General features: G+C 38.4%; 5 protein-coding genes and 1 long non-coding RNA gene across 11 annotated transcripts in view; 5 read left to right on the top strand and 1 right to left on the bottom strand.

Moving 5' to 3' along the window:
• Positions 1 to 2,364: 2,364 nt before the first annotated feature.
• On the top strand, positions 2,365 to 8,367 carry LOC106961297 (troponin I, fast skeletal muscle-like). 2 transcript variants are annotated; one of them, XM_015054922.1, is made up of 7 exons: positions 2,365 to 2,441; positions 3,597 to 3,629; positions 3,840 to 3,876; positions 7,076 to 7,204; positions 7,459 to 7,548; positions 7,703 to 7,876; positions 7,984 to 8,367. In XM_015054922.1, the coding sequence occupies exons 2-7, from the start codon at positions 3,622 to 3,624 to the stop codon at positions 8,059 to 8,061; spliced, it is 516 nt and encodes a 171-aa protein (XP_014910408.1). In that variant the 5' UTR covers positions 2,365 to 2,441; positions 3,597 to 3,621; the 3' UTR covers positions 8,062 to 8,367. The 2 variants fall into 2 exon arrangements, with proteins under 2 accessions (XP_014910408.1, XP_014910409.1); XM_015054923.1 differs by having other exon boundaries at positions 2,397 to 2,437.
• A 4,462-nt stretch (positions 8,368 to 12,829) lies between these two features.
• On the top strand, positions 12,830 to 19,193 carry LOC106961298 (troponin I, fast skeletal muscle-like). The gene is made up of 6 exons (XM_015054924.1): positions 12,830 to 12,852; positions 14,562 to 14,601; positions 14,682 to 14,801; positions 15,691 to 15,780; positions 18,347 to 18,520; positions 18,890 to 19,193. Exons 1-6 carry the CDS (start codon positions 12,845 to 12,847, stop codon positions 18,965 to 18,967), a joined length of 510 nt encoding a protein of 169 aa, XP_014910410.1. The 5' UTR covers positions 12,830 to 12,844; the 3' UTR covers positions 18,968 to 19,193.
• Positions 19,194 to 20,054: 861 nt separating this feature from the next.
• Positions 20,055 to 23,371, top strand: LOC106961296 (troponin I, fast skeletal muscle-like). The gene is made up of 7 exons (XM_015054921.1): positions 20,055 to 20,136; positions 21,213 to 21,245; positions 21,428 to 21,464; positions 21,741 to 21,869; positions 22,785 to 22,874; positions 22,950 to 23,123; positions 23,256 to 23,371. Exons 2-7 carry the CDS (start codon positions 21,238 to 21,240, stop codon positions 23,331 to 23,333), a joined length of 516 nt encoding a protein of 171 aa, XP_014910407.1. The 5' UTR covers positions 20,055 to 20,136; positions 21,213 to 21,237; the 3' UTR covers positions 23,334 to 23,371.
• Positions 23,372 to 30,818: 7,447 nt separating this feature from the next.
• On the top strand, positions 30,819 to 64,737 carry lsp1a (lymphocyte specific protein 1 a). Of its 2 annotated transcripts, none has more exons than XM_015054913.1 (13): positions 30,819 to 31,150; positions 41,045 to 41,191; positions 44,588 to 44,960; positions 45,845 to 45,984; positions 46,347 to 46,587; positions 47,159 to 47,287; positions 48,645 to 48,688; positions 50,522 to 50,603; positions 50,960 to 51,094; positions 52,232 to 52,330; positions 53,891 to 53,977; positions 55,267 to 55,366; positions 64,334 to 64,737. In XM_015054913.1, the coding sequence occupies exons 1-13, from the start codon at positions 31,092 to 31,094 to the stop codon at positions 64,342 to 64,344; spliced, it is 1,647 nt and encodes a 548-aa protein (XP_014910399.1). In that variant the 5' UTR covers positions 30,819 to 31,091; the 3' UTR covers positions 64,345 to 64,737. The 2 variants fall into 2 exon arrangements, with proteins under 2 accessions (XP_014910399.1, XP_014910398.1); XM_015054912.1 differs by lacking the exon at positions 64,334 to 64,737 and adding an exon at positions 60,191 to 62,100.
• LOC106961294 (uncharacterized) lies at positions 63,689 to 65,975 on the bottom strand. The gene is made up of 3 exons (XR_001427741.1): positions 65,779 to 65,975; positions 65,405 to 65,454; positions 63,689 to 63,999 (listed from the first exon to the last, which is right to left on the bottom strand). It is a non-coding gene; the product is annotated as an uncharacterized LOC106961294 (long non-coding RNA).
• A 4,663-nt stretch (positions 65,976 to 70,638) lies between these two features.
• Positions 70,639 to 70,698, top strand: part of LOC106961293 (troponin T, fast skeletal muscle isoforms-like) — a 14,181-nt gene continuing 14,121 nt past the window's right edge. For all 4 annotated transcript variants that reach the window (XM_015054917.1, XM_015054915.1, XM_015054916.1 and 1 more), the window contains exon 1: positions 70,639 to 70,698. This exon is cut by the window's right edge and continues 2 nt beyond it. The gene's annotated coding sequence lies outside the window, so the exon portion shown is untranslated.

The raw sequence follows: 70,698 nt of genomic DNA, 5'->3' as shown, positions 1-70,698 counted from the left end.
GAAGGAGGAGATTTGTGCAGTGGTGTTCTGAAACAGCATAATAGAGCTGGTGTCTCCAACTCCAGCTTTTAGCCACATTCCCGCTCCAACACAGCTGAGCCGATCAATTCACAGCAACTCCAGGTTTGGCAAAGGCCTGGTAACAAACCATTCTTCTGATTGATTCAGCTGTTGGAGCACCTAATGTTTGGTTGACTCACCAAAATTATGTCTGTTGATTTTCAAAGCCTGAGAAACCCTATACATGATGACAAAAAAAATGAAGGATATAACAGGTTTGGTCCTACAGTGTGAGTGTACAGCCACACAAGAGAATCCACCACACAGATGTCAAAATCTTGCAAAACCTCTCAATCGGAAGGAACCTAGTTTGACATTTTAACCAGACTTAAAAGTAGCTGTTGAGGTCTGATATTAGAAGCTCCTGACATAGAGCATAGGGGGTGTCTGTGTCTGCTAGCAAGGAAGATGACAGACAAAGCAAGAGGAGAATACACAAGATGGCAGGTGGCACTTTGTGGTGATGTCACACTCGAAACAGCTAGCAAGTGCACGAAGCGCTTGTGATCAATACTTGTACAGATGTGTGATTGCGCTGCAATGGTGGCTTGATCAGTGAACTGCATCACAAAAAGAATGCTGTTTCCAAGGTGACAGGGCAAAGGAGTCAGAATCTATCAAGACTCTGAAGCTCACAGAAACATATCGAAGATCCGAGTGAAGATGGGAGTTTAATGACTGATGCTGAATTGTAGCTATGGCAATGCAGAAGCCATGGCTACAGTCTGACTGCATGTACAGCCACTGCACCCTCTGACCACTACCAGCAGGGAAGAAGGGTGAAGTGTCTTGCCCAGTGAGACGAATGGAACAAGGATTGAATTGGCAACCCATTGATTATGGGACAGACTCCTATCACCATCACCATCGTCATGGTGCAGATGTCACCACCTGAATTCTCCACCAGGAATTGGAGCTTAACTTGGAGAAGCTGGCAAACCTTTCTAATAAGTTAAACCTTCTAAATCTGCTCCAGGCCTCCAGGGTCTGCCAGTTTTATTTATGTCTCTGCTCCACCACCACTGTTTCAAATGTCCCAACTACCTCCTCCACATGTCCACGTTCTGCAGAGGCCTCCTGATGCATCAGTTGGTCAAGATGTGTTAAACCAGGGAAAGAGCCAAAACATGCTGGCCTCTTAAAAAGTGACTTTGTTCTAAAGAAGCAAAAACGGAAAATGGAGAAAGATCACATTTTGCAGACAGCCTGCAGTTTAATGTAAATTGCAATCGCACCCAGGCAGGGGTCAGAGCGAATGACTCTGGAAAACCTGCCCACCTGAAATCACCCCCCCTTATTTTTATAACTTGTGTTAATATGAGAGGTCTCCTGGCAGCCAGAGAAAAATCTGGAAGCCTTTCTGTGGACAGATTCGCATCTCCAACCATTAAGCCAAAGTGAAATGCTTACCAGGCAGTAAATGAGTTGGTGATATTTATAGAGTGAAGTGTAGGGGTGCATAAGGCTTTATTTGGAGTAATAGTGTTATTGGTTTTTTGCACCTCTGTCCCCTGTTCCTCTTTCTGAGCTCACAGGTGACTGGAAATGCGGCGTAATCGTGTTTGTGTTAAGAAAGGTAAAACAATTTGATTCAAACTGCTTTCTTTTTTTTATTTACAGCTTAGAGACAGGTGTACATCACACAACGGGTCAAGCACAAAGTGTGATAGCAGATGTTAGATCGTTATTTGGATCAGCTGAGAGTAAAACTGCATCTCACTGAGACCGGCTGCCTTTAACTCTTTGTTTCCTCCCAAAGCTTGAATGTGAAGTGCGACAGACTGTTTCCAAAGCACGTCTCCAGCAGAAACATGGGGTGACTGGTTCTCAGGAATAATGTACTTCAGCTGGATACATGACACACTAACGCTAACAGAGCTGGCTGTGGGATGCAACACATTCCTTCTGCAACAGGGGAAATCTTCTTCATGATGGTAAGAACTAAAGATATTTATTTAGTGATGAAGCAACTTTTCTTTCCCAGTCTGGTGATGGATATGTTAATGCTGCAGTGAAGATCTTTGTTCTTTTGTGATTTCAGTTTTTGATAACTTTAGCTAACCATCCTGGGAAATTTTTACCATCAGATCCTGAAACTTGAATATATTTCTGACTTTTTCAGCCCATTTACTCCCCTGTAGAGGATTCCAGCAGCTCTTAGCAGGACCCTAAATGAATAGATGCTCCTCCTTGATGAGATGAAGTTGGGGGGGATGGTGATATTTCAGGCGCTTGATGGCTGATTGGACTGAGGATCTTGTATTTCCATAAAAAGCCACTCCACATCCAACAACTGAAGCCTCATATATAAAAACACCCTGATGGTGATTTGTTCTCACTGCCTCTACTGTCCTCCTTCTTGGCTTTCTGTTTCATTGTAGGTGAGACCTGGCTGCTTTTCTATCTCTTTTTTTATTCATGGTGTCTCTGTACAGCTGGTACATGCATATGAACTTTAGTATTAACATGTTAAAGTGCTACGGTTGCTACGGTGATGAAATCCTGCAATGCAGAAGGCAAAGATTCAACAAGGAGGCAAAGAAATTTCAACTAAGGAGTTATTTGCTTTTTTCTCTTTTTTCTGACATGACTTTTTAGGATTTGTGGCAGGTATTTGGTTTGCAAGCTTATTGTATATTTTATAAAGTAAAGTGTTAGTGTTATGTTTAGAACAATTTGAAGGGTGATTTACAGAAAACTTTTTAAAAATATATATTTGAAATTTCAAAATATTGCTTGACTAACTTATTCTTCTGTTCTCATGTTTATGACATGAAGTTTATTTTTTCTTCACAAATGTGCATAACTATGAGTCAGCTGTTAAGGTTCCTGGAGATGCATGTGGTTCACAAAGAACAGAGGCTCCCTGAACACAACAAAGATTTCTCACCACAAACAGAACTGTTTAATCTGGAGGATGAAAAAAGAAAAGATTTACAACAATGTTTAATGTGTTAAAAATGAATATCTGCTTTTAGTTAACTGAAACACATTTTGGTGTGATGTTATGTATTAAATGTTTAACGGAGTTGAAACATGTCTTAGAAAAAAAATCATGCTTTTACAAAATAAAGGTCACATTTCTGTTTTCCTATAAAGTTTAATAGTAAACCTATTTCTCTGTTTGTTGACATTGTGACAAAAGCAGCTAAGCTTGAAATATAATATACTATACTATATCACTCTGAGTCTACTGGACTTACAGTCCACAGACTTAAGTCCAGTGTGTGTGTGTGTGTGTGTGTGTGTGTGTAGATAGGTGTGCTTGTGTTTAGTGGCTGCTATTAAAGATGCTGTTGCAGCACATTCACATGCAAAGTTATTTTCTGCAATAAGAATTAAGTGTTAATTCCCACAGGATGTTTGGCTTATCCCACTCTCTGCGCCAGCTGTGACATCTGACCCTAACCCTAAACTTAGCTCTATCACCCCTCAGCTGCTCATTAAAAGTTTTAATAGGCAACATTGGGACACTGCGGGGCCTCTTGTGTCATAAGGTTCTTATTTTTCTTCTGCTGTTTCTTTTTTCCAAACAGGCTGTGAAAGAAAGAAACTGCCAACATGTCTGAGTAAGTTCTCCTTTTGCTTTCCGCTGAAGAGACAGTGTTTTCAGACCTTTGGTTTAACTTGACTGAGAACATATTCATAATGTGCAAACGTTAGCTCAAAAGCATCAACTATTATAAATACTGACCCATAAAAGAGGAAGCAAATGTATGAAATGGATTAGAATCCATTTTAATATTCAGTATGTTTAATTTTGTTTGTGTTTCTCACAGAAAGAAGATGACTTCCAGCCGCAGGCACCACCTGAAGGTAAAGCAGTCTGCTGACTGGGCAGGGCATTCATCATGTGTTATGCTCATTCAGAACTCACTTTATTAAGCAAAAGCTTCATAGCAGTCATTAAATGACAACACCGTTGTTGATGGTCTGGTAGAACAGTCTGGAGGAAAGTATCTTAGAATGTTATTAAAATACTTTTGTTTCTTAAAAAATATTTATTTTAAAATTTTAATGGACCCGTTTTTGTTACTGACAATCAATTTAATGATTGAGTTCATGGTGTTTGACTCTTAACTAGTTTAGTTTGATTTAATTAATTACTGCCTCTCATTTCTCTGTTCACCACACATTCCTTTACACTTTCTCTCATGTCACCTGTTGGCAAAATTCACTTGCATCCAATCACAGAGCAATGTACTAAACAATGTACTAAACAACCAGCCCAAGTACAAAAGTGTATTTGGGCTGCAGTTCATGTTATGGACTTATTTATATTAATCTCACTTATTTCTTTTGGTTTAGTGATGACAACTTACTTTTTTTGTGTTGAATTAACTTAAAAGTTGCACATTTTTAACTTAAAGGAACTTTTACTTTGACTTTACTTGAAGTTGCATTTGTATCCTGCATCTGGCATCATGACACAAGCTTCACCAGGGACAGATCCTGTGCCAACCAGGGAGCTGCGATGATACAGGATTGCAGCACCTGATCATGTATCACATAAGGAGCCTTAGTCCAGTCACAGGTTCAATTCCTGGCCTGGTGACCTTTGCCGCATGTCATCTCCCTCTTTTATTACCCACTTTCCTGTCTAACTACTCTCAAATAAAAGCTGCCTGAGCCAAAACACATTTTAAAAAATATCCTTTATTAGTTTTCTTCTTTATTTAAGAAAGCTAAATGATTAACTGTACTTTGTTCAGGTGTAAAAGCCCATCTGAACGCTGGTGCTGCAAGCAAACCAGCTCTGTTCTGAATGAAAACATGGAGCTTTACTTTCAAGAGAACCTTGTTGTGATCCGGTTACAGTTGGAATGGAACTGGACCATCAATAGAATAAGTGATGATGTGTCCTATATGTAGGAATTTACAGATAAATAAGTGATCTGAAAATGTTTAAGTTCTCTTTCTACATTTGTCTCATGACCACTGAGAGACGAGACAGCCACATGCTGGCAGTCAATCGCCTCATGAATGGCTCTTAGCTGTGTGACATCGGTGTAGCACAACCAGCTCATCATGTTGTCCTGGCAATTTTTGTGAAAGTAAACCAAACCAAATGAAATTGTGAATCTTTCTTTATTGACCACCCAATCAAAATATGTCATCCAGACTATTCTAGAGTGGAAATCTCTTTGACTGCCTGTTCATTTATGCTCTTTGTTAAGAATTGTTGAGCTTTATCCCACCAGAAGGTCTTATTTTATTTCTAAGGGAACATTTCATAATTTGATGCTGTCATTGACGTTCTTAAAACAGAACATATTGCTGGATGTTTGATGAAGTTCAAGGTTTTCTTCTGGCTGCCACTGAATGCTGCAGGGTGTACAGTTTTCTCTTAAAGATGTTTTCTTGGAAGCCAGGTGTGTTGTGGAACACCTTTTCTCTTATTTTGTGAAAGCAGAGCATGATGTTGTGACTACTAGCCTGACTGGCTCCCTGTGCAATTCCACTATTATTAATCAAATTAAGTGTAGTCAAGGTCTGACAGTTCTCTGTCAATAACAAACTATTTCCAATGTTAGGCTGCACTCAGCCAACACACTGCTAATTTAAAGAGCCCCAAGTACAAATCAACTCCAAATTAGAAGATTTTTTGCAAAATTAAAACAAAAAACATTTCTTAATTTATGTTACAGTGTATATATGTTATTAGCTTTTTTCAGCATTACTTTGACTGTAGGTTTTACCTGCCTTTATAGCAAGATGTCGATATGAAAAAAGAATGTTTACCATGATATTTATCTTAGTGTTTTCATTATGTTTCTTATTGCACAATATAATTTTACTAACTTACACAATGTTTATCCCAAGTACATATTTAAATATAATAAGTTTCCTCCCCTAAATGTCAAGTGGGAATGTTGCAATGGGAATCCTTTTTGTTCTCCAACCATGCTTGATACTTTTTCTCCTACCTTTTCTAAATTACTTTAAATTTTAAATATTTTGTGCCTAATCTGAGATTTTTTTAATACAACATTAACATATGAGAACAGTGTTTTCTGACTTGTGTTTAACGACAGAGACACGTTGTGATAACGCATCACTTTAATAATTTTAGAACATGATGTATGGTTATTTACACTTAGAAACTAGAATGTAATCATAAATATGAATATGGTTAGACTATAGGTTCCCATCTGATGTCAGTCAGTGTTTTCCACTTTCAGCAAACCTGATTTAAAGTTTGTGTCCTGCATGTTTTAGATGTTCCCCTGCTGACCCGACCAATAGGACTGAGTACTTAGTAAGCAATTGTAGCAAATGATGATGTGGTAAGGAGATCATGCAGACACATCTAAAACATCAGGGGCTTGTGGGTCTTGAGGGCGACTTAAGTCAGGTGTGTTGGACCAGGGACACATCTAAACGTTACAGGACACCGGAGCTTAGGGAGTAGAGATGAAGAGCCTCGCTGTAGGATGTTGTTTAATCTGCTAAGGCTCTTGGTAGTTTCTTTTCGTCACTATTTGTCAGTTTCCACTGGCTGGATTTTACTCAGAACAATGTCAAAGGAAATAATGTAAATAGAAAAATGGAGGCGAGAAAAGTTAGACAATTTAAGAAAGATTTTAGTACTCCATTTGTAAACTCTAATCTCACCAAACAACTGAGCATTCTTTAGATGTCTCATGAATAGAAACAGAAACAGTTTTGCCGTGATAAATTTACTATCTAAGAAAATAATACCCTTAACTAGGTGAAAAATGCACTCTATCAATCTATCTATCTATCTATCTATCTATCTATCTATCTATCTATCTATCTATCTATCTATCTATCTATCTATCTATCTATCTATCTATCTATCTGTCTGTCTGTCTGTCTGTCTGTCTGTCTGTCTGTCTGTCTGTCTGTCTTTCTAAAAAAAACCTCAATAAATAATAAATCTGACACATTTTGTTCTCATAAAAAGCAGCATTTGCATCAACAAAGCCTAAAAGTCTATTGAATAATAAAAACGATTCTTTCATGAAGGCTGACTTTCTGTCCTTCCTCTCAGAGTTTGGTTCTGTCGGTGGCTGCAACCTGGCTTGAGAAGGAGAAGAAGGAGCTGGTTGTAGCCAAGGAGGCCTACATGGCTGAGCACTGTCCGGCACCAAACCTCAGTGGAGACCAGGCCACCCTCATGGTGAGAGACCCTCAGCTTCACAACACGACACTCTGACAGAGACCCTCTACCAGGATCTCTGTGTTTCATCAGTCAATTAATGAGACTAGCAGACTGGTGTCCATTAGTCTTTGCCAAGAAAGGTTTCATTTAGTTTGGCTCCATTACTTATTTACATTTCATTTGATCATCTTTTAAAACTTAACTTAAAACCAATCATTATCTACTTTCTAATATCAATAAGTAACTGGCTGTTTCTTCTCAATTAAAACAAGGACACCTGCAAAAAGATACATGCTCTCATCGACAAAGTGGATGAAGAGAGATACGACTTGGAGGCCAAAGTTGGCAAAGCTGATAAAGAGGTAGATCTTCTGAAGATTTTATCGTTCACCTTTATTGATCTCATCATGATGTTGGAATGAAAACCATCAAGCACCTCTGTCTGGAAGCATGCTGTGAGAAGAAAAAAGGAAGCTGGTCCTTAGTTTCAGTTTGATACCGCTCCGTTGTTCCCAGATTGAGGAACTGAAGATCAAAGTGGTGGATCTGGCTGGAGTGAAGAAGCCCGCCCTGAAGAAGGTGCGCATGTCTGCTGACGCCATGCTGAAGGCTCTGCTGGGCTCCAAACACACGGTCAACCTGGACCTCAGGGCCAACCTGAAGCAGGTCAAGAAGGAGGTCAAAGAGGAGGTGAGGGTTTTGTCAAAGGAAGCTTGGACCAGCTGTTGTGTTTTGATAACAGTTGACCGTGTGTGTGTGTGTGTGTGTGTGTGTGTGTGTGTGTGTGTGTGCTTCAGCCCACAGAGGCAGTGGGTGACTGGCGTAAGAACATTGAGGACAAAGCTGACAGGAAGAAGATGTTTGAAAGCGCTTAAAGAACTGAACTCTACACCTCCAGTTGCTCTGGGCTGTTTACACGCTTCTGAAATGTCTTACTTTCTCCATCAAATCATCTTTTGTTTCATAAATGAGTGTGTTTCAGCCTGCTTTTGTTATTGTACATTTGTATAGTGCATTAGCTAGAATGGTTGACCGTCCACTGGATGGTGTGTTATTCAAGCCACAACGTTTTTAGGCAACAAGCATCCTCATCTAAGACACCAAACCCAATACTGTCCCTCATTTGTTCCTTACTTATCAATGTGAGATTTAAAAAAAAATAAATTGGATTCAATAGTTTAGATGGGTAAAGATGCATTTATTTTGCAATTTTAACAAGCTTTTTTTTATGTAAACATGTTCTGTTTCATACATAGTAACTTTTCTTTGAACTCAGTGAGGCACAACACTGTAAAACAGATGCATTAAACTCCATTAGGACCCGTGACAAAGTTTGCCAAACTTATCTCATTTTTCTTTAACATCAGTCTAATGCATTAAATGTGTGCCTGTAAAGCAGGGGTCCCCAAACTTTTTCCTGCGAGGGCCACATAGCTGTTCCTTTCTGTGGTCTTAGTTTTTGCAGTAAAAAAAAACAAAGAAATTCTTGTCGACGGGGGGGGGGGGGGAGACGACGACACTTTTGGGTAAATTTTTACCCAGAATGCAAATGGAAAAAACCGTGAGTGAAACGGTGACTGACGAGTATATATTCCATTGAGGGAAAGTAAGTTTCACATTTGCTCAAAAGCCCCCTGGTGGTTGAAGAAAAATCCACATATAAACCGGAAAATACAATATATGAAAAAAAACACTGAATGCTCTCTGGTATGAGCAGGCGGGCCGGATCCGGCATTGTTCAGGGGGCCGGACCAAATGACGTGGCGGGCCGGATCCGGCCCGCGGGCCGGAGTTTGGGGGCCCCCGCTGTAAAGGGTCTTTGCATTGACAGTTCCGTGAAAACCAACATTTTATTGTTGCAGAGTGTTAGGCATGTTTATTTGGTAGAATACTCAATCATCAGTTTCCTTCAACATTCAACAAAAATCCAGCACTTTCTGTTTGTTCATAGCTAACCACAAAAAACGAGACCCTAACCCTCAACAATGTGTAGCAGCTACAGCTTTATTAGTCTAGTTCACTGTATTGTTTAGATACCAGAATCAAAGTGCAGATGTGGGTCGTAATTACCTTTTATCCTTAGTATTATACCATGATATAGAATATAGAAAGGAATGACAAGAGAATGTCTACAACAGTACAAGATTCCATGTCCTCTATCATTATTTCTCTCTTATTGTTCCAACATTGAAAAGTAATCATTTAACTGTGAAAGAAATTTAAACTAACTCCAGTCATGCTACAAATCTTTTATTGATTTGGTGTTTATTAGAAGATAAAAGTTGCTTCTTGACTTTCTGTCACAGCTTAAAATGTTTCTCAGTGTATAGTTACCTCAGCAATCCTGTCAGCCACACAGGGTCAGCAGAGGGCCACCCAATGGTCCTGAACCGCAGGACGCTGTCCAGTTCTGTCAGAACTCTGCTAATCAATGAAACTGTGGAAAATGATCAAGGTCATCATGTCATCATTCTTTAAGTAAAATGCACTAACACTACATCATGTCATCTCTAGCCATGTAATGAAAAAGTCAATTCTTTCCAGTCATACACACATTTCAGCTGATCCTGATCAACAAAAGGTAAAAAAGTGTCGACTGTTTTTGTTCATCCTTTTTCTTACTTGACACTTCTTTCCTTATTTAGAGTTTTTCTGTTTGTTTTCAGGTGCAGTGAAGCCAACATGAAAGCAGCCTCAAGACATCAAGTAAGCATTTTTTTTAATATTAAGTTCATTTGCATAAACCTAACAACCCTGTTTGTATAATCTTTGTGGAAATTCCAAACTTGCAATTCTCACTGGCCTCTCTGTCTTGGGGGAAGGTGACTCTTCTGGTTCCAGAATAAAACTTTCAATTGGACATAATATGTTTATAAATCAGTAATATATTAGACACTATGAGCCAGGCAAGTCCAAATCACCAAGTAAAATGTGAGAAATCACATTTAAGGCTAATTATTGAAGACCAGTGAAACTGGAAACATTTTCTCAGGTATTGTATCAAAGACTAATTTGGGAATGCAATAGCTAAAACAAATGTGGTGGGGGCACGAGTAAAGCCTGGTGACCTGCTAGGCTTATAGAATACAAAGGAAAACCCTGGGTGATGGACAGTGACAGTTCCAGTCTCTGTTTCTGCTGCCTCCACACCCACTACTATCTCCTCCCTTTTTGTTTGCCTGATATGAAGACTGGATTGATCCCAGTTTGTGGAGATGTCATTTCTTCAAAGTTACTTCAGTGTTGCTAAAAGTAGCCAATCCTGGACAGAGGGTTTGGGACTCTCCAATGACCCTTGTGGCTCCCCGTAGTAGCCTCTGCAGGGGGCCCCTTGTTCTTCTTATCGGAGCTGTGGAGCCATGCTGAGAAGCAGTACATTAACACACTCTCCACCACCACTCTGTCGTGCAGGAACATAACAATGTTTTTGTTTAGTTTCCTCAGAAGGTCTGGTGTCCACTGGACTCTGTTTCACTGTTTTATTACGGCCAGATCATCACAGATCTGCTCCGTCTTCTCAAAACCCCAGTCTGTCGTGGCAGACGGCCACTTGTACTGAGCCAGGTTCTGCTTCTGCTAGAACCTGGCTCAAGGGAGTTTTTTTCTCTCCACTGTCACTACATGCATGCTCTGTATGAGGGATTGCCATAGAGTCAATGACAATATGTGTGTTTAACAAGCCATTTAAAACTAATTATTATCAAACTGGTTTGTCAGCCAGGCAGAGTGGTTGGTGGACGGTGGCTTTACTGAGAGAAATGAACTCTTTAAGCTGACAGAAACAGTTATCACATGCAGGATGTTATCAGGACCTGCTACGGTCTGTGGGTTTTGTACTGTCCAGAAAAAAAATAAATACATTTTTGCTTTACTTCTGGTATATCCTAATCAGGACAATATTAAAGATTTTAAGATATATTTGCATATGCTGCAAGGAAAACCATGTTTGTGATTTCAACTCATTGACCTACTGTCAAAAAAGTTTGCAATTTCTAAAAAGAATGCGTTTTATTTTCTTGGAACCAAAATGTTGTTTACCACAGCTGCAGGTAACATCTCAAGGTTTCTTACATTTTCATCGTTGGAGAGGCAATCATTTGTTCCATGTATGATGCAAGACAAACAGGCATTTATTAAGATTAACTGAATTAACCAGAACTTAAAAAGTTCCTAACTTATAGACAGCTAAAATATGTCACATTTTCAGTTGATTAGCAAAATGTGTATTTTTTTTAAATAATATATTGATTCTTATGTTGATTTTATAATTTGCATTTGTCCTCCTGAACATGCCTCAAACAGTAATATTCAACATGATGACTGAGTAATCAAGTTATTGGTATCTGGTCAGAATAAAACGTAAATCAAATTGTGTGAAAATATCAATTTTCCACAAGATAACGTTATTTTCTGAGATGCTTACAGTTGTTTAATATTTCACGTTCATCGGATCATCCTGATCTCACTCCAATTACTGGAAGAAGATCTCAGATCAGTATTTCCCTTGGTTTGTAATCATTTCCTCTTGCTATTGAACTAAAAGCTTCTCTAACCTCCTAATGTCATTTCCATAACTGTCTACTGCAGCTTCATTAGTAGAACCTTTGCCTCAGAGGCTGCTGGATGTTGAGTCTCGTTCTCCTGGTATGGATTAGCCCAGCTAGCCTGGCTGACTGTTGGTGTAACAATTACTTCTGTCCTGCTTGTCTTTGACGGAGGCAATCTGGTAGTGAAGTGATTTCCTGCAGCCAAAATTTATGAGGTTCAGCAGCAAGTTGCAGTGGTATTTCTGGATGCTGTCGGCCCATTGGTCTGAAGTGGCTCTGCTACCATAAAGAGGTCTGGCTTTCCAGCTGAGGTGGCACTTAACACCATATATACGTTTATTCTTTACTGTTTGGGACTTGGCAGTATCTCCCTCTTCTTCTGCTGCAGCTCCTTGTCCTCATCACTCCTGCAGCTTGCTCCGTTCACTCAGCCAGAAAGCAGCACTGACAGTCACCTTTAGATTTGCTTTACAGGTAGGAGAACAGAGGATCCTGAAAATGAATTTGACTGAATATTTTTAAATTGTTGACCAATGCATGACACTTTGATACATGGTGAAAAGTGCCAGATACTGAGAAAACATTCAGCTTCCATTCACATACAGACCAGGATGAGCTAATTTAAAGTTTATTGCTTTATATCAGATAAAATTATTGCATTTAGTTTTCATTGCAATAAGTTTTATTCTTGATTGAATTATTCCTTTTGATTCCTGCTTGGCGTTATGTTTAGTAAGCCTGCTTCTGGACCCGGTTGGTGTCAGTAACTGTATTGACCTTAAGACGTTTGAAGCATTTGAACTACTGCGACTCGCTGCTGTGAGCCACATTTTTGTCCAGTGCTGGTGTCTATTTGTGCTCAGACCTTCGGCTCACTGTTACCAGTTCAGTCTCAGGCGATACGTCTTCCATAGGCCCAGCTGTTTAGCACAGTGACTGAGGCCCCACTCAGCTAAAACTGGCTGCTTTGAGAGCTTGATTATATTTATTCTAAAACATGTTCTCTTCCCTGCAGACCTGTAATGATTACCTAATCAATAACAAGCAGAATTTGTGTCCGTAAAACTGTTTTCTCTGTCTGAACAGGGTGTGAAGATCAAGCACAGCCAAGATGTCTGAGTAAGTATTAAACTCCAGATGCTTCTGTTGATATTTTATGTTCTTATCCCAGGATCATTCAGATTTGAATTCTCTAAATAAATCCAATGCATCAAAATCTGATTTTTTCTTTATCAAAACTAAAGAACAGGTTTCATAAAGGTTCTTTGACAGCTTTGACTTCTGTCTATATCTTCCCCAGCCTTCCTTAAAACGTGTCATTTGTTATCTTAAGATGGCAACTGATTAATTGATATATATATATATATATATATATATATATATATATATATATATATATATATGATTGATTAATTGGTATACAAGATATACCAATCTATATGGTGCAAATTGTTGGGATTCCATTTCAGCCTTAGCTGTGTGGCAGGCTGTCTTAACATAAAATAGTTTTTTTTTTTTTTGTTTTTTTTTTTCCTGACTATCTGTGAACATTTTCTAGATATGTAAAAATTCTTCAGTTACATTTTAACCTAAATGATCATTTGAGACATCTGCATTCACATTCTAACTAAAAATCTGACTTGAATTACAAATTATTCAGAACATCTTCAGTTAGTTGAAGATTTCTCTAATGATGTCACCGGGTCACACATCACTATGATTCAAGATTTCTCAAATGCAATTAAGATTTGTCAAAATGAGAATTTTAGATATCTGAATTAAGAACTGCATGACCCCTTATGCTGCCACTGAGCTACAAAAACAGTTGCCTGCAGAATTTTGTGTGTCCAGCAAAAAATTGAAAGAAAATGCAACAATTTAGAAAGAGTTCAGCACTGCAGGATATGAGGAGAACTCAAACTGTGTAAATGTAAAAAAAAGAAGAAAAAAAATATACACACACTGCACTTAAAAATTTACTTTGTGATTAATTATAATTTAAGTGTTGATATCTGAAATATATGTTTCAGTAATTCATTACAGATATTTTGAATTGAAACTTCCATACAACTTATAGGAAAATCTGATATTTATATAGTCAGAATGAGAGTAAAGATATCTCAGAGAGGTATTTTGTCTCATTAAAATATAATTAGAAACATCTTTAGTAACTAATATGTCAAGTTGTAAACTAATATGAGATATCTATAATGTAAGTAGGGTGAAGCCGTTTTTATTTAAAACCAGTTGCCAGTTGCTCCTGCTGTTAGAAACTTTGGATTCCTTTTCTTGCTGATTCATTTCTCTTTACACGCCTGTAAATGTCTTATTCTTAGTTTTTAAAATATACAAACTCTGTTTAAACATTCTGATGAGTGATTTTGTCATCATAGGTAAAATTCAACTGCTAAATGAAACTCAAATGAATGTGTTATAGATTACAGTATTATTAGACATAAAAAACAATGCATTTAGCTGCAAATTTAACTTTTGTTTTGCCAAGTACCTTTTTTTTCCCCAACTTGTTTTTTTTTTTTTTCCCCAACACAGTTTTGTCTGTGTGTCGGTTTTCTGCTGTTAGGACTTTCAAGAGCAGGTAGCTTAGCATTAAGTGTGTAAGCGAGAATAACCAACCAGCTTAGTTGAAACCCGTTCTGTACATTTCTGTTAACCACGCTGTAAAAGACCAAAGACCCACCTGTCTCCTGTCACTGTGTCGCTGTAGTGACTGGCATATCGTTTAGTATGTAACATCAACTGACAATATTTTCAAAAAAGAAATAATAATAGCAATTGATACCTAATTAGTTGTTTGTCCTCAACTTCAGGGGAAAGAAAATGACATCGAGCCGCAGGCATCAACTGAAGGTCTGAATTTAACTTTTTTGTATTGGGAGAAAAAAAGTGTTAGGACAGTTCCTTTGACTGATTCAGGTCTGTTTCTACAGAGCCTGATGCTGCAGATTGCTACCAAATGGCTCGAGGAGGAGAAGAAGTCAATTGCAGCTGCTAAAGAAGCCTACCTTGCTGAGAACTGCCCACCGCCTGACCTCAGTGGAGACCTCACGGTGAGAGCGAAACACACTGAATCCAGAGAGGTTTCTTCTGACACTTAGTCTAACTCAGAGACTGCATCTTTAAAAAGGGATTTATCCCAGGTAACAGACAACTGGTCCACTAATGACAACATTTTTGACTCTGTTTGGAAAAGGAAACCTATAAGGTATTTTATATTTTTTTCCAAATTAAATGTGTTTTCCAATGTTATGTTTTTAAAGCTTAAACAATGAACTTTCCTGTGTCCCTAAATGGGAAAAATATGTTTCAGAACATTTTAGTCTGGAATGTCACTTGAAGCAAAGGGCAGATCTTTGAACAAGAGGTCAAAGATCACCCTTAAACATTTATGGAAATAACCAAAGGAGCTTGAATCATATAGCAAGAGAGTGAGTGGAGAGCAGAAAACTGAGCAAGGCAGCGCTTATATTTAGGACAATAGATGCTGATCTGATTTAGAGACCTTAAGAGTCTGGAATCATGTTAGGAGTCTGGAATCATGTTAGGAATCAAACTCCCAAACTCCCTTGCCATTCTCTTGTCTCCAAAAATGTAAGAATTTTGAGCAGATAACATTTTTTTAAAGTCTCCATGTACATGAAGACAGATATGGTGGGTGAATATCTGTAAATGTAATGACCTTCAGGCTCGAGGCCTTCTTACATTATATCTTTATGGTGTTTTTATTAGTTCCTTTATCCATAAAACAGTACAAAGAGTTTCACAAAGAATTCTAAAAAGCTGGACTCAAGGACAGCACAGAGGCCCTCATCCTGGCCGCCCAGGAACAGGCCCTAACCACCTCAATAGTTTTGTCATAGATAACTGTCATAACAGATTAAATCTAGTTATGGCATTTATAAGTTGCTGAAAATATGCATTGTTTCTGTGAATCCACAGGAAATCTGCAAGCAACTCCATGCTGCCATTGACAAGATTGATGAGGCGAGATATGATGCAGAAGCCAAAGTTCAGAAGGCTGACAAAGAGGTGAGAGACAATCAAGAGCAAAACTCTGGAAACCTTAAAGATGCAGATATATTAAAAACATTTCAAAGCCAATATTCAAAAACCATTAATTTGATTTCCAGTTCATGTTTTCAATACAAATTTCACACATTGTACATAGATTCATAGAGTGCTCATGTGTATTAATTTCTATCTGTTCTGTGCAGGGAGAGAAAAAAAAAACAGTGGACAGACACTCCACAACTCACCAATGAGAATGCACTGACACCTGAGATTTCAGTTAAGAAAATACAACTGCAATTAAAGAAAAAAAATGCAACAATGTAGATGTACAATCAGTTCTAACTAGGTTTAGGGAGATTTGACTAAAAACCTCACAGAACTGTCATTTCTCTTTGTCCTTGTCATTCTTAACTCCAGTAGAGGTTGCTGTAAGGTTTGTCAAATTGTCAATGAAAAAATGTGCTTATTATTTTCTTTTCATGGGTTTGCATATTACTGAGTTATTAAAAGACTCCAAACACACTCTAACAAGCACAAATCCCTTCCTTTTAGCACATTTAATAATTTTCATTCAGTAACTATTCAGAAGCTCTTCAACTGATATGTTTTAACTTGTTTTGGGTGTACAGACCCATTCAAAAGATTAGAATACTGACAAGTCCATTTATTTCAGAAACTTTATCACTTATAGGTGGATGTATGAAAGCCTTTATTTTTCTGAATTATGATGATTTTTCATTTGCAAGTCATAAAAACACAACATTCAAAATCAGAATATTACATTATAACAATAAAAAATATTTTCAAAAACATAAATATGGGTTTAATGAAAAGTATGTTTAATAACTGCTTAAAGTTTATTATTTTCAAAAGGTACTGCTAATTTGACAAACAGATTACCAGGACAAATATTCTGATTTATTGAATTTGTTCAAGGGTTGGGTGTGAAACAAATGCAACATGCTGCATATAATACTCTGAGTCTATACTATAAGACTGGATCATTAGTTTCATACATAGAACAATGAGTCTGCTGAAAAGTTGGATATTTTAATCTCTTTTGGAGAATGGTTCTGCTTTGTGGGAAAGACAATGTTAATATGTGCAAAGTTAAACAAATTAAGGTTATTTGGTGTGACTGTCAAAAGCACAACTTCTTCCATTGAATAAAATGGTAAAGAGATGTGACCAACATGAACTGAAATCAACACGTTAACTTGAGCTTTAGGTCTTTGTGTAATGCTCAGCTGTGTGATTTGTGCTAATGCTATTCAGTGTCTTATTTTCACAATCTTTTGAATTTATTTCTAGTCGTTCTAATTTGTTTTGCTAACGACAGGAAGCATGGTGGTCACAGTCTGTGTGTCAGTCGGTCGTCTTTGTGAAGAAGGAATCTGGTCACTTCCTGCTGTTGAAGGGTTAACCTCTGTGCTAGCTCAGCAGGCCAGTTCTGTCCCTCAAAGGCCTTCATAGCCTTCAAAGGCCTTCATAGCTGGAGCTGTGTTAGAACAAGGGGACATCTCTAGGCTTGTGCTGGTTGTGAAAGTGAAAGAGAGACGGGAGGATGAGCATTTGCACACAGACCTTTGTCAATGAGCATTTTTTGGGAGCTGAAGACTTGCAGTGGCTTGGAAGGCAGAATATGCCATAGATTGTAGGAAGTGCTAGAGACACTGTATTTTTATTGCCTCATGTGCTTTTCATGTTTTGCTACAAGTCGTCTTATCAGGGGAAACTGCTTGTTTCCACTGATAAAAGTTCCTCTTTTATTGCTCTTTTATGTTTACATCTGTGTAGAGAGAGATAAACTCAAGTCAGAAATATGAGTTACCCCAAAGAGAAAGTCTCCTGTTGGGAAAAAAAAACACCCTAAGACTGTAACACCATAATACTGTAAGAAACTAATAGTTTGATACCCTAATATTGTAGTCAGCTGTTCACCATATACTTTGAGCACTAAAGAAACTATAACCTGCTCTAAGGAACTGGCGCTTATCTCTGGCAGAAATTGGGTAAGAGGAGACGTAAATCACAGACTGGTATTTAGTTCATCACAGGGCAACATAGAGACACGCAGAAAAAAACAACCTGCACACACACACACCCACACACACACACACAGTGAAACTTACCCCCAAATCAACTTTTTTTTTTTGTTTTTTTGTTGTTGTTTTTTTGCTGATAAACTGCCTACTCATGTTATTTAAGGTTTTGTCTTTATGTTCCTATGCGAATTTTGGCATTTTTTTTGCCTAAAACTGTCTCAGAAAGACCTTAGTACTTAGGCAGTTGAATTTTTCTATTGACTGCAGCGGTACGACTTGGTACAACTTCGTCACAGCAGTTCAGGTACAGAAGCTCCTACAACAACAAAAACATTAGGCAGATGTACAGAGCATCACGCTACAGGTTGATGTAAACACAAACCTCTGTCAGGAAGTGACAACGGTTTCTAACAATGTGTAACCTTAGGCAGCATGTATTACCTCTACATTTTAAGTGTTGAACATGGCATTCTTTGGTAAAGATGTTACTAACATGTAGTCTTAGTTTATTATATGAATAATTGTTTCTCTGGCCCCAGATTGAAGATCTGAAACTGAAGGTGGTGGATCTGGCTGGAGTGAAGAAGCCCGCCCTGAAGAAGGTGCGCATGTCTGCTGACGCCATGCTGAAGGCTCTGCTGGGCTCCAAACACACGGTCAACATGGACCTGAGGGCCAACCTGAAGCAGGTCAAGAAGGAGACCAAAGAGGAGGTGAGGCTCAAAGCTCTAACAAAGACATCTGGCATCAGGTTTTCACTGTTTTGCATCTTCAGCTTTTACCAAACAGCTGTGACTACTAATAGACTTTGCTTTAACGCCTTAGCTTCGTGTTGCACTTTATGTACAAACCTCCTTTTTTCAACTAATAACAAATCAAGAGTAATAATCATACTGTTTTTTTAAAGTAGTACATGACATATTTTACAGTAAACAACACAAGACTTTTCCAGCCAAGAAACTGTACAGAATTCAATGGAGATTTTTTTCATTTCACAGAAATCTGTTAAGTTCTTACTTGTTTCAAGCACTAGACGTGTTTTGTCAGTTTTGTGTATTAACAATTCTTGTTGTTTGATCCAGCCAACAGAGGCGATCGGCGACTGGCGTAAGAACATTGAGGACAAGGCCGACAGGAAGAAGATGTTTGAGTCTTCCTAAAACTCTTCAGGACTGTGGCGGATGATAGCAGGGAGACAGGTCTGACTGACTGAGTGCACCTCTGTGTCCCCTGGAGGCGTTCAGGGCCCAAGGCGGGGCACTCTGTCTTGCTTTTCTAATTGTCAATGAGCACACACTGTGAGAGTATAACTGTTTGCTGAGAAACATCACATCAGAATGTACCAGTTTTCATGAAAGCAGTAGAAATAAATGTTTTGAAATATGAGTTATTTTGTTTGTTGCTGCTTTTATTTACTTGATAGATCACATCATTCAAACTGATACAGTGATGATTATTGAAGAATAACAGAATGTAGGATTTACTCTGATCATTTCCAGTAAAAGGTAAATTACATGAACTGTAACCATATTACCAATCCTAACAAGCCTCTTTTGGAACCCCTAACCATTGAACATGGGGATTCTCTCACTGTGTCAGTACAACATGCCTTTGTCTCTGTGGATTGAAGGGATCTTTGTGGTTTGGGAAGATGCTTTTGTTCAGACTGGGCAGCACTGAGGAAACACCACAGATACTTTAAGTGTTATGGAACGTGAGGGGCACATGGCGATGTTTAGTTAGGAACACGAGACCTGAAGGCTCCCAAAGGCCAAGTTTCAGGTTTCTACATCACAATATTGGGTTGCAAAAAGGGGATTATACAGCTTAGGGAAATCTAATTTGACAGATTAGCATTGGGACCTGAATGTGGTGGAGGTACAAGCACTGGGAGACAGCATGGACTGATACTCACTAACACTGATGTTGGCTTGTCTTCAACAGCCACCAGACAAACGAGTAATTAGCCAGTTAGCTAGTTTACTCTGCTCACTTACATAGAAGCAACAATTCACTCTTCTTATATCTGAAGGTTTCTTTGTGAGTAATGTCTAATTATCCATTGACAGTAAACTTGGTGGAAGGAGCCGTGAGCTCAGTAGGAAGACGGGGGCATCTTGCAGTGGGGCTGGGCAGGGTGTATTTCAGGAGCTCGCAGGGCCATTGGTCTGACTTTGAAATTCATTTCCATAAAGAGGTTCTCAGCATTCTGCTGAGGCATCTCAGGCCACCATATATACGTATTTCATTTTTCTCTGTCCGTGGCTTTGGCAGTGTCCGCTTTTCTTCCAACAAGTGTGTCTTGTCCTCCTTCCCTCTCTCTCAATAGGTGAGAACTCTTCCATTTTTTTTTACTTTCTCCAGCCTTTTTGAGAGCAGCATCCTTTACTTTAATCGGGAAGCCAGAAAATGTGAAGCAGAGCCGTGTCTTTAGGTGACATCATTTCAGGCTGCTTTACCTTTGACCAATTCTGACTCCCTAAACTCTCGCTCGCTGTGCTTGTAGGACACATGCAGCTTTCTTCAGACTTCATCTTTTACCTTCATGTGTTTCAAAATCAGTTTGCAGCTCAGCAGGATTAAGTGTGTGCCTGAAACTTTTTATACCTGTTCTGCTTGTATTTCTTTTAAATGATGTTTGTCTATCAGGACAGTTTTATTATTATTATTGTTTTCAAAAGATAATGTTTTGATTATATAAGCCCTTCATTAAAACAAGGCTGTGGTTTTTGGGGTTGATGTCAAAGTTCATCAACATGTATGTTTTTCTCACTGACATTTTTCTTCAACCCTGTTAGTTGACATTGAGGAAATTCTGATTAATTTAGCAGATTGATTTTTGTCTTTCTTGCTTTTAGACTCAAATGTAAAAATTCAGATTCTGTTTACTTAATGTTCCTAAAAATAATGCATTTCGTGTTCGATACTTCAGCTAAATTTTAAATAAAATGCACTTGTACCCATTTAAAAAAATAACAAGAATAATAGTAATAAACATTTGGATAGTTCTTTTCACTTAAAACATTTTTCCCAACATGCTGATAGAAAAATGTACTGCAACCTCATTGGATCAGTAAAACGTCTCCTTTTCATCGTCATGGATATTCCATTAATTGGACATAAAAGCGACACATTGGACCCTCGCCGACTGGCATTGCTGTACAGAATGATTTCACATGATCGGATGGTGTCTGAAAAAGAAGTGACACCCTAGCTGGACCTTCCCAGTTTAGTTCCGTCTATGTTGCTGTTTCTCAGCTGCGGCCTCAGATCTCGTTACGTTACAAATTCTGCAGTGCATCAGTGTCCGTCATGCTGATCTCAGACAGCTGATGTGCTTGGCTCCAACAGCATAGATCAAACACACTCATACATTTCCTGTAATTCATGTGTGTTTTGATGCAGATTGTGAACTACAAACGCCATCAAGATGTCTGAGTAAGTCAAAAAGTCTTCTCTGATGACTGTTTTCAGTTTGCAGTCCCTACCCAAAAAGTTAAACTGATCATATATTTCACAGTTTTTGTGGGTTTTTTTTTTTTTTTAAGAAAATGCATTTTGGAAAGTTTCAGTTTTTCCTCAACAGTGACATTGTAACTATGAGAAATCTGTCCAAACAGGAAAAAGATGACATCCAGCCGTCGGCACCATCTAAAGGTATCAAACATACATACACAGACACAGACACAGACACACACACACACACACACACACACACACACACACACACACACGTGTGCGTACACGCAGTCTCACAAGTCTGCTGCCTCAGTAGTTAGGAAATCTACAACTTGTATACAGTTAATTAATAAAAGCAAAATAATTATAACACTGGTCTACTGTATCCCATATTTCAATTTACAGCTCTAGATAAATTAGGATGGCAGAAGAAATAAAACTAAATTGTGTGCTTGGTGTTGTTTCCTTCTGCAGAGCCTGGTTCTGCAGGTTGCTCAGACTTGGCTGGAGAAGGAAAGGAAGGAGAGAGAAGAGGCCAAAGAGGCCTACATGGCTGAGAACTGTCCTCCTCCAGACACGAGTGGAGATCAGGCTACGCTCATGGTGAGACACCAGTCACAAACATAAACTAATTTGAATGAAGATATTTCCAGACCTAAGATTCCCATAGGTCTGAAATATGGGTAGGAAGTAAGTCCAGCCATTGAAGAATAAAAAAGGGCAACATTTGCTGAAGGTAAAGAACTGAGAGAAGAACAAAGGTAGAAGATGTACCTTTGTGGTAAATCTCAGAGTCTTTCTGGACTCTTAGATGTGCCACAAAGGTACATCTAAGAGTACCTTTGTGGACTCTGGACTCTTAGATATGGTACATCTAAGAGTCCAGAAAGACTCTTAGATGTACCACAAAGGTTTCTTGATTGTTCGTGTTTAAGGAAGTTCAGATTCCGACCTCTGAACAACAAAAGCCCAGAGGTAATGGACTTAGAGTTTCCATAAGTAGATGTAACTATGAATCATGGCAACATGTTGGTGGAATGAAAGAACACAGATATCCAGTTTTTACAACAAAATCTTTGCCAGCCCATTTCTTTTTAGTTTTTCTGTTTTTCCATCTATATTCACTAACAAATCAGAATTTGACAGATGAAGACAATCAAATATCCTGGTTACATGTTGTACAAGCATGCTGAATTTATAACATGACTCCATTTTAAGACACAGAACCACATAAAATATGGCACTTATTGAAAGTATTACAGTGCTTATGAAAGTTGTAGGATTAGTTAGAACGTCTTAACACAAACACAAGCTAAAGAGGTGGTTGTAATGTAGAAATCAATACAAGTAAGCAGGTCCACACTCTAACATGAGCTCAGCAGCGGAACTTCCTTCATTACAGGAGATTTTATTTTTCTTTAGATTTGACATAAAACAGGCCAGGTACTTAACACCTCTCAGGTTTAAGTGAACGTCACTGTTATTATATTATATGTTATTCTGATTTTGTATCAACAGGAGCTCTGCAAGAAGATCCATGCTGCCATAGATAAGATAGATGAGGAAAGGTACGACATTGAGGCCAAAGTCCAAAAGGCAGACAAAGAGGTGGGTCACATGAGACCACAAATACACAACAAAAGTCTAAAGAAAAGAAAAATCAAGTGTCATTTTTACTCGTAGATTGAAGACCTAAAAATCAAAGTGGTGGACCTGGTTGGAGTGAAGAAGCCCGCCCTGAAGAAGGTGCGTATGTCCGCCGACGCCATGCTGAAGGCTCTGCTGGGCTCCAAACACACGGTCAACATGGACCTGAGGGCCAACCTGAAGCAGGTCAAGAAGGAGGTCAAAGAGGAGGTGAGACACAAGTTTTTATCAAAATTTCACTCTTCGTAAAACACAAAAAACTATTATCCCTGTTCTTATGTCTGTAATGTTTTTGTAGACATGTATATTGCAATTAGAAAAAGATGTTTCTGTGCTTCACAGCCAGCAGAAGCAGTGGGTGACTGGCGTAAGAACATCGAGGACAAGGCCGATAGGAAGAAGATGTTCGAGTCCTCCTAATTGTTCGTTGCTGCTCGTCTTTCTGTTTACATGTACTCCACGTGTCTTATGTGCCAGTCGAAGCCGGCGATTAATGTTCATCTCACAGCTAAGAGTTAGTGTGACTCGGGGGGAGTCTTTCTGCAAGACATGTAATGTGTCAGAGACTGAGAGGGAGATTTTGCACTGTTGTTGTAGTCTGGAGGGAGGGAGGGGAGAAGAGTGGAGGTTCAGGTTCACCACAGAAACGTCATGTCTTTGGTTCCGTACACACAGGAAAACACACAAAATCAAACACTTCATATAATAAAATCAAATGTGGAAGAAAACACCTGGTATGTTTGGTCTTTTTTTAAATGTCACAATTATTTTATTTTTACTTTGAAATAACATGAAGGGGGGCAGTCCTGAATGTTTCTGCATGGAGCTGCATGTTCTTCCAAAGCATGCCTTGGTTTACTGCAGTCACTCTGGCTTCATCCCACAGTCTAAAAAGATGCAGCTTGCCCTGGTTGTCTTCGTGTTGTCCTTTGTTGTTCTGGTGACCTGTCCAGAGTGGACCAGGCCTCTCGTCCAATCACCCCTGGAGAAAGGCTCCACCCTCCCTGATGCAGCAGGTACAGACCAAAGGAGGATGGATGGAGAAGTGAAGTAGCAATGACTAAAAACAGACCTACTACAGGACTGATCTGCTCTGCTGGAAATTAAATAAATACCTCAACTAGTTACCCACATAAATTCAGTCAAGTTAAGGTTAATCTAAGCCCATGAAGTTTACATCTGTGATATGTTTTGATGTAAAATAAGAGAAACTGTTTAAACTGTCCAGTAAGTGTCAGTTTAAAAATGGACGACCTTCTTCAGCTGAATATAAAGGAGGTACGATATGTATTAAATAATTCAACAGCCAAAGCTTTATTATGAAATCAAACTATTAAAGCTTATTTGGGTTAGAAATCCAGTTCCAGTCTGCCTTTCCAGTAATGCTCCACGTCACCTGTGTCCAGATTTACACAATGCCCTGCAGCTCTTTTGTATAAATATGAAAGTCTCAAAAGTGCGTTTAGAGCAGCCAACCTTCTCTCAATGTAGTTATATAATCCTATTTTAATGTCACTGAAAAAGACTTTATGTGTAAAAACATTAGGAAATGATCATCATTTCCATTATACAATAACCTCTTTTAACACCTTAATTCAGTCAGTCATGGCAGGTTCGGATGGATTCATAATATAAATATTTTCATATGTAACTGCAGGTATTGTTACATTAAAATATAGTACTGTCTGCTATATTATTATTATTATTATTATTATTATTATTATTATTATTATTATTATTATTAATGTTTGTTTTATATTTTAAACACTTTGTGACATAACTCGATGCTCCTGTCTGGAACAATAAAGGATATTTCTATTGTAAACCATTTCAGGAGTGCAGAAATAAGTTTTCAATAGGTTTTCTGTGTTTATGGGCAAAGTTGTAGTTTGTTATAAGTTTTTTGTTGTTGCTTGTTTTTGGTGTAACCTTAAACTGAGATAAAACAGTATGTGTAATGTATTATCCTGAATACTGGAACCAATTGTATGGTTCCAGTATACAGGAGGATACAGCTTCAGGATACTGAAACCAGTATGCAAACCAATGCAAAAAAAGAAAAGAAAACAAACTTCCACCCCCCCTAAAAATTATATTTATAAGGAGATGAAAATTATTTTTCCTTTTGTCTTTACCTAATCACCTCACCTGATGTTCTTTAAAGTTTTACATTTTCTCAGTTTGATTTGTTTTAATTCCCTCGTATTTCCGTACATGCTCCCACTCCTTGTTTAGTGCTCTGGGCTCGGCCTCCAACTTGCTAGAGGCCTCAGAGCCTCCAGGGCTCTAATGTTTCCTCAGAAGCTAACTTTATCCTTGTAGCCTTTGGAGGAATGTCACAGAGATGCCTCTGAGTTATATTTGGAAAGTGTCATTTCGCAGAGACTCGTTTAAGAAAATAATAAAAGTAGGGTTCTGTTTTCCATTCTGGCAACTGTTTTTAAAATTAGCGAACTTTAGGGTTTTGAAAAGAAAATTTAAGTCTGTGCTGTTTAGACAATGTTATGGAACTGGAAAAAAAAAAAAAAACAGTTGAACACAACGCGATCCTGAACGTTGTATCTTGTACGCCTCGAGCCCATACGCAGCAGCAGCGGCAGAGCGGCGCAGCAGCGGCAGCAGCGGCAGCAGCGGCAGCAGCGGCAGAAGCGGCAGAAGCGGCAGCAGCGGCTCAGTCTGTGGGAGCGAGAAGAGCAGAGCCACTTTACAATCCTTCAGTTTCTAATCTGAGAACTATGATGTTCAGCAGAATCTGATGCTTACATCACAGTGAGGAGGATGACCGCAAACTGTGCTTATATAAAAAGCATTAAATGCATTCAAAATTCCCAGCATGAGGACGGCAGCACAAAGCTTAGCAAGATATTGCTGAGTACAGGAGAAATGCCCCACACATTCGGCATACTGCTCAGGTATGACACACATCAAACATTTAGTTAAAGAGTTCCAGCTGAACACACAACCCAATGATCAAGCTGGATTAATTAAAGACCCTGACAAAAGCCTAACTGACAAAAGCCTGACTGTCTGTCCCCCATCCTGTCGTCCTCCATGTCAGAATACCTCACACTGCCTGAGAGCTGCAAATCACACACATCAAAGCAAAGTTTATCTACAGATGAGCGGACATTTAAATGTTAGGGACTTCTCCTGGATGTGATTATTATTGACTCCATTTTCACACAACAGCAATATACATTTTAGTTATGTCGTAATTTAAAAAACAAAAATAGCATACTCACTTTTTTTTTTTTTTTTTTTTTAGAAATAATGACAAATGTTTCAGACCACTTTAATAACTTGAGCTAGATAAAATATGTTGTACTTGATTCTGTGAAAAAAGCAAGTTTGCTGTTGCTAAAGCAACAGATAAAAGCCAATTTTTCCAAGGCACCATTAGCATACTTCACTGATTGATGAAAGAACCTTAGGATAACTAGATGACAAAAGAGCTTCTCACAGAGTCGTATTTGTGTAGATCTTAGCTATTTTTTTAATGAATTCATAGTCAGATCATTAAAAAAGACACATGAAACACACATGCCATTTCCTTTGAATAAATGTAATGGAAGCTGAATGTTTTTCAGCAGCCATATGGAATTCTAATAATATTTTGGTGACATGATGCAGGTTTTCAGTGCATCTTAAATTTTGTTAATGAGATCTGGTGCTTCCTTAAAATACAGCCTCACTTGGCCAGCAACACCACTGGCTTCCCCCTCTTCATCCTCAAAGTTTTCTGAATTTTATCCTCACTAATCTTTTCCACTTCCTGTCCACAGTTTCTACAACCTGTGCTCTTCCATTCTCTTCATTCATTAGCTCCTCAGAGCATTCTTTTCATCTTCCTACTGTAGTCCCCTCACTAGTTAGATTGCTGTTACTGTTTCTATATTTAACAAACATAACCAGCTGCACAGATTGATTCCTTTGTCTTGCTAATAGATATAAGTTATTCTCTCCTTTTTTAAGGAGAGAAGGACTTAATGAAGGAGTATGCTGCAGAATGCATCATGGTGTTCTGTCATGTGTGGTTTGCAAAACTGCAGTAAACACAGTAATCATGGCAGAGAGGATCGACTATTATGAGTTCAGAAGTTCGGGAGAGGAGGAAAAAATGACCTATGACCTGGAAAATCTTGCTTTATTTTCCATGGTGTCAGAAAATCAGAATGGAAGAGGTCGGTGAGACATTCACCTGCTGCATCGGACCAGAACCAAGCAGGCAGTGTTTATTGTTTCAGTGCATACATCTTCACGGCCTCAGCTCCTCAAAACTAGCTATCCTGCTTTTGAATCAAAGACCAGCTTCTGGAAGCTGTTTTCCACATAATTAAACACACCCACAAAATTCACAAAATCACACAATAGTTTTGCGTGAATAGTTTGCTATGGGGATTGTGACCAGAAGGGGAGGACAACATGAGGCTGAGAACAAAATGATGAGATTTTCGTCATTCAGCTGGGCCAATGAGAAGTGATGTTAGCAGTTCGGTTCGATCATGCCGAGCCCTGCCCAGCCTCTTCGCTCTATGTTGCCTATATTGTTGTGTACTCCTGGGGCAATATAGGAGTATGTTAGAAGTTTGGTTTGAATCCCCACTCTGCTCTTCCTTGCCCTCGGCCTGGCCTGCTGTTGGTTGTCTGATGGCCTGGCAGCCCTGGTGCATGGCAGCTTTGCTTCTGTCAGTCTACCTCAGTACAGCTATGGTTAAAATCCAGTTTCTTGCCACATCAAAGGGTGAATTTGTGAATGAATGATTTAATGTAATGTGAAGCATTTTGGGGTCCACTGGACCTGATAAAACACTACACAAGTACATGTTATTTGCCATTTACTCTCTTCAGTGCTCTCACTAAATTCTTCCTATGGTTAACTTCTTTCAATTTATCATTCCACCACCAGATTTCCTCATTATTTGTTCCCTATCCAAATGACACACCAAGTCCCTTCCTACATGTCTTTCTAATCCGTGCTCCCCAATCACCTGAAAGCTCTGTCATACCACCCAGAGATCTTATCGTCCCATTTCTGAACTCCTTTCAACATCCATTCTTCCACCATTTAGTTGTCTTCTCTGCCTTTATTTTTTTAATCTTCTCCATCCTAAAGTCACCCAACACACCACTATGAACTCGTTCTTTAACAGGTTTGATGAGTAGCCTCTAATAGTTTGCCTCATACTCATAGTACAGAGTCAGAACTTTATGGACTGATGCCAGTGGAACCACACTCTGGTCAGTGTGGCTAAAAACAAGGAGTTAGTGGTGAACCGACCCACCTCACTGCAGTGAACATGCAGGGAGTGGACACTGAGACAGTGGCCTCTTATGAGTACTTGGTTGTTCACCTGACCTGACCAAACTTGACCAGACTCACAATATTGATGCTCTTTAAAGGAAAGGTCAGAGCAGACTCTGCCTGCTGAGGAGGCTGAGGTCTTTGGAGGTACAGACGGCATTCATGAAGACCTTCTTTGACTCTGTTGAAGCATCATGGTGTTATTTGTTGCTGCAGCAGCTTGCAATTTAGAAGAAGCATTTAGATCAGGTCATAAAGATGGCCAGCTCTGATAGGCTGGTGAGAGTCCAAAGGACTCTAGCTAAAATAACATCAGTCTATGCATGATGCTGTTGCGGAACTGGAGACTTCTTTAAGTGACAGTCTGTTGCAACCTAAATGCACAAAAAAGCATTATAGGAGATCCTTCCTCCAAGCAAGCTGTCATACTTTATAATCATTACTCCTCCTAACAAAATCAACAAGTCCTTGCAGTTCTGGCATTCACAAAATCATCTACTTTGTTCTTGCTAATTTTTAAATAACATTATTATTGGACATCTGTTTTTCTGCACTGATATGTTGTATACCCTGGGCATTGCCTTCCTGCGCTATTCCACTTAGTTCAAATCTCGTTTACAGCAGAGACTGGGATTTCTCCCGTTGACATGGATTCCCTCCAGTAGAATTTCTACAGGCCAATCAGCCAACAGAAGCATAAGTTGTGAACGATAATATTGTTTTCCTGCACTGTTTTGGAATTGTAGTCTGTCTACTTTTAGCAGTAGCAGCAGAGGAAGTGAACAAAGCTGTTCAGTCTGTGTTGGCCACCCTTCCAAATATTGAGTTTGCATTAACTGGTTCAGTTCGGCACTTCTCTCTTTGCAGTGTTGGATGGTTGTTTACAGTGTAGGTAATTCCTCGTAAGCTTCAATAGTGTTGAATTGACGCATTTCATCTGTCATGACCAAATGGTTGAGACTGGGTAAAATTTAAAACCTCAACACAGTTCACGCCTCCAGGACTGTGAAACAATCATTTCTCAATAGACCCTCTGGACGAAGCAAAGTGTAGAACAACGGGCTGGTTTTTAAGAGGTTATTGTATTGCAAATATTCTATATTTGAAGTTTGTTACATATGCTTATTATGTTAGATTTTGAAAAAGTAATTAGTCCCAAACCTAAACCCAAACTGAAAAACAAAATTTTTTCTTATGGGTCCCAGACTTTACTGCTCTGCTGATGTTTGGTTTGTGGTATGTTACCAGGTGTCCACTAAGCGTGATACAAAACAAACAAATTCTGAGTCATTCTGCAGCTACAGTCTTATTTCAATCTGGAAAGACTCAGACGAAGAAAAAGGAACAATTAAAAGATTTAATGACAGCAATGAATAACAGTTCTTTGGCGCTCGGGCCCCGGCAGCTGATCTGAGCTGAGATTTGATGTGAACTCGATGAACATCCCGATAACCGATTAGGGATGCTCTCCCCCGGGGCCCGACACTGGTGGTGGAGGTCTGGAAAGGGTGCCATCCTGGAGAGCCGAAGGATGTGGGTGGAGAAGGGGCGGTGGTGGGTTGAACGCAGCTGGGAAGCGGCCGACAGCTTGGGTGTGGATCCTTTTATGCAGAGCTTGATTGATGATTGGACACGCCGGCTGAGGTCCAGAGCTGAGGTCGGAGATGAGCATAACGCCGATGGACGAACGGAGGGGATGGAGTCTTCCAGGTTGAATTTTTGCTATCAGCTACGTATCTACACTGCATGTCTTAGTAAAGGTTTTCAGAAAGCTGAATGACTGAAGGATTTTTTATTTTTGCTTTCTTTTTTTTCTTTTTTTTGTTTTACCAAAAGTTAGTCCTGTCAAAACATCAGACTGGATTCAAAGCAACATGGCAATAAGAAATTATTACAATAGATAGAATAAAACACTGCTCTCTGTTAATTGGCTTGTTCAAATCTTTTGGCTGAATTGACCACACTGTTTTAAAAATGCTTTATATTTAAGAAAAAGAACTTAATTTTAACATAGGGTTAGAATTACAAAAATATGGTCTTGCTTTTTGATTTTTACTAGAAGTCTTGCTACAGCATTTTGGAGCAGCTCATGGCTTTTTCACAACTGAATTGCACTGGGTATGCATGACTGCAAATGTTCTAAGTGCCAAATTCTACTTTCTTTTTGTAAATTTGCTTATCTGTGTATTGTTTAGTAATTTGTATGGCTCACTACCTTGTTTTTGGTGACAGGGCTTTTTACATTCACTCAGCTTACTGTTTGTGTATGTGTTTCATTCACCTCACAGAAAAAGTGCTCATAATTATTTTCTTTATCCAGTAGGGAAACATAAAAATTAGTATATTCCAGAACCAGATGACCCCACAGTAGTAGATTCTTCTTTTCTCAGGGACAGGCTCTTGTTTTTTTTTATTCCGCGCTGGGGAAAAAACATGTTTGGAGGAATAACAGACAGAGATGGAATACAAACTGAGAAGAGGGATTCTGAATCCCGCTGCTCTTCAATGAAAACCACATGTAGAACAGAGGGAGGGGTGACGTGTGTGTTTGTGCTGGAGGGAGTGTAACGACTAAAGATCCAGCCTCCATGAGAGAAAGGAGCTAGTCCCCTTGAGCCTTCCTGGCATTCTCAACAAGCTTTGTAAGGGTTGGGACTGTGTGTGTGCATGTGTGTGTGCTTAAAGAGACTTTACCATTTACACCCAGATTCTCACACACTTCAGTGCTGTTTAATTTGGTAGAACTTCAGATCAAAACAAACCTTCTCTCAGAGGGGTTGATCTTAGAGCCATATCAGCAGCTGCTGTGATCTCTGTTATTTTTACCAGTGTGAGGCAACAAGAAGAGGACAACTAGACGCAGAAAAGAGGCAAACATGTCCCACGCTCTGCTGAGGAGGAATTCCAGCAAACAGGGTTTGCAAAATCTAATGAGGTATGTGATGGACACATCACAGTTTCTCATGGTCATTTCTCTTTGTCTAAGCTGCACAGCCACTGAGGTTAATGTTTAAACCACACATGTATCTCAAACAGTGACTGAGGTAACATGAGTAAACATGACTTTTTGCTTCTGCTGGGCAGTTTTTAAGTGATCATCAGAAATCTGAGAGTTTTTGTCAGGTATTTTGTTTGGTTATTTTTTTGTGTGTTTTTTTTTTTAAGATTTTGAGTGTGTTTCCTGGGAAAATCAATCTGTTTTAGTGGAAACCCTGGGATTAGTGTCTTGGGTCACATGGGGATTTAGGTGTATTTTTCCACAAGCTAATATTTGTAGTAAATAGTTAATATATTTCTTGATCATTTTATTATTAAACCTCACTAAGTGTTTTGTTTTAGGATGACAATGGAGACCTTTCAGTTGAAACATTTAAGACAGAGTAGATGCCAGAGGATTTTCTGGGAAACGGTGTCACTAACCAGAGTCAGAGGGGAAAGGTCACCTGAGTCCCTCTATTGTTTTTTGTGTGCTCATGTATGGAGGTATGTCCTGTTTTTTCTGCGGTTTGCCTCTCTGAGTTTGGTTCTATCAGGATCTTCAGTGATTCAAATGATTTTTGCACCTTCAGCCATAGCATGACTGGTTATTTGAGCTGCTACTTAAAGTTACGATTTAATCATTTCCCATGGTTTCCTCAGTTCTGTTCGCTTTTTTCATTCTAACAAAGGTTCTATCAGTTCATAACGGATTTTACCAAACTAAGACAGAAACAAGTCAAAAGATCTAACAAGATTGTTTTAGTCAAGTTAATTATTTTCTAATACATCTTAACTTTAGTTTAAATTAATTTACATTTTATGTCAACTTACATTTCTGTGTTGTTGTATCTGCAGCCAAAAAAAGAAAAACAAGAAAAAGTATAAATTTCACAAAGAATTGTAAAAAGATAAAAAGGTTTTACTTCAGTTTAAACATATTTATGTTTATTTAATTCGGACGACTGCTTTGATTCAGTTGTTCTAGGGCAGTAAGGAAGGGACACAGAAGAGAAGCGACTGCCTTTTGATGGCGAGAGATTCTGTTTACAACCAGATCCAGTAGGAGGTAGACAGCAGAGGACAGAGAAGAGACCACGATGTGGTCAGCCAGGTCTCTGAAGGAAAGCTTTTGGCTCAGATATTACAACAAAATAACAAACATATAGTTTGAATTTCTTTCTCAAGCTTGTTTAAAGCCACATTCCTGCTATGGAGGTGTTGTTAATCAGCAACATCCATTCCATTCATCATCAGTGTGACAACAAGCAATGATGACTGCTCTTGTGATGGATTACGTTGCCTCAATACCAGGACTTCTGATGAGTATTTTGCTCTTTAAATGTATGAAATGACTCATCTATCCAAAGAACATCATTCCATGAGTCCTGGACTTTGTTTATATTTTTCGTGCAAAACTTTAGTTTGACCTTCATGAGCTTAAGTTAAGCAAAACTTTCCTCTTTGCACATGAAAATTGAAATTGTGCAGTCTTCCTGATTGTACAGGAATGCATGTTCACCTCAACACTAGCATATTTATTGGCCCCATGTTCACATTTTATAGGTTTGACTTCTTTTAGCTGTCTTGTTCTGAATGCCCACAAACTACATACTTTGTAACACTCTGATCACTGTTTGTGGAGATCCTTGCACCCAAACCAAACCAAACCTCTGTCACTGGCAGCCAACTTAATTTATGTCACGGCACTTTCTTTACCGCGTCGTGGTGAACGTTGCTAATTTACTGTTAGCTACAGCAGCTGTCCCTAATCCTGGTTCTGCATGTCTTAGGTGTTTTCCTGTTGCTGCACACCTGGCTTAAATGAATGGGTGATTAACAGACCTCTGCCGCAATTGAAGGCATGCTGAGGAGGTATTGCAGTCATTTAAATCATCTGTGTTGTAGTGGAGAAACATCTAAAACAGGCAGGACAGCGAGAGCCCCGAGGACCAAGGGGTCTGGGACCACTGAGCCAGAGTTAGATTTACTGCCTGCATCATCTGCATCTGGTTGCTGTTATTTATGACACCCCATGCTCTCCCTCCCAAGCAGTAGCCATACACTAGCTGTCATGTAACAGCTAAATTCCAAAATGTATTTATGAACATTCAGATCGTCATGATGACAATTAGCTCTGCATTAGGTGAAAATAAGCCAGAGTCCCGGTGATCATTAAATCTTAGTCTGTTTCTTAGGAATTGCTGCTAATTTACACTTTTATTACAGAAACACTTGCTCTGGTTATCATATATAATCGATTTGGTAACAACCTTATTAGAGTTACAAAAAGATTGCTTTATTTTCATGAACATTATTTATTTCCTATTATTTACTGGATATATTGTTATTATTATGATTATTATTATTATTAGTTGTAGTAGTAGTGGGATTACATTATTAATAATGAATCGTATTATTCATTTGAATGGATATTCATTATTTATTCCATGTAACATGATTTGTTCCATAAATAAAGCATACATTTCAATTTATTTCCATGAGCTATGTTTAGCTCAGTAATGGGCTAAACATAAACTCATTACTGAGTTTATGTTTAGCTTACATAAACACAGTAAGCCTGTTTTTTTTTAAATAAATGATAATATCCCAATGATTCTATTTTCCAAAATGTATTTATGAACGTTCAGATAGGTCAGCAAAACGTTTTGCCACCTGACATCATTAAAATGGTTTTATGTGTGAATTGCTGTCCTCATAAAGTTACTCCAGATTGTCCTCTGAATCAGAATGAATGCTGACGGTTTGATTCTTGCCTCTGTCTCTGTTGAAGTTTCGTAATTGGTGAGTCACTGGAAGAAAGTCACAGGGCTTCAAGATAACAGTTGGCAGTTTTTGGATCTCTCATCATGATTTATCATTTACTCAGAAGATGGGCTCTTCTGTTCGGAGGTGCAGACAGAAACCATGACATCACACCAAATGCAGGGAGTGACTCCAAGCCCACTGGTGTATCAGAGAATTTACTGCTCGGCTGTTTTTCAGCACTGTTCATCATGTTTTCTTCTCTTAGGGAGTTCAGGTTGTTTGGGCATGTTTGACCTGCTTCTGAAAAACTTCATGTAGTGCTTTCTCTATAATGTTTATTGTTTCTTTGGTTTATAATTGTCTTCTATACTGAAATCTTTCTTTCTAATATTTGGTACAAATTTGAAGGATGTAAAAAAATGTGAACAATCCTATTTGTTTTCTATCAAATTTGGACACATGGATAGATATCATAATTTTTCACCAGTAGTATAATTATATACACAAATATACCCATTTCTTGGTTTCTGTGACACGAAGGCCAATACCAAAGCAATTTCTGGTAAGGATTAAATTTGGACATTCCCACATTTATTGCCATTTTAAATAACTGGAAGTACACAATGGTGTGTCATTTTAGGTGCACATGAATAGAAAACCATTTCATTAGAACATCCGACATTTAGCGTGGAAGACTAACAGCTTATGAGTCAAAGAAGGAATTCAAAGAAGTCTTATTGTTGAGTTTGGTGATCTACTGCTGCAGCAGAATCTGGCCAGCTCCCCATCAAAGAAACCAACATTAACTTCATTGTGTAAAAAAGGTAGTTGAGGAAAATAATAAACCATGCTGCACATTAAAGAAATCATTCAAATATTAGACAGATGTCAGAGACTTGTTCAAAAAGTCCCTCATTGAATGTATTTCAACCAAAGGTGTGAAGATTAGTTGTCAAAAATAAAGAGAAGAAAGAAATATAACTCAAATCTGTGAACTTTTTTTTTAATGCAGTAAAAATGTGGGTGAAATTTTTATGTGCAGTTGAATAACTGAGAATAAACAATAATACCTGAACCTTACTCATAAAAAAATACATTCTTAAAGGCATGTCCCAATAGTTTTGAACATCTGTTGGTATGAAATAAGTAATCATCTCTGATCTCTTAAATATTTGTTAGGGGGACATTGGAGGTATTTAGAGCACGATCTTTATTTTGAACTATTGCTGCTGTTTTTTTGGAAAGACTTTATTTGGTCTCAGATTATTTGCAGGTTTTTTATTGTGCGACTGAAGAAGCGGTCACAAGGGCTTGCTGTTATGGGAAGGGGTCATGGCAGGAACGCAAGCAGACCTGATCTGCTTTTAATCAGCTCTTTGTCAGGCTGGCTCAGCCTGCAGCACAGACAGGGGCAGATCTGTGACCTCTAAGACTGAATCCCTGACTCATGTGTGGGTTGCCTCAGTGTGTCCAAAGAGATAAGACATTCTGGAATGTGTTTGGGGGAGGTGGACTGATGAGTGACGAGAGCATGGGCCTCCCTCAACTCTCCACATTTTGTCTTCATTAACCCTTGTGCGTACAAGGACAGAGGCAAACGTACGAGGACTGAGGCAAATAATACAAGTGATACGAGTGTAGGGTCGGTTGGACCCCATTTGTAAACACAAGGTTAAAAGGATAGAGGACTATCAGTCAGCAGTAGGTAGCTGTGATATAACAGTTCTTTTCTGGCCTACCTAGCTACTTGCTAGGAAAAGTAAATCAATGAAGAATTCTTTGGTTGTGCAGCTGACAGCTTGTTTTCTCCTCACCACAGTGGTCTTCTCAATTGATCTTTTTCCAAGTGGCTCACTTTTTTTCCACTCAAAAATAATGCAAAATCTTTAACCTCAAAGTTTCTCTTATTCCTAACGAATAAGAAAATGTCATAAATTAGGTGGAATCTTCTCATCTTCCTCCTAAATGTCAAAAATTGGTCAACTGTGTCCAATCAGCTACTAGAGTCAGCATCAAGATGTAGCAACATTAGCTACATCTTGATGTAGCTAATGTTGTAACAAAGCAGTTAGTTGTTTGGGCTATGCATCCCAGGTTGGGTTTGAAATATTGAATTATACCTCAATTATTTTATTTTAAAAAAAACCTTTGAACATGTTTAGTTAATGAACTGCAAGGTCAAGTTTTTCCTCTCAAAAAAAAAAAAAAAAAACGCTCATATTTGTTTCTGCTCCAACGCATCGATAGTTATGAAATCCAATCATTTTTTTTTCTCATAGATGAAATCAAATAACTCTGTGTTGTGCCAAGATACCTCAAAGTCTGTTTTTGCTGTCCTGCCTCATGGTCTCCTCATATTGTTTGTCTGAGTATAACGTAAAGTTGAACATAATTCAGTTTCAGTAATTTCGCCCAGGTGATCAATAGAATAAAGACAAGTGGGAGTCTGACTTGTTGCGGCTTCTGAACCCATCTGTTGATTTATGTTCTGGAGCTACAGTGACTCATTGCGTCTCTCTGTTCTGACTTGTTCCTGCAGCACAGTGACTTCATCTGTAACATGTTCCCACCATGCCCGTCTGCATCACAGAGGCTGGAGGGCTTTCAGGCTGAATGCTAAACCTTGTTATTATTGTATCATTCAATCCATTCATCCACCTGATGACAGCGTGAGAGATTACAAAAGAGCAGCTGAGGTATAATACCCTCAACCTCTTCCCTCCTGACTGTGATCCCTCTTCCTCTTCTGTTGCTCTTCAACATGTGCAGACAGAGCAAAAGGCTTTATATGGCTGCTGGCAGTTCTTATCCATCATGTGTGTATGGATGTGTTATGAAACAAATCTGCCAAGTAACCAATTTTGCTCCGACGACACAGCGAGGCTCTGAAGAACTGTCAGACTCCTGTCTTGTCTTTGTTTCCTTACTGTCCGAATAAACATGAACAATAGAGTCACCTGCTGGGGGAGTAATAAGAAGGCTGGTGGCCAGATGTGAAAAGTATGTTGAGGAAGGAACACCAAGAGACAATAAGCAATAAAAATGATGGCAAATAAACAAGTAAGAAGGAAGACAATGTTGAACAAACTGCTGTCAGCCTTGGCTCGTCTCTGACCAGAACACAGGATGATGATCAACATGACATGAGCAACTGAAAACGCAAAAGCAGAGAATTGGACATATTCACTTGCATGATGTCCAAAAGCATTCGCAGTGTGTTCAGAAAGATGAGAAGACATTTGTCGTGCACAAATGACACAATGATTTGAAGATGGAACGAGCACTGAACAAGTTTTGAGCATTTCAGTTCTGACCTGAGAAACGCACCAAAGTGACTGCTCAACCTCCCCCCTCAACTTAAAGGACCTTTGCTTTGACTTGAAACAATGAAGTTTCAATGCTGCATTCGTATCCTGACATCTGATGTCATAGCTCAAGCTTCACCAGGGATCCTGTACCGACTGTGGCACAGGACTAGAGCACAACTCACATAAGCAGGTGTTAGTACTTGACATGGCTGTCAGAGGTTCGATTCCCAGCCTGATGACCTTTGCCAAATGTCTTCCCCATCTTTTATTACTCACTTTCCTGTCTAACTCCTCTTAAATAAAGGCCACTAGAGCCAAAAAAAAAAACTTTAAAAAATATACTTTATTAGTTTACTTCTTCATTTGAAGTAAACTAAATTATTTCAGTAACACTTAATAATAAATTAAATTGGATAAACTTAATTGGATTTCTTGTTACCAATTGAAGCAATTCAATTAAGTTGGTTCAACTATTTTCTTATTTCAGTGTAACTTTCTTAGTATTTAATGAAAGTACCAAAAAATAAACCATAGAAAGCAAATGAAGACATCAACCTCTGACCTGCAGTGTGAGGCGTTTTCATATTCGACTTCATCCTCAAGTATGTTGTGACTTTCTGCCACCTCAAACTGAGGAACGCGACTTCAAATAAACTCAAACAGACGGTCACTTCCTGATCTTACCTCATAATTCGTATAAATTAATTTTAATCGTTAACTGAATTCTGCTCTTAAAAGCTGGATGTGTCCTTCCAGATAAATCACTGCTCCTAATCTGGTGTGGACTGTACTGACGTCCATGGCTTGGCTCATGGGAACTTTATCAACCATTATTTGAGGAAACGCTTAGTGCGTGTCCGTTCTTGCTCCTGGTTTTGGTTTGCAAAGGAAGAATACAGAAAAGCCAAAGAAGTTTGTTTAAAGTCACTGCAATGGCAACATCAGCACATATGAGCTCTGTATGCTAAGCCCCATTTTGGAAAACAAGGTTAAAATCTCCATCTCTATGCAATAATTACATGGTACAAGAAAGAGAAACAAAGAATGATTTTGTGGGGAAAAAAAGGCAGCTGAAGAAAGTTAAAATACCTTTAACAACTTTGATTAAAATTGCCAGTTTAGAGATTTATCATTTAAATTTACTAGGTTTCGGATGCTGCCAAGCATGACAAAATACCTCAGCCATAACTATGAGAGAATATGCAAGGTGAGAGCATAGTGAAATAAAAATAATTCTTTGACCAATTAAAAAAAAATAAAAATCTGAACTTGCACTAATGAACGCTTTTTTCATGAAATCAGTCTGAGCTGATGTAGTTTTGATCTATTACATCCGGCTGAAGGTTGTGAGTTTGATTCCTAGCAATTTAAAACTGGCAAAAACCCAAAAACAAACTGAAACTCAAAGACTTGTTTTCAAAAATTTAAAGTTTCATGTTGTCATTACAGCCTATGATGGGAAATCATGTTTGCTGTACAAAAACAACTCAAGATAGAGATCAAGAGATTGACTTTATGAAATCAATACTGTATCTGTAGCATCAACATAGAATCACCATATGATCTAAATGATTTCCAAATTAGTACCACAATCACTTTGATTTTTATTGCGAAAAAACACAAGACAATCGTGACATCCTGGAAGGACTGAAAAGATGTTTAATATTAATTAATTTTAAGAATCCATTGATATTTTAATCAATACATCCCATCACAACCGACCCTTTAAGAGGATTCATGATCTTGATTTGGCCCAAAACAAAAAGGAGTTTGACACTCCTGCTCTATGGTTACATATTAGAGGTGTGCCGATCGATCGACTGCCGATCATAATTGGTTGATTTCTGTGAAAAAGTGTATGATAAGAGATCGCCAGTCACAGTCTCTTGTTGCCGATCACCTGCATCTCATTTGCAGCCTGCATGTGCAGCTGATCTCCTCTTTCCTTCACACTGCGCAAGAGCCCTTCAGTATAAATTACCTTGAGAAATAATGAGATCTGGTTATATATAAAAACAGTCTTCAATGCCGAAAAATGATCAAATGTTAGAAGCCATACATGTCATTAAAAAGGATGCTCTGATCAGATTTTTTGCTGCCGATTCCGATACCGATCACCCCTGAGGCCGATTTCTGCCGATCACCGATCTTTGCCGATCTCCTGAATTGACTGTTAATTTTTCCCTTTAGGTAGAAATGATACTAAGTGATCTGGCAAAATTAATAATTATCTTAATTAAATTCACCTAATTTAGACATAAACATGCAAAATACTTGCAGGCACAATACAGCAGCTATTCAGTCAAAAGGACAACTGAAAAACCTGCAGTCAGTAACATAATATTTAATAGTAAGGCTCTCAGTGCCACAAATTATTAGTCAAATAAATCTATATCAAATAATGTCAAGTAATAAAGGAGACATTCATTCAAAGTCAATTGCGGGTTGCATCAAAATAAACAATCCTTCCTGATAGCTTGGCTAGCTGATTAAGGCTGGTTCTGATTGGCTGTTTCTGACCGAGCGGAGTAATTCTGCAGAACACAGGAGGAGGCAGAGGAGATCGATTATTTTTTTTCAGAGATGATCTGTCTTATGTTAGGACGACGAAAGTTTTAATCCATATCTAAAATATTTTCTTTTTTTAAGTTACGTGCTGCAGCTTTAAGCAGAGGTTCGGTGTGAGAGTTCACTGCAGGTGGAGCAGAAACGGCGCTCCGTCTGTGAAATATTACTACCAGTAGCGCGTAGCGGCGGGTCAACAACGAGAACAGAGCCAGCATCTTACACCACGAGCTCGAAGACTTAAATTGTTTTTCGGTTTATTTGTTTAGCTTTCTGACGATGTCCTTTTGTACCTGCATTAAGCCTCGATGTAGCCGAACTCCGTCAAGTGCTTGTTTTTTAAATGTCAGATTATATTCGTTTTGTTGATGCATTTTGACAGTGATTCACTCCCGAAGTAATTTTCCGCCGCAACACACAAACGTCCCCATTCACTCAGAGCGTTATAGTTCCACACGACAGGATTTGTTGCTACGCGTTTGTGCAGTGTGAAGGAAAAAGGAGATAAGTTGCACACGCAGGCTGCGAAGTGATATAAGTGTGATCGGTAACAAGAGACCATGATCGGCGATCACCGATCATACACTTTTTCACGGAAATCAGCCGATTATGATCGGTGGCCGATCGATCGGCACACCTCAATAGAGAGCGTTACATTCACCGTCCAGCCCTGGGCCACACTTAGCTCACCTTAGAGATGTAACCAAGTGAGGCAAAGATTGTAGCGTGAGTTTAACTTTTATTCTTTGCAATCTGTATCCTTTCTAAAGAGTAGTCTAATCAGTTATGGCGGCAGTCATACATAAACATGGTTATGTAAGCTGCAGCGTGTGAGTTTAAGCAGATAAAAGAGGACAAAAGAGATAGAGGAAAAGCCAGAATCCATAACATTACATTGAGGGTAAAAGCAACATACAAAGTGATATGTGTACAGGTGAAGCAATGTGAAATGATTGTAGAATTTACAGCACAACGAATACTGTGGATATAAACTTACATTTTGTACGTTTCCCAGCAGTCTTTTTGCATATTTTATTAAAAGTATTGAAACACTTACATTAGTGAATGCCCTTTTTGTACTGAAAATGAAAATGAAAATGAAGTCGTGTGAAGTCTCCTTTTGGCGTGTTTGAACGCAGACGTAGCATTTTCACATAAAGCCACTAGGACGTTTTGATGTCTGGAAAGTCAGTAGTTCTTCTTCTCTCCAGACTCACCGCTCAGAGGAGCATTGAGGATGCTGAAGAAGTGGAGCGGGAACGTCGCCGAAAGGCTCGAGAGTCTTTACGCCGACGGAACAGCGGCTCAACACCGGAAGACTCGTCACCAGAGAGCGAGGCGCCAGAGGAGAGGAACACGTGAGCACACATAACAAAACCGGCTGTCTTCTTCATACTGCATTTGATTCATGTTATAAGAGACGGCCAAGTTTGACTTCCACTTTGATAGATTATTAATCAGACTGCAGACTTCTCTAGCAAACAAACGGTTATATCAATCAAATCAAACTGACGTCACAGTAACAAAGTTAGATGGGGCCTATATAATAAAGCCCTTGAAACATAATTCTAGGAGTCATGAAGTAGCCTTTACTCCTGCCCACTCTCTCAAAACTTAGTGTAAAATACTTCATTCAACATACTGTCAAAAATGAGTTTCTTCTCAGTTTGCACCTGTTATTGTAATGGAAACTGAGATAAGTGAAGGGAATGCTGATGCTCACTGAACTGAATCAGTTTTTATCCACTTCACTGTTTTATACATTTTGTTTTTGCACAATTTCAACATTTTGATGTTTTGCATTTACAATTTGCCTAGAGAATGTCAATGTTTCAATTAAGGTCAAATTTAAAATATAATATTTTATTTTCTATATTCTGATGAGCCACTGCCTCTTTGCATGGTCCCTGCATTAGAGACTCCAGGAGGAGCTCTGCTGAAAGGAAGCTGTTACTTCTCCCTATCTGAAACAGTCAGATTAGATTTAATCAATATTGGATATTGATTAGGATGTCTCCTGGCTGAGTTTTCCTTTTTTTATGTAGTTTTTCAAATATTTTCCCTTGGGTGTGTTGCGAGGAACAGATCCAGACCTCTCTGGGTAACTTTCATTAATACATTATTCGTTAAATGTTTAACTTCGCTGCTTTGTTTGTTATGTATAACATGCATAAACTGAGACTATTTTCTGTAAACTGTAAAACCACTGAATCATTGTAATAAATATTTATTCATATTTATTCGGGGGTTTGGCGGACTCAGCCTCATTGAGGAATTTTTCTGAAATCCTGCTTTCAGACTGAAAATCCCTGGATTATGGCAGAAAAAAATCCTCAATAGAATCTGGAAATTCAAACTTTTTGGAACTGCATTGCTAACAAGGACATTTAATCTGTCACTTTATATTGTCATAGCAACCTGACTTAGTCAGAATACATCCAGGTGAAAAATTTAATGAACTGCAGAAAACTGCAGCACACAAACAGGCTGCTGGATTGCAACAAAAATGTTAAGAGTTTCACTGAAAACCAAACAGGACTTATAAGAACAAGATATGTATATACATGTGTACACTCAATAGTTTTCCTCTTTTTTTAAAAGTATTTTGCAGTCACACAGTGGCATTTTATAGCATAATCAAATAACTATATTACCCTCCGTTGTTATAAAAGTGATAAAAGTGGTGTATATATTTCAAATATGACTTAAAAGACAATTTAATTCCATATTTAGCACCTTGAAATCCACAACAAACAGAAAGAATGAGACAGTGTCCTACCGGACATCTGTGGAACCATCTAATGTCAAAAAGTCTTAGCTGTTTTACCTTCTTTTACTGATAACTTAAGAACAAGTGCTTTCATTGAGAGAAGCAGCAAACCGTCTCTCTCCCCAGCACCGTGATAATGATCTGAAGAGCGACATGCAGCTGCTTTCTCATTACATAGCATGCAAAGAATGTCTCAAGAGAAAAAGCATCACCATGCCACAGCCTGTGTTGTCTCAGGAGACCTGAAATTTAAGGCCTGTAAATTACTGCTTTCACCTCCAACACCTCCTCCGTCTCATGGCAGGCTCAGCTGGCCTGAAATTGTGGTGATTCAACATTAGGTAACTCTGCCACTGCAAGCCTGTCATTTCCATACCTCTTGTATAGATGCAGCAGTGATGTAATGCTGCCTTTTAATTTGTGGTTAGATGGGAGATTTTGTAATTTGCTTTTTGTGGTGATTCAATAATTAGTCTGTGATCATTTCTGGTGTAATAAGCATCTGCTGGAATGACAGCTTACAGTTACTCCACTGGCTAAATGAGAAGCCAGAGAAAGGAAACACTTCAGAGACCTCAAAGCAGTTTTAGTGACTCAAACAGAATTGCTGGCATTATAGTTTTGCTACTTTATCAGGAATCAAGCAGAGACTTTAGGGTTCTACTGGGTGATCAAGCAATCTAATCATCTGTGGAATGTTAGTAAAATTCTCCTGTCACCCCCCGGAGACTCAGAACACATTTTCACCAGGAAACAGATTAAACTGATTAAAGGTGGCAGAATAAGACATCATACCATCCTGCATGTAACAGTTGCAGGTTGGTAGCTCTTGGACAGCTCTCATTCAAGCCAGAAGTACCATAAAGTGCTAACTTATTTGACTTTTTATTCAAAAAGTTTCCAACTCTTCCTAGAATCTCTGAATCCATCCGTTTTGCTGAACCCTGTGACCTTTTTGTGGAAGAAGGACCCATGTCCTTTAGAGTGCATTGTTTCAGTGTACTGCTAAAATGCAAAATCACTGACCAATAACTATTAGTTAACAATATAACGTTCTGGCACTAAAATCAGCTAATACTCTTAGATATATGAATATTTAGATGTATTCCAGGGAGCTTGTTCATATTTACTATTAGGAATGTAGTAATAGTTCTTACAAAAGCTTTGAGAAAAAGGTCTGACTAATAACTCAAAGCCTCCCTGTTAACAGTGTTTCTGAATGTGTTACAAGTATTCTGAGTCATAAACAAATCTATGCAAAACTTTCTCATTAGTCTGCTGATGTTGAAAAAAACTCAATCTCATAATTGTTGTATAATAAGAAGCACAGTTGAAATTACACGCAAACAAGTCATTAAGAAACGTTATGGCATGATCCTCCAACTACTTTATGTTATCTTCTTTGTGAACCACAACATTGTTGATCATGTGACCAGTGTGATGCGAAAAAAGTATTTTCATTACAGTTTTGCTAAATGAACCAGTTTTGATACAGCCGAAAAACCATGTCATCCTACCTCCAAAACTGTTTACCAAAAAACAAGAGTTTTTGTTGTTGTTGTTGTTTTTAAATTGCTGTGTTTCTATGAAGGAGGAGATTCAGAAAGAGCAGGAGTTTTTATTAAAAGAGATTTCAATTTAAGGCATTGAATTACGCAGTTAAACTTCTTTTAAGTCATATCTTATATATATATATATATATCTATATATATCTATATATATATATATATATATATATATATATAGATATATATAGATATATATAGATATATATATATATATATAGATATATATAGATATATATAGATATAGATAGATATCATTCTTACAACAACTCTAGTTAATATAGTTACTTGATTGTGCTATAAAATGACACTATATGTCTTAAAAACACATAACACTGCCCCTTTAAGAGGTACATGGTGATAAGTGTGCCACCCAAATAGTTGAACCATATTTATATGACTGCCTCTTGTTACTTCAGGTATGATCGTGAACTGAAACCCAGCAGTTCCCCTTCTCTTGAGGAGGATGAGGGTTTTAGTGACTGGACTCAGCGCAGAGAAAAACAAAGACGACAGCGACTGCAGGAGCTCAGTCAGGATGGAGAAGAAGAGGAAGAAGAAGAAAATGTCTTTATGAAGAACAATGTAGCCAAAAAGGCTGCTCACGCTGCTTCGATGCCGTTCAGTCCAGTTCAAAGACAAGATCAGGAAGATGCTGACAACATCAGGATGGAGGCAGAGTGGAGGAACGATTACGAGGAAGAGGTCAGGAGAGTGAAGGAGAGGGAGGGAATGAAGAAGAACAAACTGCTGCTTTCCACAAAACAAGAGACTCAAAGGCCAAATATAGAGGTAAGAGTTTTTTATTAAACATTAAAGTGTTTGGTTCCTTAGTCACAAGGATTTCTGAAGTTACTATTTTTTTCTGTTTCTATTTTTTTGTGTGATAATGTCAGTAATCCTGCCAGCATGCCTAGGTGGGCCCCATATGGGGTAAAGGAGGGCAGACATATGGGTCCCATATGGGTTTGCCCGCGGGTTCCACGGTGGCCCCACATGGGTTTGCCCATGTAGGGCCACAGCCTACGTGGGCCCTACATGGGCAAATCCATGTGGGCCCACCACCATGTAGTTTCATCGTTTACTTTTAAGCAATAAAAAAAATAAAACCATGAAAAAAACACCACCCCGATTGTAACCACAGCTCTTGGGGTTCCAGGGAGTGGGGTGGTACTGGGCTGGAAGTGCTAATGCAAAACCCATCAGCCGGGCCAAACCGGGTCCAGCTGTGCAGTGCAAAAGGGGCTTTAGTGTCTTCAGCCTGAACAGAAACACAGCTCAACATAGAAACTCTGAAGTCGTAGTTAGTAGAAACTAATAGATAAAAAAACAAGACAACCATCAAAAAGCTCCTTCAGCTTGATCCTGACAAACAGGATCAAGCTCAAATGTTTTACACATGTGGGCAAATTGTTGGCATGCCTCTATGAAAGAATGGAAAGCCTTCAATGGTCACTGAAATAACTTGAAATAGACAAAAGTAACAATAAATACAATTTGACTAAAATTAACCAATGAAAATCAGACATTGCTGCTAAAAAGAACATTTTGAATTTTAAACGCCAAAAAACAAACAAACTTGAAAACATATTTGATCAAGATTTTTAATGTCTGGTACACACAAAAAAGACTGATATGTTCAAATAGTGTTTTTTTTTCTAACATTTTACCAACAGGAAGCGAAAAAGAAAGAACTTAAAGTATCCTACATGTCCAAGGTTTTCCTGTGTCAGAAGCCAAAACATAACAGCCAAAAGAGTGGCACAGCTGGCCAGGAAGTGACATCAGTCATGAACCAGAGGAGCAGATCCAGCAGGTGTGTGGTGTGTGTGAGAGAAAATAGTCCAAACATAACACTTTTAATTTATTCGCCATGAAAAAAATAGATTTTTTGGTAACATTTTATTTGAAGGGCTGTTCATAAGTCTGATATGACTCTATTATAAACATGACATAACATCTGTTATGAACAAGAAGAAGACTTTATGAATATCACTGTTGTCATGGAAATGTCATTCTGTGAATAAAGTTTGAACTTTTAATAGACTTTTAATACAACTTTTAGAGCAACTTTGCATTAAAAGTGTCATTATTTACTTATTGACACTTCCATGACAACAGTCATAAAGTCCTATATGTGCTCAAGAGCCTAAACCAAGATATTTGTATTGTATGCAGACAATCTGTGGAGTCAGAGGAGGCGAAGCCCTTTCTAGAGGCTGAGCAGAGACTGGAGAGGATCCGCCAGAGCCTGCAGGAGAAGGAGAGTCAGGAGCTGGAGCAAATCAGACACAGGCAGTTTGAGGCCGAGCAGGAGCTGCAAGAGCTGAAGAGGAGACGGGAGGAGAGACGGCGAGCTCGTGAGGAAGAGGAACGCCAGAGGGAGGAGGAGGAGAAACAGCACATGGCTGCTGAGGAGGTGAAAGCAGAAATAGTGAAATAAAAACTACAATCCTTTGGCTTTATGTAGATATTTACAGAAGTGGAGGAAATGCATCATCTCTCTGACTATATCAAGTAAAGTCGGAGTTCTTTTGGTAGAGATCAACCAAAAAATGTCACACATTTCAGCAACAAGGCAGTTCAAAGATAGTCAATCTTTCAGTAAATCAGCACAATCAAATTGTGAAACTTTCAGGGTGAATTGAGTTTAGGTTGTGTTTCTGTAAGAAGGAGCAGCTGTTAAAGTAAAACAGTTTTTAAAGTAAAACCAAAAAAGGAAGTTTTCTTTTCAAACTTCCTTTGAAAAGAAAAATAAAGTTTTAGTTTGTTAAAGTTAAGTTTAAAGAAACTGAAAGGTTCTGAGTAGACATTGATTTGTAAATACAACTCCCTCATCACTGTTTGTGATAAACTGCTTTTATATCAGTCAGAATACTTTGGAAATGACGACTTCACTGAGGAACGTTCAGGGAGGAAATGCTGGCTGTGTTTCTTATGAGACGGTGCTACAAACATGATGTGATCGAGTGTTTTGGAATTCCATTCAGGAGGAAAGAAGAAAGATGAGGGAAGACATGGAGAGGAGGAGGATGGAGGCAGCAGAAAGGATGAAGACCCTTAGTACGTCCAGTGCAGAAGGAGAGGAGGCGTTCAGTCCCAAAGTTTCAACACACAAGGTGATAAAAACTGAACAGCATGACTGTGTTTTCATCTACAAAACCTTAAAACGCTTTTATTTTTACTTTGTGCCATGATATTCAGCATTATATAGTCTTATACAACAAAAAGCGCTTAAACAGCATGTTTTCAGAACTGGAAAAATAATAAACTTTAATGGAACTAAGCTCATATCTGTTCAGGATGAGAGAAAAAAAAAGAATGATCTGAATGCATCAGATGACAACTTTATTTTTGTGTCGTTAAATGAAATGAAATTAAAGTTGCATTAAAACCCCATCTGGTAAAATCTGACATTATGTAGCAAGCAGCTTTTAACGAGATACAACCATGTTTATTTCACCTTTACAATTTATCAGTTTAGTTATAGATTTTGCTGCCTGGTTCAGTTAATCCTCAGTTTTAATGTAATAATCAATTACAAAGGACATTAAAAACAACCAAAAACAGAAGCACCAGACCAGGCTTTGTTACTTTACTGACTTTTGTCAAATAAACCTTAGTGAACATACAAAAGAAAAAGGAATGAACATAACTGTGTTCTCTTTGCAGCTGATGGGTTCAGTCTTTTAGCTCTTGTAAGTTGCATGCGTCTGTGTGTGTGTGTGTGTGTGTGCGTGTGTGTGTGTGCATGTGTGTGTGAGTTTGCAAAACCAGCATGACCTGGCTGCACCTTGGCAGCATGTGATATTGTTTTGAAGTTCACTAATACTTCCACACATACGTCACTTTCAAATGTTTAAGACTTTATGAACAGATGAAACCAGACGTCGACATAAACTGAATAAAAAGGCACACTGACCTTTTTGTCTCACTGTGTGAACTTCAATCAGATCAAACTAGAAAAAGAAATACCACATTTATTTTCATTATGCTAAATGCCACACAAATGAGTATTTTAATCGTTTTGTCAATAAACTGTACTAACAGTTTACACCTGCAGTCACCCCTAAGCCTCATGTTTCAGTGATCTTTGCTCTTTAATGCATCAAAATGCCATCGGTTAATTCTTTCATGCAGCAATGTTTTGACTGAAACTTATTCTGATTACAATTAGCTCAATTTTGAAAAGGTACCATATTATCCAGTCCTGCCCTCATCATCAGCCCAGACAGAAGACGAAGCAGCTTTTATTGTCACCATGTTGATCAGGACTGCCTGCAAGACGAGATCCTCTGTGGCTTTCTGCTTGAACAATAAAGTTATTCACTATGAATTACACTGTCACAACTAAGTGTTAAACATGTCAAAGAGTTTGCTGAGCATGTGTAGACCACCATGGACATCTGGGGCTTTGTTTAGGAACTTGACATGTGAAGGCATGACATAAGACCCACACCTTTTTTTCTTTTTCAGATCACAGAGAGAACCAACTCCCTGAACCGCTCACTAAAGAAAAGGTAACTATGTCCTCAGACTTTTTTGTTTAATGAAAAAAAAGTTATTCTTTTTGAAATATTTCATCAAAATTGTTTATGAAATAGTTTAAATGTTTTCAAGATTCTATTCAGAATAAAACAGAATATGACTGCTAGACGCTTGTTCAGGCCACGGTGTCCAAAGTGTGGCTGCTGGGCCGTTTGAGGCCGTAAGGATGATGTTTTGCGATACATAGTCACTGTTCAAGACATTTGGTCAAACTGCAAAGGCGGCTGATGCTGATACGTTACTTTTTAAAGATTGTATGGTTGTGATTTTCACTAACTTGGAGCTTTTAGAGTAAAATAAGTTAAATTTACCTTTAATCCAACTATTTCAATGACCATATTTTATTTCTTTTGATTTTAACAATCATAGTAAATAAGACCAAAAAGAACTTCCAACAAGTAGGCTTCATCGCACCCCTTCAGTTAACTTTCCTAAAGAACAAAGAGTTCTTGTTTCTGACAAAGGCTAAAAATATGCCACCAAAAAATAAATAAATAAATAAATAAAAAACTAACCCCTAAAATGTAAGCCTTTCCTTAATGAACAATCCTTTAAATGCTTTGGATCTATAGCGATTTACAGATTCACACTCCTAACAAAACTCTGACAACTTTACACTGTTCATGTGATGTGTGTTTGGTTCATCGTTGAGGAGATTAAATGAAATATACAAGAAATGTTCTGTGTTTTTAGTCTGCAAAGCATTTCAATTTGTGGGCTTTTGTTACTTTCAGGTTAATGATTTTGGCTTGAATGCTAAGAGATTTGGACAACACAAGTTAAAGCAGCCAATGAACAAAGATTGCTGCCCTATCGCTAGTCTATAAAGCTAATATTTAGCCTACTGATATTTCTCAAAGAGGCAGCTTTGAAACCATCCCATGTTGGAGAGACAAAACTTTCCACCATGAATTGTTCTCAGAATTAAAGTTAGCAGCCTTGGTCTGAAAACAAGTGTAAGTTGGAAAAACTCTAAAATCACATTAAATCTACTTCAGTTGAAAATGCAGTAATTAGTCATTATGCCTAAAGTTGAATGGCTAATTCCTCAGTTGTTTGTCCTAACTGCTTTATAGCTGCTGATTAACTCTTAGTTGCCTGAAGTTAAGACAGACAAGGCAAGATAAGGAAGAAGGTCGAAGGACACCCCCCACCAACACACATTTTTCAGGATATAATACTCCTAGGTTATGATTCGTAGCTCTGCTTAACTGAGTCCAGATGTCAGGGACTGTCTTCTCTCCAGTGGTGGGTGAGGGACGGTGGCTCCAGGAAGTCTGCAGAAGGAAATGATCAATTCTGAGGAGCTTTCAAGACAAGGGATCTTTCTATCAGGATGTATAAGTTCAAGATTATTTAACTTCCTTCATAGCTTTTGAGAATTCATGCTTGATATTCTCTAAAGACGAATAACACAACAACACATCATTGAGTGAATCGTGTCCTTTATGAAAATATGGTTCTTAAACCCCTCTGCTTGAGGCAGACCCTTAACCCAGAGTGGATGGTCCACCGTGGGGAGACTCCTTTGGGATTCCCTGACTGTCAGTTGGTACAAAAAAATACATGTGAAGATGCCTTCAGGAAATGTATGGAAATATCTGACCTACAAAGGTAAAACAGCAATTGCTTAGTCTTGACTTTCTGTTTTTGTTTAGGAAAAAAAAGTTTAGTCTCTGGAAGCTCTAAAATGACATATCATGACAGCTAAGTGAAAAATTGCACACAGACAGTTATCCGTCTTATCCGGTTAACTGTTTGTGGCTTTCATTTTAACAGACGTCAGTGTCTTGTGTCTAATTTAGCAACAGTTTCAAGAAGACTCAGCCTCCCTTCCTCCTGACCAGGATCGATGATAAGATGGAGCAGTACACTCACGCTGTGGAGGTCAGTATCCCACACACACTTCCAGCATTGAACAAAATCTACATGTTTATGTTTTACAGTAATGTTGGATATACATTTTTTTTTATTCTTTGAATCAAATTTACACAGCAGCTCATTTTGATACAGTTGATATATACTGTATCAAGTATGGCACTGCATAAGAGCCAACCATTAAAAAATAAGGCAGTGCACATAATTTCAAACTATATAGATCTTATTGATCATATCTTTAAAAACATTTAAGTGTGTTTAATGTATGATAACTGAACCACTTCAAGATAATTATACACTATATATGAGACTTCATAAACATAGTCAGGTTATGTACACATTGATAACACAGATTTCCCTGTCAGAAAACCTCCCAGGAGCTGCGGGCGGTGAAGGCATCGCTCACTGACCTTCCCAACTCCCCAGAGGCTGTTTCCTCCAAGAAGAATCTGTTTGAGGCTGGAGAGGCCTGGAGCCCGAACAAAGGAGCAACATGCAGGGTGACACGACACACACAGATTGTTGCTGGCATTTGGCATAAATATATAGAATGAGCATAGACCTCCAACTGGGACTACGCAGACTTTACTCACTCCAGCACCTTATGGTATTTCATTGAAAGAAGCTTAAACTGTAACAACAATGTGATGAAATCATGTAGCAATTTTGAGACTGCAACTTTTTTTAAACCGTCGTATTGCTTGATTATCTGCCTAAAGGCTGATAAGTTCACCAGTTGTATGCAAACTAAGAAAAGTTGGATGATATTTACTTCATATGGCACCAAAATAAATTCATATGTCCCAAGGTACTAAACAGATTGTTCCAACGCACTTCAGAAATGTAGGATTCAAATTTAATTAAAACGATCCAATATTCAGATTCATATCCAATCATACTGTAGTTCAATCATATAAATCAGATTATAAATTATCTGTTGTGTGGTAGTTTTATAACTATCAATCTAAACCCTTCAAAGTGTTTAACAGTCACATTTTAATTTAATTGTTCTCCATGCTGATGTTTGTGCTTGTTTCACGTTCTAGGCAAAAACAGAACATTATGAAAATGATTCAGCGATCATTATAGAGTTTCCTGCACCTAAAATAATTCCAACAGGCTTGCCTTGAAGTCTTGGGTCAGATCTGTTTTTTTTTTTGTTTTTTTAACCTCCTGAGAGAAAGTTTTGAAGATGTCTGCCATTGTGACAATACGTATTGATGAAGAAGGGCAACTTTCAGTTGATTTGACGTTCCAGTTAACAAGTACATCAGAGAAATGTCACATATTGTCTTAAAATAGAAATACATAGTTTTATTTTTTCTAAAATAGCTTCATTATCTGTCTGCTGATTTGGGATCAGCAGAACAGATGGCCTGTGTGTTCTTCAGTCTGTAATAAATGATGACTGTATGATGAATTGATTGTATATATGTAAGATTACTTTGAACAGATTTGCATAATACTAAATATACAGGAGTTTTACTCATATCCACTGTTCACCTCAATCCTGTATCAGATTAAAAAATTTGTAAATAATAAAATCACATTTTTATTTCCTCATTTTCCTTTGTATTGCTAACACAATGTAATGGTTGTAAAACTGAAGTCTATGTTGTCTTTACTTTCTGAATCAGGACACTGGTAGTCTGAAAGTGGGCGTGGCCAGCCTGATCACACACTGGGTGACAGGACCCTCAGAGCCCAGTAGCAAACAGTCACCATGCCGACCGTCTGTAAGTTCACTTTGAAACTACTGAATTTTTTTTTCTCTTGCATGTGTGTCATATAAAGAACCACAATTTTAATAAACATAATCTCTGGTTTTAAGCATAAGTTCATATTTTTGCAATGACATCTTATTCTGAGTGTAACATCTGATTTGGCAGTGATGTGTTAATTCTTATGATGAAGTGTCTTCTGTCTCTGTCTTTGGCTGTTTGACTTTGAGTACCATTTATATTTTCACTTTTAATCTTTTCTAGCCTATGTTTAGCATTTTTTTTCTCTTTTCTTACCCTCTACTTTCTCTGAACACAAGCAAAACCAATATAAAATTCTTCATTGGCTTGTCTCCTGTATGGCACAACAAGATGACAAGAACACCCTGCCGCTACAGCAGCTAAAGCTAAAGTCTCTCTGCATGAGAACATGCCATCAACATCACGCAAAAAGTTCACCTCATAAAAATGAAGTAAAGCTTGGGCGTCTGTACTAAAGCTCACATTGTTGTCAACAAACTGGAAGATGCAGCATTTTAGATCTGATAACTACTTGGCTAGCTGTGTTAAGATGATAAAACAGGCTTAGCTGCTGCCAGGCTGCGTCCTCCACTCAGGTGAAACCAGGAGGAGGTGTCTGTGTTTTTACACTGAGCAAAGACAAGTAAAAGTGAATTGCCCACTGGTTTTGGAGTGGTTGTTGCTAAAGTGCAATAACCACTCCAACTCCAACTCAAGCAGATTCATTCATCTATCTCTTTGATAGATAAATCTGACATCTTGGATTCGATGCAACATCATCCACACTAGCAGGCTGGTTTTAGCAGATATTTGTATGAAGAATGAAAGACTAACTGTCACATAGCTAATAACTGTCCTGAAGAGGAATGTCAAACTATATGACTGTTGGGTGTGACGAGTCACTTAACACAAAACATTAACTACATTAACTAACCCAATTCTGTCATATCTGTGTATATTTAACTAACATTAACCAACCCAAAACAGTGAAAAGTGACATTCATTTCATTTGAATGTTTCAAACTCATATGATTATGAGTTCCACCAGATGGTGGAGGTAACACAGCAATTTGTTGTTTGTTTACTGTTAATAAGAGGAGGCGGTGGAAGAAATAAACAAAAATGGAAAACAGCCAGTACATTGCTGTTTCTTATCTTTTTATTGTTGGTTGGGCAATCATGTCTGGTTGGTTGGTAGTCAGTTCAAACAAACTGAATGTGTCCAGATTTCAAAATCAATGTGTCCACATTTCAAAATCTCAATATCAGCAAATAAATACTTATTGCATAGAGTTGAGTTCTTTTCTCTCGCACACTCAGGTGACACTCAGTGAAGATGGTTGGACTTTCTGAGACTTCCAGTTGCAATTATATGATGACAATTCAGGGTTATAAAGGAGTGAATGTAATTTGATCTGAATCTGTCCATATGATTGGATTTGACTTGAATCTGGTTTATGGATAAACAGATTCCTTCTCCTCTGTTGTCCCAGTGCTCATCCTTTCAGCTTTGATTTCTAACAGTTCTCTTCTGCTTCTGGATGAGTTTTATAGGATGTGAGGTCTGGAGGCGTGCTGCAGAAGAAGAACATGTGGGAAATACTTGGAGACCCATCAGGGGGGACCGAACCAAAAGCAAAGGTTTGTAGCAACTGTTTTATTTCCCTGCCAAAATAACAGCTGACCATGGCTGTAAGTCTCTTCATGTCAGAATTACGCAGCATTGTTAGAGTGATGCTAAGTACATCTTTAAATTCTAGAATGTTCTGTGTTCTGTTCTGTATCTTTCTGTGAGTTCTGTGTAGAATATGTAGATTAATGTGTGTTTTGCCTGTGTGATTTTTCTACATATGAGGAAAAGTTTAAATATTTTTTCCAAAATAGTGAATTCTTAGAACTTCATGAATTCTAAGATTCATTAAATTATCATAATTTACAAAACCATGCAAAGTTGGCACTTTTAATGGACTTTTAATGCAACTTTTAGAGCAACTTTGCATTAAAAGTGTCCTTATTTACCGAATGACACTTCATGACAACTGTCATAAACATTCATAAAGACTTCTTTATGTTCATGACAGGTGTTATGTCATGTTTAGGACAGTGTCATGTCAGTCTTATGCACACCCCTTCAAATAAAGTGTTAACAAAGTTTATTCACAAAGATAACTCCTAAAGGGACAAAATGTTAGCAGCAGTGAGGAGGACTGTCAGTGAGCCTGACTGACAGAAAGGAGAGACGTTCTCTGTATAATGGATTGAACTGTGCCAACAGCAGGCACTGCATGTTGATACTGTGTGGTAAATAATACGATATTGCATAGTTTCATCATCATGGCACACTTCTCTTAATCCAATCTGGACTGTATGATCATTAATTTATATCAAGTGATTTGTGTTTTTGTGTGTCTTATTTAGTTTTGTGCAATAATCAATCACAGTCAAAACTAGACCTTATTGATTCATCTCAGAAAGACTTAATCAGTAAATGGTACCTGGTCATAATCTTTTACATTTTTTTAATCTTTGGTCATTTGTCTGATGGAATAAGATACATTACTTTTGTTGTTTCTTTTCTTTGATGTTTGATCAACACTCCTCACCAGTGGGTGGCAGTAATGCTCCATTAAGTTATTTGTCAACTGTTGTTAAACAGAAGTTGAAGAAGAGCCAGTCACAGACCCTATAAGACAGCATCACCCCTAGCAAAAGGGTCAATCACACCTAGCAACAGGGTCAATCACAGCTCCTCATTCAGATAGGAGTTTTCTGTTGTCTCCTCGCTCAGAGTGGCTCTCAGCAGCTGGATCACTCTGATGTCTATGGACCTGTAGGAAAAACCTTAACCCTACGGGTCAAAAGGTTAATCTGAGTAAAAATCAGAGGGATTTCAAAGGAAATAAACTCATTTCTGTTCCATCTCTCCACAGTCAACACCACATGGGAAAAAACTGAAATTTATTGTCACTGGCCATGGAAAATATGAGAAGATCTCTGTAGATGAATGTGGAGACCTCAGCCAAAGCGCCGGTAGGACTTTCATCACAAAGTAGAACAACACAATAAACATAAATAGAGTTGTAATTGTGAGTTTTATTTTTATTTTTTCATGTGTGCATCCTAATCTATTAGAACATGAGACATAGTGGCAATTAAACATTATTTCAAGGTGTCATTTAGTACATAGATGGTTATTTTTTACACTGCAAAAGTTAAATATGTCAGACAGTTTGGGTTTGACATTCAAATCAAATTCTTTCCCTAAAAAAGAAGATGGAAAATTGGCTTTTGTTGATGAAAATCTTTATTTTGAAAATAATTAGTCTTTATTATCTAGTCTATTAGATAAAATGGAGTGCTATGATAATTAGACTCTTGTCCACCCCCCAAAAAGGTGTTTATCAAGGGGAGATGATGCTTAGTAAAAAAAAAAAAAAAAAATCAACTACAGTCTAGAAGTGCAGAGCTTTCTACCATCCCATCATCCCTCACCATCTAACTAACATCCTGTACAGCACTTTGTCTGCATTTCAATCCTTTTCTCTTACAACTTTGACGACTCACAAAAAAATACCTTATTCTATATTTTCTCTATTTATTTCTTTATAACCTCTAAAATGTATCTCTTTATAACCTTAGCTTTCCATCTAACGCTAACCTACAGTCGCTTCTGGAGTGATGTTTTCTGTTTCAGATAAGTGTCTGCCTAATGTTCCAAATAAAAATCACAATGATTACTTAACCAAGTGGTTTGTTTATTACTGATGCCAAATTTGTAATTGTGGAGGTTTATTATTAGTGGATAATGCACTAGTGCCTTCTATTAGCAACATCATTGCTAATATAAACTTTCCCGCTGCTCTCTTCTTTATAATCACACTTCAGAGGATTAAACTGTCACTGAGGTGAGTGTTTTCAAAGAAAAGGGGAAAAAACATGTACAAACTCTACATAAGCATTCATCATTTACTCAGAGGTGTTATGTTGTGGCAAATAATACAATGTGGTAAAAAAAAAAATGTGTTTTTTTATTTTGATTATGGATTAACATATAGTCTAACATTTCTTGATAAATATAAAAATACTGGAAGATTGTACACAAGCAACAACCATGTACATACATATTCAGTGGCTCAGCAGCATCTCTAGTAAATGTGTGATGAAAGAAGAAAGTGGAAATTGTCAGATTACATAAACACTTTAATGTTTTGTGATGTCTGGAGACATTTAAGACAAGTCAGCTTATTTTTGCTAACTTAATAAAAATAAAACCTCTAACACCCGTTAAGCTACCGGCATACTATAATGCATTTGTCAAGTATAAAGTTGGGGTTTAGTTTCCTTCAGCAGTGTTCAGAAGTCTTATGTTAACAGATAAATTAATGTAGAGCTGTACACGATCTCTGCTACCATTAACTTACAGAACAAGTTGAGCTTTTTTCCCACAGTTTAATCTGGACATTTCACATCAGGCATATTTTAAGAAGCAGCAAACCCTCTGGCCTTCCTGTTAAAGTCTTTTGGTTCCTCTTCTTTACCTTTCCGCCCAATCAGACCCATTTCAAACACAACAGAGATTTTTGATACTGGTCTTGAGGCTGCTTCTTTCAGCTTCTTAGCATCAAACCTGGGGCTGAAAAGCAACACCGGTAGCCTAAACGCAAATGAAGGGACCTCCTTCTGCTCATTGCTTTTCTCCTCATTTTTTTCATCTTCACTTTTGTTTAACTCAATCTGATGCATGATATTCTCTTTGGAGGAGAACATCTGGAAGAGGACAGCGTCCCACATCTTGGTTGCCTTTGGAGTGTCTATGTCTTTGGGTGTAACTAGCTTCTCATCATGACCACTTGGCTTCTCTTCTACCCTCATCTCTTCACTCTGGTCCTGTTCTTGGATCTCAGCTTGAGAACCTGTCTCTGGGAATTTTGGTTCCTCCTGTTCCACCACCATGTGTTTCTTTAGTCGCAACCACCCGCTCGGTTTTGATTTCATGCCCTTTGACTTTTGCATGACATTAAGAAGAGATGCTGCTGCTGCAGGGGAGTCATTAGTGCCCTTTTTGTCAGATTTATCTGGTGAACATGGTTCTGTGTTGTCTTTTGTATTCCTTTCAGTTAACTCAACAGGCGAAGTAGGATCAGCAGGAAGTGATTTTGAACTTTCATGCTTAATCTGTGTAATAGGTGTCTTTGGTTCTATGATGACAGATTTGTCAGATTTTACATCAGATTTTGCTTTTTCCTCATCAGTCTGGGCCTTCCCTCTACTCAAAAGCTTTTTTACAACCTTCAGGGAATCTTGGTCGCCACTTTTTAGAAGAGGATCTTTTATTTTTCTCAGTGTAGTTTCTGTGGTTTCTTCCTTCTGGTTTTCAGAAGGCACAGCCACCACTTTTGGCATTTCTTGAGTCACTATTGCCGCTTGTTTTGCTGCAACTGAACTCATTGCTGTACATGGATCTTGTATTGATATTGTTCCTGTTGAGTCAGATGGTGTTGAAACCACAATGACTGGGACTGTGACACTGGAACCAGCCTTTGCATGACTCTGGTCCAGCTTTTCTTCACATCTAGAGGTGTCCTGTCTTTCAGGAAGTTTAACCGTTGATTGTTCCTTTACAGTTGCTTTGTGGCTACTCTGTTTTGAAACTTCCTTTTCAACTTTAACCTCATCTTCTGTTGGTATCACTGAGGTTGTAATGCCAAATGCAGGTGAATATGTTTTGATTCCACCGTAAGCAGCATACTCAGCTGGTGTAAGTCCACGGTAAGCAGACTTTGACTTTTGAGAGTCTGGGGTTTTAGGTCTCTGAAAGGCCACATGTGAAATAGATGATGTTAACATCTTTTGCTTTTTGTAGCCTGGTGATGTGGTCAAAAGGCGAGAGGCTTCATAAGTTGGAGTTTTTGGCCTTTGATAGGCAGTGGCTACTTGTATTGCCGACACAGATATAGGAGTTACAGCTCTTTGAGAGCCAACTGCTGAAACCGAGGTCACTTTTCTTGTCAGATCAGACTCTGATTTTGACTTTGTAATACTTTGTTTTATAGAGTTGTCTGCAGGTGTCACATCAGAGTGGACATCCCCATTTAGTAAAATTTCAGGAAGCTCTGTTGTCTTCAGATTAAGAGAGGGCAATGAAGTGCTCACAGTAGAAATCGTTTGGGGTGACCTTGACCTCTCTGGATCCACTGTGATTGGCGACACCGCGAACAAAAGAGGATTGGGTCGTGAGATTTCAAAGACGGGGGTTGCGGCTCGGCTAATGTGGTATGCTGGAGTTTTAGGTCGCCTGGATGACAGAAGCTCATAAGTTGGTGTTTGAACTCTGACCTCAGATGTTGGAGTGGTGGTTTTATGTTCAACTGTTTGAGTTGGTCTTGTTGTTTCTATGTTTGGAGTTGGAATTCCTCGTTTGATTTCTGACACTGGAGTGACTCGCTGGGTTTCTAATGTTGGAGTGTCTCTTCTTACTTCAGCCTTTGGGCCAGCTCCTTTTACTTCTGATGTTGGAGTCTTTCTACCAGGATCTACGTCTAATAAAGGAGGCTGCATTGTTGTCGTTGTCACCTTCCCTCCTCTGGTCTCTGATGCTGTGAGCACTTCTTGTTTTGTTTCTGCTAATGTTTTACTTTGAGGTACTATGCTGCCAATAGCAGTTAATCCAGCCGTGTCGTACACTGGAGGTGTCCTGGATGTTTCATAATAAGATGTGCTTGCTGTGTACATCCTAATCTGAGGCACTTCAAACATCGGCTTTGGTGATTTTGAAGGCTCAGTTGCTTTAAATGTTGGACGTGGACTTTTAGATTTTATGAGTGGGGTCAACACCGTAAGAGGCCGAACCACAGGTTGACCCGCTGGTACCGGATGTTGAGTTGCAGCTGAACTTGTGATTTTTGAATGTGGGGTACCGACATAAGGGGTAGGTCTCAAACCAGCTTGGCTTTCAGTAAATGTTTTCAGTTCAGTTGTTTGTATGCTTACCTCGGGCACAAAGGAGTATGGCAGTGATTGCTTTGCTTCTCCTGGAGAGGCTAAGACTTTGGAAACCTGATTTGAAGCAGAACTTAATGACACTTTTGTGACATGGTGTGAGTACGTGCATGAAGGGGCGGCCACCATGGGAGGTGACATGCTAACTGCTCGACCAAAAGCTGCCCTCTGCGGATAAGGGGACGGCACATGCTGATACAGTGGCCTGACGGTGAACCGTGGGGGTTGCTGGATGCTGTGGAGTCGAGGGAGTGTCTCTGGTGTTTGAGGGGAAGTTGAGTGGTCACTGCGCTCCAGGTCAGCGCTTGCCTCATTTACAGGGGAAAGGCTTGACCGGAAAGGTGTTGCAGACTGTGAAGTCTGGGTGGAGGCCTTTTTCTTTGCAGTCCTTTTGAGGAGTTTCTGTAGACGGACATTGTCTTTTCCAGGCTTGGGCAGCAGTGGTGGAGGGTACTGCTGGGAAAACAGGCCCACCTGGTGGATAGTGCCATAAGCAACAGACATGAATGCTTCTGCACCCTATTGAGACAAAGAGACAAGGCATTCTTAAAACTTTGCCTAAAGTTTCACAATTGTTCATTGTTTTATGTTTTCAAATGCAAGTCATTTAAATGGAAGTGTTAACCGCAAAGCAGCTGCTCAGAGGGGACGGCACATTAAACACATTGTCTTTTTTTAATGCCTATAACATCATCATCTCTTTCCTCTTTTACTAACTTAATCCTGAATACTCTAAAAGTTGGAAGCAGATAAGCTCAGTTTTTCTTTCAAACAGAACTTATCTTCAAAATACATCAGGTTAATAGAAGCTTCACATTTTTAATATCTAATCTTTTTCCTCTGTTCCTTTTGCAGGTTTGTGTTACAGTGATTGCTGAGGAAGCATTTCCTTCCTCTTCTGTTGCCTTTGTGATCTCGCAACACCTTAAATGCTGATGCAGGAACTCTGCAACTGGAAAGTCTCTATTTTTTCTGACCATCTCTAAAGGAAATGCACATACAGCTCCAAACTCAGGCCCAAAAATATATATACCCTTGGCAGATTTAGGCTAAGTAAATTATTTTTTTTATTTTTATTTCATTAAAATCCTGGTATGTTGAAAATGCAAACCTTTCTCAATAAGCAGTGGAAAAAAATCTTTATTCGCACTCACACGTTCCTTAAATTGATTAGTATCTTTTCACATCTTTCCACTGATTTGTTGCAGATATATTCTCCAAGTCTTTAAGCTTGGATGCCCTCCATCATCTTAAGCTCCGCCCAGAGAGTCTCAATCATATTCATGTTGGTATGCTTGCTGCAGCCTACAAAAACCCTAACCCTAAACCCTAACCCTGCTTCCAGTCAGGAGAAAGACTTTCAGAAATCTGTCAGGGGTATGACTGATTTTGGACTCAATCGTACATATTAAAAATTAAAGCCCACACAAATATGTGATGGTCATAGTTGTGTGATCCTCTTTACATCTTCCTATTTTCTGTTTTTACCATTATGAGCCTATCTTAATGTGAGTTATTTTTTTAGTTTTCATCTGTTCAAGATGATCATTTGTAAAACGTTTACAGTTTGAATCATCTCGAGTAAATGGATCACATCGATGTTTGACCTGTTCAGCACTTTTTAGCTTGACGACAATCAAAACTGCAAAAACTCTGAGCACCAGCCATAGCTAAAAGCAGACATTAGATGTTACACACTGTACAAAAAGACACAACCATTTTACTGTATGACATTAAATCTGAATAAATGTTTTGTTATTTTGGCCACTTAGGATTACCAAAACTTTTTCTTGTTGATAGATTTCAGAAAAATAATGGGAATATTTATTTTTACAACTTTCTTCTAATTCAGACATTTCTATCCATTTCCTCAGGACTTGGTAGAATAGTTTTTTCAATTGTATAAGTTATGTAATATTGGGCATCCTTCCACAAGCTTCTCATCAAAGTTTACCAGAATTTTATTTTGATTTTTTTTTTTTTTTTTTTGCTAGAACTATTTTGATTTAGGCATTTTTTAAATAAATTCCTTACATTATTGTGCTTTTAAGCAAAATTCCATGTTATTGTAACTTACTTATGTAACATCACATGAAAATCTAAGTAGGAAGAGAATTGTGGACCAATTTCGCAATGCTGGAGATTGTTCACAGTTTGGGAACAATCTCCAGATGCATGAGCGTGCCACATTCAAATGTTGAAATAATTATATGTAAGCATAAACACTACATTAATATCCAGCTGTCTGGTCAAAGCAGTGAGAGGGAAGACAGGCCTGTAATGCCACTCAGCCAGGAGGAGGCCATTACTGAGGAGTCAGATTACAGTTTTCAAACTCACTCATGTTTGATAAAACTAAAATGAAACTGTAAAATTGCCATCATTACATTTGGAGTAAAAATGGCAAAATCTGAAATCCTGAGAACAACTAATCAACCATGATGTAAGAGGCTGACACCATGATATCTCATGCATTTTGGGAGGAAATGATGATCTGCACAAAAAAAAAGTTGGCATCACAAGAAAAGAAGAGTAATTTAAACAATTAACGTCTCACCTCCAGACCAGAGCAAGGAAGTTAAACCTGCAAACAAAATAGTCTTCTAAGTGGACAATGAACCCAGTCATACCAGTTATGTACTGGTTACAAAGTGTGTTAAATACATATATAAAAATAGCCATCTGATACTCCCTCAAACCTTTGACCACCTTTCCAAAGCAGGCTTGCTGAAATGCCAGCAAGCTTGTGGAAGGCCCAAACCGACCCAACTCATACAGTTCAAAAAATTATATAAAAGTAAACATGTAAATGACTGAATTTGAAGAAAGTTACAGAATAATCTCTGACTCATTACTCTGGCATTTATAAACAGTTAATAATGTTGGAAATCCTAATTATCCTAAAACAAATGTTTAGTTTGGTTTAATTTTGGTAAACATTTTGGTTTAGCTATAAAGAACTGCTGTTAACTGGATGTAAGAATCATAAATAGTACTCAGTGCATAGTTGTGACAATTGTGGTGGACATTTGCTTATCGAAATTTGACTTTATGATATTTAGCTTAATATTTACACCTTTGAACACTAATGTATGCTTTAGTTGATACATTTCTGCTTCTGTCTCAATATGCTTTTACTTTTATTCCGTTTCAACAAGATTTTTTTGCTTTTATTTTTATGCCACTTTGAAAATATTAAATAAAATCAGTATCTATTCTTCTAATATGTCAACTGTTTTTATTATGCCCATTGTGTCAAACAACTACAACATTCACCATATTAAAACATTCAAATGTTTTAATAACACTTTACAAAATAATTGCTATTTTCCCATGCTTAAAATGTTTTTCTTTTTTTTTTGTTCACGTGTACTGTACGGAACAGCCTGTAAATATAAGGCCAACACAAACCACCAGTGATCTCAAACTCTGTCCAGTATTCAATGTAAAATCCACTAATTAACAAAATCTGTGTTTTTGAGAAGAAATTGGATAATATTTTCCCCTCAAAGAAAAAGACTTTAAACATAAGTCCCTTTGGTCTGAGGTGACAGTATATGTATACAAATACATATAAATATAGAGCTCTGGAAAAGATATGAAAGCACTTAAAATGATCAGTTTCTCTGATTTTACTTTTTATGTTTGAGTAAAATGAACATTGTTCTTTTATGAATGAAATTCCAAACAAAAATTTTTTCATCTATTTGCAGAAAATGAGAAATGGTCAAAATAAGAAAAAAGATGCAGTGCTTTCAGACCTCAAACAATGCAAATAAAATGAGTTCATATTCATTTAGAAACAACAATACTAATGTTTTAACTTGGGAAGAGTTCAGAAATCAAGATTTGGTGCAATAACAAATGGGGTTCAGTGCAGTGGACTCTTAATTTTTCCAGAGCTGTATATACAGTACTCACAAAAAGTTAGGGATGTTTTGCCATTGAAATTTCTGGAAACATATAGAGTATTGTGATATTATATCACAAAAGTAGAGTATTTAAGTATATTTAAGCACTAGCATGCAATGGTGATTTCCTCATTTCAAACAATGTATTAAAACAAAACAACAGCGGTGGATATGTTACAACAAAATATGTCAAAGTCTTAATAACATGTCATGTGCCCTTGACCATCAATTATAGCTTGAAGAGCTGTTCATAAATTGACTTATTGAGGCATGGCCTTTCTTCATGAAGGGCGGCCCTCAGATCATTGAGCTTCTGGTGTCCAAAACTACAAGTTATTACAAGGCGACTCAGCTGATCACACAAGGCTTCTGTAGGATTCAGGGCTGTAGAATGTCCAGGTTCTTCTTTGAAGAACCCCAGTGACCAGCAATCACTCTCTTATGATGTGACCTTGAGCATTCTCTTCCATGATGATGAGATTGTTCAACATACAGGGACACCATGACTGAACTAATGATGTTACTCAGGTAGTATGGGTAGTGCAGGGCAGTCCTTTATTGACTGGACACACCAGTCCACACTCTAACACCACCACCCAGGTTCATCTGGTGACAACAGTGGCTGATGCACAGCGCTCTTCTTGATGTTTCCACATCTCTGGCGGCCATAGTTTCTGTTCAGCACTGAAGCCCACTGGTCCAGAGTTCCCCTGCCAGAGTTCTGGGTGGCTCAGCTGATAGACCTCACACACCCTGTGCAGAAGCTAACTGTCAGTTTGCTGTTCAGTAAAAGCCACTATATACAAAACATCTTTTAAAAAATTGTCTCTGGTCAATGCAAGACGATGGCGCCTTTGCCTGATGATGTGCTCAGTTATCTTGCAGGTCGTCTAGCACACAAACCATGCTAATGTAGACGGTTTTCAATGTTCTGACCTGACATTTGGGTGATTCTCAGTTCATCTAAATTTGCTTAGATTTGAGTGGCATTAATCATCCACTTCCTCAGGGCACTCCTCACAATGAAGAGGTCATCTGTGTGGGATGTGGTCAAAGGATGTCCGGTCTTTCTGTATCTCTGTTGCAGCCTGCTGGTGACACTCTAAGCTCAGGGGCCAATTTTGCCAGAGAACATCCTCGACCTTCACAATGCCACGTTACTGTGGATCAGTTCTTACGTGTTGTCCTGGTCTCATGATGTCAAAATGTGAACAGCACGATGAAGAAGAGCTGTACTCCTGATGTCCCTGCATTCATGTTAAACACTAGAGAGCCACAGTAGACTTAAAAAAATTTATGTTTGATATTAAATCAGAATTTTATGATGCAGTTTTGATTGATTATTCCAGATGTAGCTTCCCCCATAAACAATGTCTTTGTCACAAGAGTACGATCACCTGCTGGAAAGCAAATGTACAAGTGCATATCCTCTGTACATTTCAATTGTTTTAGCAGTCGGTTCTATCTTGTAATAAATATTTTACATACTGACGTGGGACGTATTATTGGACTGTGACTAACTGCCAATCAGGTGTTTGCTTTTTTTAATTTATAACAGGCTGAAAGTGAACGCTCATTATGCCTTATGATCTCACGCCCCACTGACACTGGATAACACCTTTGAAACGTGATGTCACCGAGGAAAACATGAGGGCCAATTAGGCACGAATGTCCCATGAACATGCAGCTTTGGCACACAACCTGGGAGTTATTATTTTAGGCCTAAGAAATAACACTCTGTATGTGTAACACTGGCAGAACATTGTGTCACCAGTCTTAACCCTGATTTACCAGCTCAGGTTATTAGAGAACCATCCGGGCAGCTTAAGGTTCTAGCATAATTAAGTTCAGTGTTTGTTAGCCTTATCTCACTATGTGTCACCATGGTAATTTATAGGTACAACCTGGTAAATGTTTAGAACTCTCCCAGCTCCCCCTTCTGCACTTAGACGTCAGCCTGACACATGAGACACTCATTCCTCCTTTTAAGGCTCTGCTAGTGTTGGCATTTGTAGTTCTTTTAGGACACAGGTTCAAAAGAGGAAAGTCTAATAATAGCTGTGCAACAAAAAACTCAAACAGAAATTACCTGCTCATGCGCAAGAATTCAGGCTACAGATTTTATGTCAAGCAATAAGTTTAGAGGTAAATGACTTACCAGGCGAAGAACTTATTGGTGGAGTTTAAAGCGCTCCAGGCAGGTTTCCCCTGGCAGGACAGGACAGTGTTTTAATTAATGGTAAAGGTGGAAAGTGAGCATTTATTAGAGCTGTTCAATTAAAATTAGAAGTGAATGCTACACTATGTTATAACCTGGACAGATGATCAATAGAAAAATGTGTGCTAAAGCCACAGGGGGGTTGAAACATTGCAATCGTAACCCTGACAGTGCTTCAGTTTTGCAGAGGACAACAAAAGTTACCCTTCCATACACATAAGGTCTCAGCAAGTATCCAACAGCAGCTGCCACTGTAACATAATGCTTTTTCTCTGGTCTGGAAATTAAAAGGTGTAATTGAAGGGAATTGTTACCTGGAGGACTGCTGCTTGGGGGTGGCCGGCCAGCTGCTGCCTGCTTGTCCCAGCCCGGAGTGTCAGAACGGCAGGTTCATGTTGAGACCAACTCGACCCCCCTTCCTACAAATGGAAGGAACGGGTGCCATGGCATTCCAAAAATAAACCTTGAGCGCTGTGGGTTGCTCAGAAGCTGCAGCAACATTGTGACCACAAAGAAAGTTGAGGCGAGACGTAGCCAACAGGCCAACACCCAGTTTTTACAAACACAGAGCTCTGAGTGAGCTTTGAAGGCCACCTAGAGGTCTTTGAGAAAATAAAAATAAACTTTAAACGCTACAGATGTTCTTTCAGCTGGGCCATTTTCCAAAAGAAGTTATCTCAAGAATATTACAACAATAATATACAATGTCAGGCTCTTCCAGTTCATTCAATTCCAGCTTAGTCCAGCACTAATCAGTCTAACTCAGTCAGAGTGCTATTCTTTGAAGAGGAGAATTTGGAATAACACATTTTTCCCCAAAACAGTATATCTCAATATTTCAGTTTCCTCAAGGACAGTAAAAAAAAATGCAGACAAATTTAATTAAACGTATGTTTAAATGCAGTAATGTTTTCTCAAGGCACAATTAATCAAGGATCTTGATTTGGAAAGGAGCGAAACAGAGGGAAAGTGATCATAAGTCTAAATTCAGATACTAATTTGACACTGTATTATATCATCACTAACCTGACGCTGTGTGAGGCAGAATCAGGTTTTATGATATTTTAATCATGACTGGTATTAAGAAAATAAATTTAAAATAAGCTAGTTTTAAAACTTAACATGTCTTGATTCAAATAGCCTAATTGTGGTTTTAAAATCAGTAATGTATTCTGGCTTTTTGACCTTGATGTTAACTGTAGTTACAGCAGATGGTTTGCTAGGATTGTTTGAACTGCCTTTTGTCTGTGTGGGAAAACAATACAGTAGAAGTTCTATCTTTTCACACTCATCTGTGAAAGGCCGTAAACACAGCAGGAGTTCCTGGCTTTAGAAAGAGGGTCAGAGATAGCTCCTGGTTGGATGAGCAAAGATACGCTTTATTTGAATGAATTAAAGATAAGAATACGCCTTCACTATAAAACTTTCTACACAGAAGTAAAAAATTAGATTTGCTCTTGCAATTCAGTGACGTCTTTGGACATCTTTGCTTTTCTTTTCTTTCCTTCTTTTTTCCATGTCTGTCAGGTAAATGAATGTATGTTTCTGTTGTTCTGCAGTTTCTGTTGTAATTTTATGCGTTGTCTTCTATTGGATTAAACTGCAATTCTGTGACGTCTGCACTCATTGTTGTTTTTGTGTGGCTACACGTGGCCCGCCCGGAGAACCCGGGATCATAAAGGAAGAGAAAGAGCCAAACGTTTTTCCAAAATTAACTAATTCAGAGAAATCTTCCTTAACACCGGCTACAATACACCATTCAAATTACAGTAATAGCAATGATGCTTCATCCAACTTAAGATTGCTTAAGTGGATTTGACACTTCATCACTGCACTTCAGGTGATGAAGTGCAGTGTGTAGTGACATGTAGTGCATACACAGGAGTACATGTTTTTCTTTTTGTTTGTTTTTTTAAACTATGTGAGCCACTTTCGGTCTCTTGCCATCTTTGTGTTTAAACACTTCCTGTACCATTAGAAATATTGTCTTCTTCTGAGGTTAGCAAAATAAAAAACCCTGTGACTGATATAATAATCTAAGGCTGACCTGTTAAGAGTCCCATCACCTGCCCAACCCTGGTTCTGATCGCTACCTTAATAAACAAGTAATTGGACTTGTTTGGTGAATAGAATATAACATAGCACCATATTATAACATCTATTTGGCTATTTTGTTCAATTATTTAACTTTTTTTTTGTTTTACTAATTATATACCCAGTAATTAAATCACTAAATAAACAAGGTATTTCATGAGATCTTGTGAGCAAATTCGATGCCTTAAATCGCAAAAATGTCAAATAAAGCAGCAAAAGTTTTCAACTTGAACTTTTGCTGTGATGTTTATCTGGAAAGTGAATGCACGGGATTAAAGAAAGTGAGCATTTTTTTATTATAGCAGATGAGTCAAGGGACATTGCCACCTAAAACTTGTATTTGTTTTCTTAGAAGAATACCTTAGGTGTTTTTGTGAACATTTTTTTGACTCACTTTACATACAGAGGATTTTCACATACTTCACCCAGGAGGTTCAGCGTTGCCCCCCTGGCCAGGCCATTTCCCCTCCCCAATGTAAAATGCTCTAGATCCGCCACTAGGTGACAGATGTGGTAACTAAGCCAACTTAGAACTAAAATAAGCAGAGTGTCACTGTGTGCAGGAGTTACATCTAGTAACATGTTGGGGAGCGGAAGAGCTCTCCCAGCTGGCAGAGTGGATCAGCAGCCCAGAACCAGGCAGAACCTGCAAACAGTTCTGAGTGAGCAGCAGCAAGTTTCAGATAAACTCCAGCTACTCAGAAAGGAAAAGGAAAGTTTTACATTTAGTCTGGGAGCTGGTTCCACAGGAGACGAGTCTGAAAATTAAAGGACCTGCCTCACATTCTACATTTTGAAAGTCTAGGAGTAAATCTGCAGTCTCAGAGCAAAGTGTTCTGTTAGGAACATATGAACGGATGTCTGATGGAGTTGATCATTAAGGGCTTTATATGAAAGAAGGAGAACCTTAACTTCTATTCTGGATTTATAAGGGAGCCAATAAAGGGAAGCTAAAATAAAAGAAATATGATCTCTCCTTTTAATTGTAATGAGAACCTTCGCTGAAGTATTTTGGATTTGCTGACGGCTTTTAATTGTATCTTATGAACTTTCTGACAGTAAAGAATTACAGCAGCCTAGTCTTGAAGTAACAAATGCATGGAGATGTTTTTCAGCATCACCTCAGGACAAGATGTTTACAGTTTTGTTGATATTCTGAATATGAAAGAAGGAAATTCTCAAAACCTGTTTAATAGAAGATTTCACTGACATGTTTGGGTCAAACACAGACTTTATCACCTTTATTATTGGAGGCCAGTTTAATGTCATCCAGATTCAGTGATTGACGAAGCAGTTTATGTTTCAGAGTCTGCTACAAAGAGAACAACTTCTGTCTCATTTACATCAACAAACTGGAATCTGTGGGACAAATGAGATTAAATCTCTTCTCCTGATCTCTGCGACATATTTAACACTTTCTATGGGATTATTTTTGATCAGTTGTGTCTAAAGCAACCAAAACAGATACAAGTTCATTATCTGAGGCCAAGAGAATATTATTTGTGACTTTCAACAGAATCATATATAAAATGAGTGCAGAAGTCAAAGGGAATGCTTTAAATAATTTGTTGGGATTGGGTCCAACATCATGGCAAATTAAAAGTTTAGATGAAGCTAATATTTTTGATAACTCTAAAAGCAAAAACTGAATCAAGGTAGTCTTTTTAAGTCATTTTTGTTGCCATACAAGTGCAGAATAGATACAGTTTTAGTATCAATTTTAGAAATCCTGAGTGTATTCTTTGATAAGAAGGAGGACTCTTCTGGTTTCCACCAAGTTACCAACCAGAGGCGATGTTTTTCTCTTTCTTAGATCCTTAATTTATATTAAAATAAATTTAATGTTTAATGTGAAATATTTCCATTTTGAAGTGGAGAGGGTTTTTTTTTCATTTCAAATCAGTAATAACTATAGAAAATCAGTCCCAGTTTCACACACCACCACTGCACTATGGCACTGTGTTCCACAGCAATGACTTGTCAAGTTCTCACATTCTGCCGTCTCCCTCAGTCCATCAGCCTCAATGACAGCTACGAGAGACCACATTTAGTCAGTTAGTATGAAAACCTGCCCTCATCTTCTTAAAATTTTAGGAAATACTTCACTTGTTAAACTGAGCACAAGACTGATGGTGTTGGCATTATTCAAATGTGAAGCATTTCTCCTTGTTTTCTAATAGCCAAGATCCCAGTTTGTTCCCTTTTCTCTTTTTACTACTAGGCTTCATTGGCATGAGCTATGACTCCTGGTCTGAATTCTGTTATTACAGCACCATCTGGTGGAAGGCAAGGTCAACTTCAATGTGAGAAGATCTTACAAAGCCCCGCTGTATGCAATAGTCCACTGATGAGTTTCCTGGATGACTCAAGCTGCAGCTCATCAGAAATACAAATCAAATTCTGCTGCTGCTTTCTGTCAGACCTGAATTTATTCAAAAACAACGGTAGGAGAACAGGACCTCTAACGTGATGTCGGCTATGAAGGATGTAAACTACTGTCAAATCAAAATCTCTGCCATCAGTATCACTGTGAGAAACACACAAATGAACATACAATTAAAGAACAACCAATAGAGAACAACCAATAGAGAAGAACAACCTATTGTTCTTGAAAACCAAGAACAATAGGTTGTTCTTGGTTTTCAATCAAAATGGTTTTCAATCTCACCACTTTGATTGAAATTTTGGTCTAAACAAATCTTCTGAATGTTCTTATTTTTCCATGTAAACTGTACATTGTGCTTGTCTGGATTTGTTTCTGAAGCACCACCTGCTGTTCTCCCTGATGATCAGCGCCCATCTCCCGCTTCGATGAAATTTGCTTGCCTAATGCAGCGACACCAGAATAGCATCCTGCAGGCATCTTCTCCATTGCTCTCACCAAACTAGAACCTCCCTCCTTAGCATTCGAGCCTTCCATCTCCTTATTGAGCACTTGTGTAGGGCGTGGGTGCACACTGAAGATGTGGATCCTGCCCCATGACAGGGACGGACGTGTCTTCAAGCCCGACCTCTGTCCAATAGGGAGGTTGAACGGATCAAGTGTCACTATAACAGAAGGACATAATCACGGTGCTAAGTTTGCAGAACCTTACAGCCTGTCTTGGCCAACAGGGAGCTCACTTCATTCAGCTTTTCTG

The sequence above is a fragment of the Poecilia latipinna genome, unplaced genomic scaffold (genome assembly GCF_001443285.1).
Source record: "Poecilia latipinna isolate Pla-1442-1.1 unplaced genomic scaffold, P_latipinna-1.0 Scaffold1286, whole genome shotgun sequence".
Lineage (NCBI taxonomy): Eukaryota > Metazoa > Chordata > Actinopteri > Cyprinodontiformes > Poeciliidae > Poecilia > Poecilia latipinna.
This window is presented reverse-complemented; position numbering and strand designations above follow the sequence as displayed.

What these genes read in the sequence shown, in the direction of transcription:
- LOC106961297 (XM_015054922.1), top strand. An exon ending in GCCGCAGGCACCACCTGAAG is followed by an intron (nt 3,877 to 7,075) that starts GTAAAGCAGTCT and finishes CCTTCCTCTCAG; the next exon opens with AGTTTGGTTCTGTCGGTGGC. An exon ending in GAGACCAGGCCACCCTCATG is followed by an intron (nt 7,205 to 7,458) that starts GTGAGAGACCCT and finishes AATTAAAACAAG; the next exon opens with GACACCTGCAAAAAGATACA.
- LOC106961298 (XM_015054924.1), top strand. An exon ending in GCCGCAGGCATCAACTGAAG is followed by an intron (nt 14,602 to 14,681) that starts GTCTGAATTTAA and finishes CTGTTTCTACAG; the next exon opens with AGCCTGATGCTGCAGATTGC. An exon ending in AGAAGGAGACCAAAGAGGAG is followed by an intron (nt 18,521 to 18,889) that starts GTGAGGCTCAAA and finishes TGTTTGATCCAG; the next exon opens with CCAACAGAGGCGATCGGCGA.
- LOC106961296 (XM_015054921.1), top strand. An exon ending in GCCGTCGGCACCATCTAAAG is followed by an intron (nt 21,465 to 21,740) that starts GTATCAAACATA and finishes TTCCTTCTGCAG; the next exon opens with AGCCTGGTTCTGCAGGTTGC. An exon ending in AGAAGGAGGTCAAAGAGGAG is followed by an intron (nt 23,124 to 23,255) that starts GTGAGACACAAG and finishes TGTGCTTCACAG; the next exon opens with CCAGCAGAAGCAGTGGGTGA.
- lsp1a (XM_015054912.1), top strand. Translation starts at nt 31,092, where the DNA reads ATGTCCCACGCTCTGCTGAGGAGGAATTCCAGCAAACAGGGTTTGCAA. An exon ending in AGCACATGGCTGCTGAGGAG is followed by an intron (nt 46,588 to 47,158) that starts GTGAAAGCAGAA and finishes AATTCCATTCAG; the next exon opens with GAGGAAAGAAGAAAGATGAG. An exon ending in AGACCTCAGCCAAAGCGCCG is followed by an intron (nt 55,367 to 60,190) that starts GTAGGACTTTCA and finishes TTCCTTTTGCAG; the next exon opens with GTTTGTGTTACAGTGATTGC.